General features: G+C 42.3%; 1 protein-coding gene and 1 long non-coding RNA gene across 2 annotated transcripts; one reads left to right on the top strand and one right to left on the bottom strand.

The window, feature by feature from the left end:
* Positions 1–14,690: 14,690 nt before the first annotated feature.
* LOC102409418 (nuclear RNA export factor 3) lies at positions 14,691–22,763 on the top strand. The gene is made up of 19 exons (XM_044936491.1): positions 14,691–14,985; positions 16,240–16,396; positions 16,619–16,772; positions 17,385–17,468; positions 17,570–17,674; positions 17,787–17,867; positions 18,164–18,283; positions 18,398–18,505; positions 18,652–18,761; positions 19,331–19,367; positions 19,705–19,773; positions 19,856–19,911; positions 20,013–20,120; positions 20,241–20,299; positions 20,406–20,521; positions 20,627–20,669; positions 21,179–21,251; positions 21,790–21,924; positions 22,760–22,763. Exons 1-19 carry the CDS (start codon positions 14,982–14,984, stop codon positions 22,761–22,763), a joined length of 1,623 nt encoding a protein of 540 aa, XP_044792426.1. The 5' UTR covers positions 14,691–14,981.
* Positions 22,764–31,070: 8,307 nt separating this feature from the next.
* LOC112582315 lies at positions 31,071–53,849 on the bottom strand. Its single transcript, XR_006548707.1, has 5 exons — positions 53,635–53,849; positions 52,637–52,862; positions 38,284–38,466; positions 34,428–34,518; positions 31,071–31,896 (listed from the first exon to the last, which is right to left on the bottom strand). It is a non-coding gene; the product is annotated as an uncharacterized LOC112582315 (long non-coding RNA).
* Positions 53,850–72,089: the final 18,240 nt, after the last annotated feature.

Genomic DNA, 72,089 nt, shown 5'->3' with positions numbered 1-72,089 from the left:
ATGGAGTGTTGTATTTCAGTAAAATGGTAGTACTTTTTAGTTTTTTGTCCCACATGGAGGCAGCAGATATTGGAAATTCTGGTGTGACATGGCTGGATGTTGCATGATCTGATACCTCCTGCAGTGTTGAATGGGAGACAGGTCCACACCGGGAGCCAGCACGGGAGTTCCCACCCATGACAAAGGTCATGCGGAGAGGCCTGATATGCAAAGGTGAGTCAGGACTCGAGGGGCCCCCTGGATCTGCTTGAGCATCTACCCCAAAACCAGAATCTGTCTGTTTTACCATTTTACGACTTTCACCAACTCCTCTGACATGAACGGGGGGCTATCCATGACCACCTTTCTCTGAAGGAAATCAACTTCAAGCTCCAGTTAATTAGCCTCCTGGGCATAATAGGAGTGTTTCAATCCAAACCCCTCAGATGGCTCTCTAACTTCCCTGACAGGTTTATCTGGACTCCTATAGCTACGCATATGATTGTTTACAGCCTCCCAACTACGAGAGGCATGGGAAGCTTAAGATATTCAAATAGTATAGAGCCTCTTGGGGAGTTAGAAATTATTAGAATAGAACTGGTGGAGGATTTCATTGTTGAGCCAATGCTTGCTGCCAAGTTTCCACATCCCCTGTATTGTGTCCTTGGGAGTATATTAATTAATATAGTTGGTATATAGAAAAAATAAGTAGTGGCCTTGGTGTTAACAACTTTAGACCCTTAAGGTAATAAATTCTTTCCTTGTTGTAAGCCCACTGCACCTTTGCCCTATAGGAATGCAACTTTATATCTAACACTTTCGGAGGATGGCGCCAAACTTTAAAATAATTACTCTTAGAAAAAATAAATTTTCTGGTTAACTAACCTTTCTCAGAACAAAGAGTCATAAAATGTTAATAGGCCTCCTGGCCAGAAGATGATGTAAATCACCTAAAGCATTTGTATACAATACGTTTGCAGAAAAGAAAGCCTGGTCTCGATAAGGATCAAGGACTGCTGACTTTGCATGACTTTACACCTCCTATTATCCTCTATGCACAACTTAAGGTATATAAGCTCCCTTTGAAAATAAAGCTACGGGCCTTGCTCATCAGGCTTGGTCTCCCCGTGTTGTTCTTGCTTCCCTTTCTCTCCTTTTCTTCTCTGTTCTTCCTTCAGGATGACTGAATGGAGCGTGGGGGCTCTCTGAGACCACTTACAGCCTGGGCTTCTAAGACCTACTCGAGAAGGTGCCTAAGGTGGGGCACGTTCAGCTATTTGAGAGGGCGCCTGTAGCCTCCGTGGTCAGAGCAAGTTCGGTGTCACAAACTTTATTGGTTTCCCACGTAAACCAGTCAGATCAAACCTCTGTCTCTCCCCTTTTGCTATTCTTTCGCCAAAGCTGTTCTCCTGAGGATATCCCTGGATCCAACCGGTAGGTCCAGAATTTTCCTATCAGTATATTAATATAAGGAGCAGTCCAGGAGCAGCAGTTAGGCAACACCACAGCTTGCTGCCCTGTTGCCATCTCTCACTGAAATTACCAGGTGAGTCAAAGGCAAGCCTGTCTTCCCAGTGTGGGGACTGGATTAAGGTCTGCTCAGAGGCATGATGTTGGGCAGCTCTTAGGAGCTTCTGAGTCTCCCAAGAGACGAGAAGTTATTCTGTCTAGAAGTTTGAACTCCAGCCATATCAGAAAGTCATTTGCATCCTTTCTAATTATATCTACCATATCATTAAGGAGAAGTGTGAGAAATGACTTTACACAGTGCCTGCCTTAGCCCCAGGCTTTCTCATTCACCCCTCAGGACAGCTCTGTGTTAGAGATGAGTCCCATTTCACAGCTATAAGCTCCTCCTCTTATAGCTTCTGTCCCCTGTCCAGATAAGTGGGAACTTGGGGTGAGGTTCTGTCCCTTGCCCTCTCTGGAGGACAATGGAGCAGCCTCCCTTTTAGACTATGGGCTAGAGAAATGGTCACTTGGCTCTCCTGTGATATAACAGGCTCAAGGGGTACTCCCTCAAAAGCCCCTACTGATGAATATAATACTGCACAGACGTGCACATGCATTCATTACCTAAGAAAAGAATCCATTATGTTCAGTTTCATGAGGAGATGAATTAGAATTAAAGTGTATTGCCAGCATATCTGTGTGCGTGTGTGTGTGTGTGTGTGTGTGTGTGTGCGTGTGTGTGTATGTGTATCATCGGGCTGTGTGTAGGAAATGTATAATATCATTACTTATAAAAGCACAACATGTCAGGTAAATATGTGGATATGACATGCCTCTGAGAGAAAGACATTTCCTTCTTTACCTCAGAGTCTCCTTTCCCTAGTGTGCAGGACAACTTTTGAGGATTGGGGAAAATAGAGTATCATTTTCATGTGGAAGCGCTTTAAGAATCAAGTCTGGAAGGTTCCACAGGGGGACCTTTTCAGATATCCAGAAGCAAAGAGCTGGGAGAAGGCAATGGAAGGGCAGCTATGGTGGCCTTCAGTGGAGCAGGAGCTGATCAGGGCAGAGTGCTTCAGCTAGGCACCTCCACCACGTAGGTAGCCCCCACGTCACCACTGTCTGCATCTGAGAACCAGGAACGCTATTGGGTAAGAATATTCCCTGGGTCATTAGAGGATGGGCATAGGGCCAAACACCCAGGGAGAGCCCAATGCTTGTCTGCATCCCTCAACTCCACAATCTTCACTTCCTATGTACTCCACTCTCAGTTGGGTTCATCCCTAACTTCTTGCTGATTACCACCTCCACCATTCATATTTTGGCTGAGTAGTAAGAAAAATAATAGTACACATAAAACTGAAAAAAAACCCCATAAAAATGATAAAAGATACCAAGCACACATATTAGATAAATTACTAATTTATCAAGGTAAATCATTCAGCACATAATGGTTTACAGCATCAAATCCTGGTCTTCGGACTGAAAAGGCTCTGCCCATCACCTCTGTTTCTATAGTGAGTGTACTTATGCATTAGGACTGAGGCCAACACAGGTAAGGGACTCAGCCCAGGTCCTGTAGTCAGTTGATGACTCTGGAACTGGAGATTTGCTCGATGACTTCTGTCTAGCTGACCTGTGCCTTCTTTGCTCTCCTGTACTAATCCATCCTTGGGGGTTTAATAAGAAGTTACTTCTGGTCAAACGAGAATTTGAAAAAAGACACCAAAAAGTGTGAGCAAATAGGAAGTGATGAGATGGAACCAAAGTTTACTTCTTGATTCCTCATTTCCAGATAGTTTTTCAAATTTTCTATTTAATAGCACATAGGAGACAAGCTTCCCAGGTGGCACTAGTGGTAAAGAACCCACCTCCCAGTGCAGGTAGACATAGGAAACTCGGGTTTGATCCATGGGTGGGGAAAATCCCCTGGAGAAGGAAATGGCAACCCACCCAGTATTCTTGCCTGGAGAATCCCATGGACAAAGGAGCCTGATAGTCTGCAGTCCACGGGGTCACACAGAGTCAGACACAACTGAAGCAACTTAGCATGCATGCACAATGTGCAGGGTGCTGCTGCTGCTGCTGCTAAGTCGCTTCAGTCGTGTTTGACTCTGTGCGACCCCAGAGACGGCAGCCCACCAGGCTCCCCTGTCCCTGGGATTCTCCAGGCAAGAACACTGGAGTGGGTTGCCATTTCCTTCTCCAATGCATGAAAGTGAAAAGTGAAAGGGAAGTCGCTCAGTCGTGTCTGACTCCTAGCGATCCCATGGACTGCAGCCTACCAGGCTCCTCTGTCCATGGGATTTTCCAGGCAAGAGTACCGGAGTGGGGTGCCATTGCCTTCTCCAGTGCAGGGTAGGCCAGGAGTAATACATCTCAAAGTCCCGTTGTATATGAGCTGTTCTTTGAGGTTTTCTCCTTTTCTTCTAACAAGTCTAGAAGTAGGCAGCCATAGTCCTGTTTTACAGATGGTCAACCTCAGACTGATGGAGAATGTAAAATTTCCAGGGTCAGATGTCTTCCCTTTGCCCTCTGCAAAGACCAACTGGCAGCTCCATTTTACATGATGGATTTCCAGGGCTTAAAGACTGATATTGGAAAATTCACCTGATGTAGAATCTAGGTTGTGTCATGCTCCCCACTGGACATGAAGATGATAATGGGGACGAAGTCCTACTCCCTGGGCCAGGAGGAATGGGTGTGGGGGCTACAATGATTACGTGATTCCTGAGGTGCTGAACTGAACCCAGGAGGCAGCACAAGATGTTACTCTTTGGAAAGAAGACCTGGATTGCTGCACGGGTAACAGGAGGGCCTAGAGGAGCTATCCCACATTGAAGGTCAGGAAGGGCGGCGGTGAGGAGATTCCCCTCGTCCAAGGTAAGGAGTAATGGCTGCACTTTGCTGGAGCAGCCGTGAAGAGATACCCCATGCCCAAGGTAAGAGAAACCCAAGAAAGATGGTAGGTGTTGCAAGAGGGCATCAGAGGGCAAACACACTGAAACCATACTCACAGAAAACTAGTCAATCTAATCACACTAGGACCACAGCCTTGTCTATCTAATTGAAACTAAGCCATGCCCGTGGGGCAACCCAAGATGGGCGGGTCATGGTGGAGAGATCTGACAGAATGTGGTCCACTGGAGAAGGGAATGGCAAACCACTTCAGTATTCTTGCCTTGAGAACCCCATGAACAGTATGAAAAGGCAAAATGATAGGATACTGAAAGAGAAACTCCCCAGGTCAGTAGGTGCCCAATATGCTCCTGGAGATCAGTGGAGAAATAACTCCAGAAAGAATGAAGGGATGGAGCCAAAGCAAAAAGAATACCCAGCTGTGGATGTGACTGCTGATAGAAGCAAGGTCCGATGCTGTAAAGAGCAATATTGCATAGGAACTTGGAATGTCAGGTCCATGAATCAAGGCAAATTGGAAGTGGTCAAACAGGAGATGGCAAGACTGAATGTTGACATTCTAGGAATCAGCGAACTCAAATGGACTGGAATGGGTGAATTTAACTCAGATGACCATTATATCTACTACTGTGGGCAGGAATACCTCAGAAGAAATGGAGTAGCCATCATGGTCAACAAAAGAGTTCCAAATGCAGTACTTGGATGCAATCTCAAAAACGACAGAATGATCTGTTCATTTCCAAGGCAAACCATTCAATATCACAGTAATCCAAGTCTATGCCCCAACCAGTAACGCTGAAGAAGCTGAAGTTGAACGGTTCTATGAAGACCTACAAGACCTTTTAGAACTAACACCCAAAAAAGATGTCCTTTTCATTACAGGGGACTGGAATGCAAAAGTAGGAAGTCAAGAAACACCTGCAGTAACAGGCAAATTTGGCCTTGGAATACAGAATGAAGCAGGGCAAAGACTAATAGAGTTTTGCCAAGAAAATGCACTGGTCATCGCAAACACCCTCTTCCAACAACACAAGAGAAGACTCTACACATGGACACCACCAGATGGTCAACACCAAAATCAGATTGATTATATTCTTTGCAGCCAAAGATGGAGAAGCTCTACACAGTCAGCAAAAACAAGACCAGGAGCTGACTGTGGCTCAGACCATGAACTCCTTATTGCCAAATTCAGACTTAAATTCAAGAAAGTAGGGAAAACCACTAGACCATTCAGGTATGACCTAAATCAAATCCCTTATGATTATACAGTGGAAGTGAGAAATAGTTTAAGGGCCTAGATCTGATAGATAGAGTGCCTGATGAACTATGGAATGAGGTTCGTCACATTGTACAGGAGACAGGGATCAAGACTATTCCCATGGAAAAGAAATGCAAAAAAGCAAAATGGCTGATTGGGGAGGCCTTACAAATAGCTGTGAAAAAAAGAGAAGCAAAAAGCAAAGGAGAAAAGGAAAGATATAAGCATCTGAATGCAGAGTTCCAAAGAATAGCAAGAAGAGATAAGAAAGCCTTCTTCAGCAATCAACGCAAAGAAATAGAGGAAAACAGCAGAATGGGAAAGACTAGAGATCTCTTCAAGAAAATCAGAGATACCAAAGGAACATTCCATGCAAAGATCGGCTCAATAAAGGACAGAAATGGTATGGGCCTAACAGAAGCAGAAGATATTAAGAAGAAGTGGCAAGAATACACAGAAGAAGTCTACAAAAAAGAGCTTCACGACCCAGATAATCACGATGGTGTGATCACTGACCCAGACCCAGACATCCTGGACCTTAGAAAGCATCACTATGAACAAAGCTAGTGGAGGTGATAGAATTGCAGTTGAGCTATTCCAAATCCTGAAAGATGATGCTGTGAAAGTGCTGCACTGTATATGCCAGCAAATTTGGAAAACTCAGCAGTGGCCACAGGACTGGAAAAGGTCAGTTTTCATTCCAATCCCAAAGAAACACAATGCCAAAGAATGCTCAAACTACCACACAATTACACTCATGTCACACACTAGTAAAGTAATGCTCAAAATTCTCCAATCCAGGCTTCAGCAATATGTGAACCGTGAACTTTCTGATGTTCAAGCTGGTTTTAGAAAAGGCAGAGGAACCAGAGATCAAATTTCCAACATCCACTGGATCATGGAAAAAGCAAGAGAGTTCCAGAAAAACACCTATTTCTGCTTTATTGACTATGCCAAAGCCTTTGACTGTGTGGATCACAATAAACTGTGGAAAGTTCTTCAAGGGATGGGAATACCAGACCACCTGATCTGCCTCTTGAGAAATGTGTATGCAGGTCAGGAAGCAACAGTTAGAACTGGACATGGAACAACAGACTGGTTCCAAATTGGAAAAGGAGTTCGTCAAGGCTGTATATCGTCACCTTGTTTATTTAACTTATATGCAGAGTACATCATGAGAAATGCGGGACTGGAAGAAACACAAGCTGGAATCAAGATTGCGGGGACAAATATCAATAACCTCAGATATGCATATGACACCACCCTTATGGCAGAAAGTGAAGAGGAACAAAAAAGCCTCTTGATGAAAGTGAAAGAGGAGAGTGAAAAAGTTGGCTTAAAGCTCAACATTCAGAAAATGAAGATCATGGTATCCGGTCCCATGGCTTAATGGGAAATAGATGGGGAAACAGTGTCAGACTTTATTTCTCTGGGCTCCAAAATCGCTGCAGATGGTGACTGCAGCCATGAAATTAAAAGATGCTTACTCCTTGGAAGGAAAGTTAGGACCAACTTAGATAGCATATTCAAAAGCAGAGACATTACTTTGCCAACAAAGGTCCGTCTAGTCAAGGCTACGGTTTTCCCAGTGGTCATGTATGGATGTGAGAGTTGGACTGTGAAGAAGGCTGAGTGCCGAAGAATTGATGCTTTTGAACTGTGGTGTTGGAGACGACTCTTGAGAGTCCCTTGGACTGCAAGGAGATCCAACTAGTCCATTCTGAAGGAGATCAGCCCTGGGATTTCTTTGGAAGGAATGGTGCTAAAGCTGAAACTCCAGTACTTTGGCCACCTAATGTGAAGAGTTGACTCATTGGAAAATACTCTGATACTGGGAGGGATTGGGGGCAAGAAGAGAAGGGGACGACAGAGGATGAGATGGCTGGATGGCATCACTGACTCGATGCATGTGAGTCTGAGTGAACTCCGGGAATTGGTGATGGACAGGGAGGCCTGGCACGCTGCGATTCGTGGGGTCGAAAAGAGTCGGACACAACTGAGCGACTGAACTGAACTGAACTGAACATGTTCACAGCTACTATAATGAAATCTGTTTTACATTTTATCTCATTCAGCCCTAATCTCTTTTCAAGGCCAATATGCACTCACAAACAGTGACAAAGAGAGTTTTTTGTGTGCAAATTTTTAAATTGAGGTACAGCTGATGTAGGGCATGATTTTCAGGTATACAGTAAAGCAATTTGGAATATATATGTATTTCAGATTATTATCCATATATTATTATAAATTAATCAGTATAATGTCTGTACCTTACTGTAATTCCTTATTGGTTACCCTTTTCGTGATAAAAGTTTGTGTCTGTTAACCCCAAATTCCTATTAATTCCTGTCCCTCTCCACTCCCTATCCCCTTTGGTAATCAAAAGCTCAGTTTGTCTGTCTGTGAGTCTGTTTCTGTACTGAATATAGATTCATTTGTATTATTTTTAAGATTCAACATATAAATGATATCATATAATAGTTACTTTCTCTTTCTGACTGACTTAACTAACTATAATATTCACTAGGTCTGTCTATGTTGCTGCAAATGGTAATATTTCATCCTTTTATGGCTGAGTGATGGTCCACTGTTTGTGTGACTGTGTGTGTGTGTGTGTGTATGTGTATCATATCACATCTTCTTAAGCTAGTCATCTGTTGATGGGTACTTGTGTTGTTTGAGTGTCTGGATTACTGTAAATGGTGCTGCTATGAATGACAGTTTTCTTTTCTTCTGGCTATGTTCCCAGAAGTGGAAATGCTGGATCCTATGGTAGCTATATTTGTAGCTTTCCCAAGTACTTCCATACCAATCTCCATAGTGGCTGCACCAATTTAATTCCCACCCACAGTGTTTCAAGGTCCCTTTTCTCCACACCCTCTCCAGAACTTTTTATTTGTAGACTTTTTGATGATAGCCAGTCTGACCCATGTGAGGCATAAGCTCATTGTGGTTCTGATTTGCATTTCCCTAATATTTACTTATGTTGAGCCTCTTTTGCAGTTCCTCTTGGAGATCTGCATCTCTTTGGAAAAATATTTAGATCTTCTCCCCATTTTTTCATTGTGTTGTTTACCTTTTGTTATAGAGTTGTGCATTTTGGATATTAAATCCTCGACAGCCACGACATTTCAAATATTTTTCTCTCATCCCATAAGCTGTCATTTCATTTTGCTGATGGCTTCCTTTGCTGTGCAAACCCTTTTGGGTTTAGTTAGGTTCCATTTGTTTATCTTCGTTTTAATTTATTTTGCCTTGGGAGACTGATCTAAGAAGATATTGCTACGATTGTTTTGTCAGAGTGTTTATTGTTTCTGTTCTCAGAATTCTATGAGTTTATATTTAGGTCTTTAAACTATTTTGAGTTTATTTTTGTGTATGGTGCGAGGGGGTGTTCTAATTTCACTGATTTACATGTAGCTGTCCAGTTTTCCCAGCACCACTTGTTGGAGAGACTGTCTTTTCTCCATTGTACATTCTTGCCCCATTTGTTGAAGATTAATTGACCATAGGTGCATGGGTTTGGGCTTCCCAGGTGGCACTAGAGGTGAAGAATCCTCCTGCAATGCAGGAGACGTGGGTTCCATCCCCGGGTCAGGAACATGCCCTGGAAGAGGGCATGGCAACCCACTCCATTATTCTTGCCTGGAGAATCCATGGGCAGAGGAGCCTGGTGGGCTACAGTCCATGGGGTTGCAAAGAGTCAGACACGACTAAAGTGACTTCACACGCAGGCACACACTCGTGGGATTATGTCTGGACTCTCTACTCTGCCATTGATACATATGTCTGCTTTTATTCCAGTATCAAGTTGCTTTGAGGACTGTAGTTTCCTAGTACAGCCTGAAGTCTGGGAGGGTTATGCCTCAAGCTTTGTTCCTTAACTCAGGATTGCTTTGGTAATTCTGGGTCTTTTTGTAGTTCCATATAAATTTTTGAAATATTTGTTCTAGTTCTGTGAAAATGTAATAGGTTTTTTTTTATAAGGATTGCATTAAATCTGTTGATATCTTTGGGAGGTATAGACATGTTTATAATATTAAGTGTTCTGATCTAAGATCATGGGATATCTTTTAAATTCTTTGAATTTTCTTCCAATTATTTTATCAAGGTTTTAGAGTTTTTATGTCTTGGTTAAGTTTATTCTTAGTTATTTTTGATGGCATTTTAAATGGGATTACTGTTTGTTTGTTTTGCAATCTCTTTCTGATATTTCTTTATTAGTGTAATGGAATGCAATAGATTCCTATAGATTAATCTTCTATCCTGCTACCTTGCTCAGTTCATTTCAGGGAACAGAATGTAAAAGTTAAGTAACATGACCTAGGAAACAGCATTATTAACTACTACTTCAGGATTCATAAACGGGAGTTACAAAAATGATTCAGCATTTCCCATTTTATACTTTAACTGACATTCGACATCCCAGGAAGCATCATTATTCAGTTGTTCTTTTCAAAACAATGTGAAGAACATGCAAAACACTAAAACTCATTACAAAGTATTGGATACCCTCTGCATAACAACATTAAAAAATGTGTAAACACCTGGAGAAGGCAATGGCACCCCACTCCAGTACTCTTGCCTGGAAAATCCCATGGACAGAGGAGCCTGGTGGGCTGCAGTCCATGGGGTCACTAAGAGTCGGACACGACTGAGCGACTTCACTTTCACTTTTCACTTTCACGCATTGGAGAAGGAAATGGCAACCCACTCCAGTGTTCTTGCCTGGAGAATCCCGGGGACGGGGGAGCCTGGTGGGCTTCCGTCTATGGGGTCGCACAGAGTCGGACACGACTGTAGTGACTTAGCAGCAGCAGCAAACACCTAGAGGATATTCAGTTCAGTTCAGTTCAGTTGCTCAGTTGTGTCCGACTCTGCGACCCTGTGAATTGCAGCACGCCAGGCCTCCCTGTCCATCACCAACTCCCGGAGTTCACTCAGACTCACGTCCATCGAGTCAGTGATGCCATCCAGCCATCTCATCCTCTGTCGTCCCCTTCTCCTCCTGCCCCCAATCCCTCCCAGCATCAGAGTCTTTTCCAATGAGTCAACTCTTCGCATGAGGTGGCCAAAGTACTGGAGTTTCAGCTTTAGCATCATTCCTTCCCAAGAAATCCCAGGGCTGATCTCCTTCAGAATGGACTGGTTGGATCTCCTTGCAGTCCAAGGGACTCTCAAGAGTCGTCTCCAACACCACAGTTCAAAAGCATCAATTCTTCGGCACTCAGCCTTCTTCACAGTCCAACTCTCACATCCATACATGACCACTGGGAAAACCGTATCCTTGACTAGACGGACCTTTGTTGGCAAAGTAATGTCTCTGCTTTTGAATATGCTATCTAGGTTGGTCATAACTCTTCTTCCAAGGAAGATATATTCACATATAGATTTCTTAAACTATAGAGTAGGTCAATGATATCAAGAGCACACAAAAACACTTGAAAAGAAAAAAAAAACTATGTAAATAAGTAAGAACTAAATCATATTAAGTGAACAGGATTGTCATGATGTACCAAAACTATGATGCTTTTTTTTTTGCAAAGAATATATATCAGCATGGGTGTCTGAGTGTGATTAAATATGTTAGTGCATTACATGCAGAGAAAAATCTGGAAAGTAGGCACCAAGAAGTTAAGAGAAACCCATGTCTCTATTTTTTTCATATGTGTTAAACAAACAGAACTATTAATTGGTGACTTAACATATTAAGAGAAAGTTTTGTAAAACAGGTTTATCAACAGCTGAGTCACAATAGTGTAGAAATACATTCATTGACTTAGGTATTAAACAGATCTCTTTCATGATTATTTGGTGAATATGCATTGTCAAAGATAGGGGATGTTTTTATTTTATAATGTTGCATTTCTAGGGTGTTTTCAATATGTAATTTACTGAATAAAATGTTGAAAATACAAAAAATTGCACCCTGATAAAGATACAACATTCATATATTCATTGTTTCAGAAGGCATTGAAAACAATGTTTTTGACAGTTTTCTGTGTGTGTGTATTTATATCTGTTTTTTGTCTCGAATTGTTTATATCAATTATCCATACACTAATTCGTGCAGCTTTCTACTCAATTCACGAGGAGGCTGGATTTCCAGTCCCCGGGCTTGAAGATCCCAGCATGGGCATAAACACAGAAGGATTGCTGCCGGTGTGAAGTCTAGAAATCTTGGCCTGTGGGGGGGAATCCGTTCAATTCCACACCAATACCACGGCTCTTTCCATCCCCCATGCTTTGCCAACCCCAGTTCAGACATTCACACCTGCAGTTCTGACTCTGTTCACCAGGTGGCAGCACTCTCCATTGTCTACATATTTTTCTTTCTCTCCCTCCACGAAAAGACATCATTTTTTCAAAGTAAAAAGTTTCCCAAAAGACAAAAGTAGGTACAACGGGACCTTAACTTTCTTTGAAAATTCAGACGTGTGTAAAAAGACTAACAGGATATCCGTGTAGTTTCTATCCTGCTTCTCACTGAGGTATTATGTGTACTGTGTGTGTACTATCTGCCAGGAACTGTCAGTCCAATTCCTTATCTGCATCTCAGCCTCTGTCTTATCTGCAGACCTGCGTACCTGGAAATGCCCACAGGAAACAAGATGGGTGTTAGTGGCCATCCCTGGGGTATGACCTCAGGCTCCATTCTAAGCAAAATGAGTCTGAGCTTGACTTTGACTCCTGGAAACCATCATGGAAACAAGAAATGATGTAGCTGAGGGGGAGAGCTTGTAACACAGGAGACTGTGGCACCTTCTAACTCAAACCCCCATCCTTTTGCATAGGACTAATAAGCTGTCTATTACCTTTCCTGACAGGACATCACTCAGAGAGTCAAGGATGAGATGATCAATGCTGGTTTCAGTTTTGCTTCTTCTCACCAGATCCACCTGGAGGTATCCCTTTCTCTTAGTCTTTTGTTCTGTCAGAATGATACACTTCGGAATTGGTTTCATATGTCTTCTCTCTAAGAAGATAAGAGGGTGGTTCTATCCATTCAGTCATCTGACAGGTCCATTTGAGACGACACAGAATTCCTGCTTCATGAAGATGTTCTCCGCCAGTCGGGGGGAGCCTGGTATGTATCCATAAGAGATGGCAAAGAGTAGAGACCGAGCTATTAAGACAAACACAGCATGAAGACTCTGGTCCAAATGCCCAACTCTCTTGACTTAGTGAAATGGTTTTCCCAGATTTCTCACGCAATGGTCACTTGTTTTCTGGGTTCCTCTTACACCTGACACTCTAATATGATCCCTTTCTCTCTTTCCTGGCTACAAATGTACACCCACAGTAAATTCCTCTATAAGCTAATACTCGGGAAGTTTTCCAAAGATGACTTCAAATCCAGAGGCAGTAAGAGAAAACCCTGGTAACACTTGATTCCAATAAAAATTACATGGTGAAAAATCTCATAAGCAAAGTAAAATGAAAAGTTACACATTGGGGAAAATATACAACTTATGTAACTAACAAAGTTTATCTACTTGTAGTAGAAAGATTATGAAAAAGAAAAGGCCAATTAGAACATTCTGAAAGAGAAAGCACACTAGATACAAAGAAGTGCTTCCCGAAAAAATGTTCCTTCAACATGTTAAAAACTGTTCAACCTAACTCTTAAGAGATGAAAAGAAGAAAAAATCAGGATGCCTCTTCTCATCATTTACATAGTCTGTGAAGAAATAGGGAGACATGTACATTTTTGCTGGTAGTAATGTGACATGGTACAATTCCTAACCAGGGTATTTGTTATGATGTAATGAAATTACCAGAGTACTTACCCTTGGAATCAGCAGTGCCTTTTCTAAGAATCTACCCTAAAGTAATAATGTAAAAAGAAAAAAAAAGACATAAGCACAAAGTCATTCCTGCCAGAACAATTCATAAGATTTTAATATAAGAAACAAGATATATACACCAACAGGGGGCTGGTTGAATAAACTGTGGTCCATCTACATCCAAAAGACCTATGCAGCTATAAAAACCAGTAAGACTCTCTTTCTGTATTGCGATGGAGTCATCACCAGGATATAATGTTCAGTGATATAAAAAAAACAGGTGTAAAAAAGTGTGCAGAGCTGCTGCTGTCCAATAGGGTAGCTACTAGCCTCAAGTAACTACTTACACTAAATTAAATTAAAATTACAAATCAGTCACAGTTGCCACATTTTAGTAGCTAAATATTCAATTCCTGAATAAGCCTCTGTTAGTTAATGGTTGCTGTGTTGAAGAGCAGAATACAGAATGTTCCCATATCCACAGAAATTTCTATTGGATAGCTCTGAAGTAAAATAGAACAATTTTTACATATGAAAGGGAGTGAAAACAAATTTGTGTAATCTTTTCTTATATTTTCTAAACTGTATAGTTATACAAATGATGATAAAAATGTGTACCTATAAGAGGACAGAAGAGCAACCCAAGATGCATGACAATGATGTAGAGTCTCTAAATATGAGACTTATGTTTACTGGCTCTATTCACTGAAAAGGGCAAGAAACACTGACCAATCCAGTAACAATCAGCAAGTGTAGTCTCTGCACTGAATTCCCACTAAAAGGAACCAGGCTTACTGGAGAAATGCCTGATTTCTGGTCTAGGTAAGGATTTTACAAGGTGAGTGTGGACTGAACTCTCATAACAGAAATTATATCAAAAAGAATCATAAGTGGAGGGGCTCGCATTGGCCAAAGATAGAACAATTTGAACATCAAAAACAGTAATGATTGTAATGCACTGCTGCTGCTGCTGCTGCTGCTGCTAAGTCTCTTCAGTCGTGTCCGACTCTGTGTGACCCCAGAGACGGCAGCCCATCAGGCTCCCCCATCCCTGGGATTCTCCAGGCAAGACACTGGAGTGGGTTGCCATTTCCTTCTCCAATGCATGAAAGTGAAAAGTGAAAGGGAAGTCGCTCAGTCGTGTCCGACTTTTAGCGACCCCATGGACTGCAGCCTACCAGGCTCCTCCGTCCATGGGATTTTCCAGGCAAGAGTACTGGAGTGGGGTGCCATCGCCAAGATCCCTAAGCCTCCTGATTCTAACTGGCCTCCTCTGCAGGGGTGGTACTGTTGGAAAGAGTTCCTTGGATGTTATGCTGGTAGCAAACTCAGAGGGCAGTAATTACAGGAAGTTAAGTCCCCTCTGGCCCCCAAGACTCTGCTCCTCTATGACCTTGGGGAAAGGACTTCCTGTTAGGACGCCATCTTGTTTGTGTGGCTGTGACGAAGTTGTGTGGGGCTTGCACTCTTCCTACCTCAGCAGTTTTCCTTGATATTCTACAAGCTTCCAGCTCCAGGCCCACAGATTCTCTTCCAGGGCAGCCTGTGAGGACGGTGGTGACAGATCTCTGCCTTCAGGCCACCCTATGGGTGAGTGGTCTGTGTGAGACCGTCTCTTCAGATCCCCCCAAAGCAGGAAGGGTTCTGGGTGCCCTCCCACACCCCAAAGCACAGGACCCCCAACCAGTTGACTGTTCTTCAGGGAAAGCGGCGAGAGAGCCCAGACTGACTATTTTCCGGTCTCTTGAGGAGATGGGCCAAGTGGGCTCTGACACACCCACCTCGATTCCATGTGGTAAACCTCCCCTCTGACGAAAATGGCCGTTGCTGACTTGAATTTTTCTCTGGCTAAGGAAAAGGCATGAGTCATGTTATCTTCTCAGGTCTAGGGTTTGGAGCGTGGCGAGGGTCACCTAGGTGGAGGGTAGGATTATATAAACTAATATTCTTTGGATTTATACTAGAGGTGGGGGAGGGGCAGAAAACCAACCGTTACTACTGGATATTACATTAACAGTTAGGGTAAATTGTATTAGCCCCTCGAAGCTTCTTGAGGCTTTATTGCCGGGCAGGTTCAGTTTCTGTGGCACAGGGTCTAAGTTGTCCTGAGGCATGTGGAATCTTCGCAGACCAGGGACCCTGGTGTCCCCTGCATTGGCAGGTGGATTCTTAATCACTGAACCACAAAGGAAGTCCTCCTATTAATATTGTAATCCTAAGTTGATATCTTGGTACATTTGGAAACTTCTCAGCCAAGTTCTCTTCAAATACCACTTCTCCACTGTTCACTTTCCTTCTCTATGGGGCTCACATTAACCATGTATTAGGTATACTCATTGTATCACCTTTAATTCTCTTTTTGGGGGGAGGGTATCCTCCATATTATATCTCTCCAGGTTCCATCTTGGATCTTTTCATAAGACTTACCTTTCATTTCTCTTAATTCTTCCTTCAGGGAGGCAGATCACCTTTGACCCTTGAACTATCACATCAGGGTAGATTTCAGGGTAGGGTTTATTGTACTCATAGAGCAGAGCAGAGAAGTGAGACTTGGGGATAAGAAGCCACTTGTCCCAGGTCACCTAACCTGAACCAAGTAGAACACAGCCTAACATCACAGACTACACTCTACATCCAGACCCTTTCCCTGGTTTCTTGTCTGTGACTGCTCCCTACCTCTCATTTCATGAAAAGTGGAGCCATGGTGAGGTCTCTCAGCCATTTTTTAGCTCTATGATGCATGTATGTTTAGATTATAAAGAATGATGTTTATTCATTAGTCATGATATTTACTCAGGACTACTTCTGATACTGGGACCACTTATATGTTGTTGTCAATTTTAGAGCACACTGATAAAGGGAACTCTTTACAAAGAAGAGCACGAAGCTCGGGTATTTACCGAAGGCAGTATGCCTGTTGGTCTGAACCGGTCATTTCCCAGCAGCAGCAAGACAGAGATTTAAAAGAAAGTGATGCTCATATGGACATCCAAGGAAGATAGTAAGTGACCAGTCACCATGGCTGACATGTACCAACCACTGAACAACAAAACCTTGCAGTTAAATATGTCATTCTTCTCTCCAACTTGCCAGAGTAAAAAATGATTGGATCAGGTTAATGTTTGAGCAGTCTTTATTATAACTCTGGTATCATTTGGGAGAATGTATAGAGAAGACTTTCCAGGCCTATATGGACCACTTTTTTCTTTCCACTTCCCCACAGTGCTCCCTATGCCATTCCATCCCATCACTGGAGAAGTAGTTTTCAGAGAAAAGACCAAATGCATGTTACCATGGAGGCAGAGCAAAAGCCTCCGGAGAGAACAATGAAAACAAATAGACAGGATGAGACCTTGGGGAGCTGGTTCAAGATTATTGTGAGTATCCTGGCTAAATGAACCTAATATGTAGAAGATGACAGAGTCGTGTTGGATTTGTGTAGAGATGCTGGGAACTTTTCTGGGGCAGCGGTGTTGGTAATCTGTCTTGATATTACCAGGAGGTATCTTCTTAGATCATCGAAGGGCAGGTTCAGAGAAGCGGTATGAAGGAAACAGACTGACTGCAAGGAGGAGCATGGGAGAGGTTGACTAAAAGCAAAGGAGGAAGCCTACTGCCATGGAGATGGAGCACTTCATACCAGATGACGCAGTTTGGCTTGAGCTGGGTGTGGGAGGAGGTTGAGTCTCTGGGGTCCGTGTCAGAGTGACAGGCCAGGTGTACCTCATGTGGATCTCCTGGAACTTTATAAAAGGAAGTACATGTGAAACATATTAAGTCAATTTTTTTTTTCAGAAAGAGTATCTGAATGCAAAGAAAGTGTATATAGAAAATCCTTGTCTCATACCAAAGTTAGTGATAACAGATATTGTCTTAAGTAATTATTTAAAACCTGAAAAATAGCCCTAAAGCAAGACACAGTTGGGTCTTACCTTAATCTTGGATTCCATTGTATCCATTCTCTTTCCCATTTGTTCTCTGATTCCTAGATTCCCTTTGGTATACAATATGATGAGAAGTGGCTGATGAATTTGATTCAGAAGAAGTGCAGTGTCCCCTTTACTGCAGTCGAAGTAAGACAGGACATGGAGATGATGCGACAAACGGGTAGATTGCGGGCCCAGAGACATGGCCCTGGTCTCATGTTCTGCTTCTCCTGTCACTCTCCCTACAGTTTCACTATGAGAAAATGCAGGCCCAGTTCTTTGTAGAGAATGCCAACGTTGCCTGTGCATTGAAGAATGTCAGCGGCAAGATTTTCAGTGAGGATAATGAAATGGTGTGTGTCAAGGCCTGACTAAGGGCAAGAGGGCAGGAGGGCGGCATGGCCTTGCTTGATCCCATGCACAGATTTCCTGGAGCTTACCCAGCCCCTCTTGTGTTCTCTCCAGATATCTATCTTTGTTGAGCCCTGTGATGCACCCCAGTCTGTGCAGAAGACACTGACATCTGAAAAGTTGGAGCAGATAAAGGTAATGCAGACTCAACACAAGCTATGCCCTCATAGCCAGACCCACCTCTTCCCCCCACTCACCCTCAGACTCATGCTCGCTGGACCCCATCCCTAACTCTGCAGCTCACCATGAACAAACCATATGATGCCTGCCAGCAAGCTCTTGACATCCAGAGACTCCGCTTTGGCCCTGGTATGGCTACAGTAATAACTGCAGGGCAGCTGAGGGTAGAGGGTCTGTCTGAGTAGAGCACTCAGAGATGGTATCATGGGGAGGGCTTGGTGCTGGAGGTGTTCCAGCTGGGACCCTCTCAGCCCGTGTTTCCCTCCTTCTGGTTTCCTGGAGACTTTATACCGTGTGATATTGGAATGACATGGAACTGTAGAAATAGCACGGCTACCTCCCTGAACGTCTATCCAGGGATCAGGCCCATGGTGAGGACCTAGGCCCAATGTTGGGTCCAATGGTGAGGGAGGGAGACATTGCGTAGAAGAGGCAAATGTCTCAGGTATTCTGTTTGGGGTCCTCACTCTCTTTCCTCATTCTAGCTTTCATCTTTGTACTTGAGCAACAAGAAACCCTACTTGGGGCACGGCCTGTCCACCATTAAGGAGATTGCTTCCACCACGGAGAACTTGAATCTCTCCAACACTGAGGTGAGGTGGGGCACCCAGATCCTCCTTTGAAAGGAATGTGGGAGGCCTTATGGGTGGTGACAGACAAAGGAAAGTGGATTTGTAGGGAAAGGAAGGGTATGGGTGCAGAGCCATTTGGTCCATGTGGGTGTTCCCTATAATTCTAGGTGAAGATTGCAGGGGAGATGGACAAGGCTCATCAGCTGGAACCAGAAGGGATGTGTGCAGACAGAAGCGCTGTGTGCACCACCTTCCGTGATAAGTCAACCAACATGAGGTCTTCCTCTGCCTTGTCTCTACACCCCTATGTCTCTCTCATCTCTCCCCTCCTCCCTCCACCCCCTTTCTGTCTTTATTCCCCTCCCTACCTCCTGAGTCCCACCTCAACCACCTCCCTGCCATAGCACCTGGTCATCCCTGAGGTGTGTCCTGACTTGACAGCATGCTGGACTCCCAAGTGAGGTAGCAAAGCCCCGGGCTCCCATCCTCCCATATCTTCTTTTCTCTACAGCCTTCACGGGGCCCTGGAGGAAGGAAGGAAGGGATGGAGGGGAGTAAGGCCTGCAGACTGGATTTGAAGTGCTAGTCCCTGTGGCACTGCAGAAGGGAGTCAGAACAGTCTGGCTGGGAGCTACGCAGAGGAAAGGAAATGGAGGAGGAGGTTCAAGGAAGGGGTGGAGGGGACAGTCTCCCTCTTGGTCCATCCATAGAGTGGTGACCAGGGCCCTTGAATGCTAGGATACTGGGGTGTGAGGGTGCTGTGATTACTGTTAAGTGACTTGCTCCCATGAGGAGGGTCCCGTCCATAGTTTCACTGACATTTTTCTTTTGTCTTGATTTTGGCAGCACCCTCCTGCAGTTGTTCCCCAGGTTACTAAGCTTGGTAAGTGCATTCCTTGATCAGACTCCTCTAACTAGCACCGACAGTGCCCTCAAACTACACGGAAACCCGTTAGGACCCGTCCAAGTTCCGTTTTTTAGCCTGACCCTTAAATGTCCTGGGGTAGGGGGGTGTACCATTCTCTGTGGGCACCTGAAAAGGCTCTGGATCTTCAGCCATGTTGTCCACAGGCTTCGGGGACCCACGGTGATGACAGAACATGTAGTCCTGCCTCCGGCATTTCCAGGGACACTTTCTTCCCTACCCCCAGCCCATCCTGGGCCCATCCTTTTCCCTGACATCCTGGACTGCACTGCTGACTTCCTCTTCCCTCCCCTAGGATGGCCAGGAGACACTCTCAGGTTCTAAATGTGCTGTGGAAGCCCCCAAGCGCTTACCAATGTGCAAGGTGAGCACAGAGGATCCAGCAGGATTCTAGGTGGTACGTGAAGAGGTGTCAGACCTGGTCCTGAGGACTGTTTTGATTCTAGGGAAGCTTCTTTGGATCTGAAGAGTTGAAGAGTCAAATCCTGCAATTCCTGCAGCAGTAAGTACTCCTGAGAATCTGAGCAAGGGGAGGGCTAGGACAGGGGAGGCCACCAAAGCTCCAGACCACACAGATATATTGTCTTCACTGCTCCCTCTCAGGTATTACTTGATCCATGACTCTGGGGACCGCCAGGGACTCCTGGGTGCTTATCATGAGGAGGCCTGCTTCTCCCTGGCCATTCCATTCCAACTCAAGGACCCAGCCCTGTGAGTATCACAGCCTAGACTCCTCCCCCAGGCCATGTGGTTCCCCAGCAGATGCAGGCCAGCTCCTGCTGACACCTGTGCTGGCCAGACCACCACCTACTGTTCCTCTGTGTCTCCTAGAAGCAGCATGTATGCGTACTTCTTGGACAACAGGAATATGAAGACACTCAAGGACCCCAGTGAGTGTGTGGTGGGAAGACTGGGCCAGAAAGGGTGGTAAGGGGGCCAATCATAGGGTCCATGGCATGACAGACATGACCTTTGCTTTCTTCCCCTTCCCCACAGACCTTCGTGTCCAGATGATGAAACACACAAAACATGACATTGTGCATACCCTCTGTGCATTGCCCAAAACTCAGCATGACTTCAGCTCCTTCGTGGTGGACATGTGTTTTCAGACGGTGAGCAGGTGCTCCTCCCTTGGTGGTGGGGGGGGGGCGGGGCAGGAAGCACATCGTAGGGAAGATGTTTAGGGGTAGCTGAGTAACTAGGTTCATCCCTCTCAGGAAAAGATGCTCTGCTTCTCTGTCAACGGGGTGTTCAAGGAAGGTATGTGTAGATCCTTCCCCCCATCATGGACCCCCTCCACCAAAACCCTTCCAGTTTCCCTCCAGTCCACTCCCCTTTCCTCTCCTCCCCTCCCCTACAGCCCTCAAGTCTTCCCACAGTTCATGTTTGAAGTGCGTCTGTGCCTGCCCTTTCTAGCCTGGGCATTGGTGACATAGGATGTCGAGTTTAGTGGCTCCCATCCCACATCCTTACATTGAGAATTTGGGCCATTATAGTTTCCTCATTTGCAAAATGGAGTCATAATGTGCACCTCTTGGGCAGGTGTGAAAAATGCATCACATGAACTTGTGAAGCTGTTGTCATGGGACGTGTTATTGGGAGCAGACGGCTCCTACAGTTGCCCTCCCCATTCCCAACACCCTGGTTCCCCAAGGGAACAACTGTCCCCTCAGCCTAAGTGTCAAGTCAGACCCTGACTGGGGAATGACATGGGAGCCTGTAAATTATGTGGGGGCTGTAAAGGGTACTCTTACTGTTTGTTGTTGAAGTGGAAGGAACATCTCCTGGCTGTGTGCGTGCCTTCACCCAGACCTTCATTGCTACCCCTGCCAGCTTTTCCAGGTGAGAGCCATGTTGTGGGCAGAAATCCCCATCCAGCCTGGGCTCAGGGTCCTGGGTATGTGGATGCAGACCTTAGGTTTACTCAGTATTATGGAAAGTCAGCAGGGAGAGCCAAGGACCAGTCTAGCCTAGTGGTTAGGAAGAGTATGGGCTCTGGAATCAGCATATAGGCTCTTTCCTTGACTCAACACTCACTGTGTGACCTTGGTCAAGACATATGATCTATCTGTGACTCAGTGTCTTCTTCTGAAAATGGGGATCAGACTGTACACTCTTCTGTAGTGTACTGGGCTACTGTTCAGGGTAATTGTAAAGTTGTTCCTGGGTTGGGGATCAGCCTATCCGCTGAGTGAAGCTGGTAGACAATCTCTCTGAAGGTGGGCTCTATGCAAGGGGCAGAGGAACAGTCAAGGAGCCTGTGGACAGACACAGGAGGGGGATGGAAGGAATCTGGTTGCCGACTGGCAGTGGGAGCAGTCAAGATTGGGGGTGTGGGTGGTTTATCCATCAGTTGTCCAAATACGCATTTTCTCCCCAGTCTTTGTATAGTGAATGACGAGCTGTTTGTGAGCAAAGCCAGTCCCAGTGAGGCTCAGCATCTGCATTCTCCATCCCAGTACCTACACTCACCTCCAGTTCCATGCACACCCTCTCCCAGGAGCAGCAGGAAATGGTGCAGGCTTTCTTCATCACGTCTGGGATGAAACTTGAGTAGCCTCAGAAGTAAGTGCTAGGTGTGCATGGGGACAGAAAGGAGCTGGCAGGAGTAGAGGAGCTAATAAGTGGATTTTGCAGATAACTGTTTTTGCTTCTTTACTTTACTCATTAATACCCTGCACATGTCATTCTCAATACATATTAATTTACCTAGTTGTTTTGAATAGGTGTGCATTACTTTTCTGAACTCCATGAACCTTTTTCTTTTATTGACAGACATTTAGTTTTCAGGAAATTTACCCATTACACACTGAGCTCACTCTGCTGCATATGTCACAGTAAACATGGAAGCTGCTTCTGACCCACAGTTTAGGAAATGACAGTGTATGGTCAGTGTATCCACTTTGTTCCTAATAGATATTACCTGTTCTTCCTCCATCTCAGGTGCCATTCTGGCAACCACTGAGATTAATACAGGTGCCATTCAGGTTCTCCCTCTTCCCATGGTGAGGTCTGGGAATTCAGGCCAAGAGGCCAGGTGGTCAGCAAATGAGACTCAGGCCTCCTAGTTCTATTCATTTTCCAACTCTCTCCCTTCATTTCCTCCAGGCCTAGCACAAGATCCTAGAGCAAGCCTTCACACACACTTGATCTAGGATCCCAAAAACAGCCTTGACAAGAAACCCTTGGGTTTCATCATCTTCATCCTCATCATCTTTGCTGTATTTTACATCCGATCTGAGAATATCCCTGTGACTAAGCCATAGGTCTGCTTGGAGCTGGGAAGCCAACACTTAACTGACAATCATCCACCTAAAAGGCTAGTTTTTCTGTGTATTTGTCCCAATCAGGTGATCTTCCTGACCCAGGGATCGAACCAACATATTTTGTATCTCCTGTACTGGCAGGCATTGTTTACCACTGAGCCATCAGGGAAGCCTTCTAAATGAATTAAAATCTGCTTATCTGGAATATTTTGGGTTGGCCAAAATGCTCTTTGGGGTTTTACCATAAGATGTTAGGGAAAAGTCCAAACAAACTGTTTGGGCAAGCCAATATTTAAAGCAACTGAATGTGTGAAAATTGAGTTTGGTGCTGGCTGGCTTTTTGGCTAATGGATTCCAGCTTGTTGTGAAGACATAAAGAGAGACCATCTTTGGCCCCGTCAAATAACGATGTCTGTGTTGGAAAATAAATTGGTGTGTTTTTTCCAAGTATGAGTGTGTTCATAGGAATATGTTTGTGTCATTAAGTAAATGTTTGTGCAAGTTCATGTATATAAGTGAACAGGTGATAACGCACAGGGATATTAGTATGTTTGTGTATGTAAGTGAAAATGTAAGCATGCTTATTTGTCTCACTTTTTTTTTCTGCCCATGCCATGTGCCTCATGGCACTTAGTTTCTGGACCAGGGATTGAACCCAGGGCCACAGCAGTGAACGTGTAGAGTACTAACTACTGGACTTCCAGGGAATTTCCATATGATATTTTAAAAGCACATCTGACCCTAAAACAACAAAGGTTTGAACAGTGCAGATCCACATAAATGCAGATTTGTTCAATAGCAAGTACTACACAATATGTATTAGTTGTGAGGTAAAATCCTGGATTCACAGGAACCTGATATTCAAAGAGTAAACCATATGTTATATATATTTAAGTGCACATGGAGGGTCCATACCCCTAAGCCCTGCATCACACAAGGGTCAATGACATTAGTATATTTGAGTGAATGAATTTGTGAGAGTGTATATGAGTAAATGTGTGAGCTTCTTTGTGCATGTGAACACATTCCTATTTCTGAGCATGTTAATGTATATGTGAGTATGAATGTAGAATGTAAGCATGACAATGATTGATTTTCCCAGCACATTGACGTGAATGTATTAGTAGTTACTGTGAGCAAATAAGTGTATGACCATGTCTGTGCAAGTGAATGTTACCTTGTACATGTATATAAGCACATGTGAGAGTGACCATGGTGCCTATTCAAATATGAGTTTACATGTGTAAAGTGAATGGGACTTTTCCTATGGATGAGTGAATTTGTGAACATGGACATGAATGTTAGCATATTCGTGTGTATGTGAATGAATATGTGTATGAGCATCTGAAAACAGAGTATGTTTCTGTGAGCTAATGTGCAAGTGTGTGCATGTGAGTATATTAGAGCATCTGTGTGTGTGTGTGTAAATGTGTGAACTTCATGTTAAGTGTGAGCATATTCATCTGTAAGCATATGAATACGATGTTCTTTGTGAGTATGTTGTACCTGGGGAAATGTATGAATATGTGGTCAGGAACATATAGAAGTGTGTGTGTGTGTGTGTGTGTGTGAGTGAATGTGAGCAGGTTTGAGGGAATGCATGTATAAGCATGCATTTTATTGAGTGAATGTGTTCAGTTGTGTCCGACTATTTGTGACCCCATGGACTGCAGCATACCAGGCCTCCCGATCCATCACCAACTTCTGGAGTTTACTCAAACTCATGTCCATTGAGTTAGTGATGCCATCCAACCATCTCCTCCTCTGCTGTCCCCTTCTCCTCCTGCCTTCAATCTTTTGCAGCATCAGGGTCATTTCAAATGAATCAGTTCTTGAGCTTGTCAATAGGCATATGGGGTCAGAGGGAGGGAGCATGGACCAAGGTCAAAGTCTGGGGATTGTCAGATGTAGATAATACACATTATCTCTGAGGCACTTCACCAGTATCTTTCACATTCTGATCTGTTTTACACTTGATACCTTGGTTGGGAGAGGATGGGATACATTATCCTTTTTTTGTCATGCAGATCTGAGACATATGAGAAAAAGATAGTCCGTGGATTGATTTGACCCTGCTTATGTTGTCAGCCTGCTTATTTAACTTACATGCAAAGTATAAGCCCTCGAGCAGCTGCTGTTCACAACACTCTGGCTTCCAGGTCTCTGGCCCAGTGGGAAGAAGCTGTGCAAGCTTCACCCTGGCACCTCCTCCTCCTCTTCTCACTGCCCCTTCTCAAAGAACATTAAATGTGCTAACTGAACCTGAATAGGACAAAGTTGTTAAGGCGTCTGCTGGTGAACTTGTTGGGGAAGAGGAAGAATGGGTTAGTCTTAGACACTACTTCACCTCTGACACAAAGACTCGATTCAGTCTGGTGTGAGCATGCACAGGGAGATCTAGGAGTCCCCAAACTCTGAGGCCATTGAACCAAATTCCCCAAAGTCCTGCCTGAAGAGAGGGAGAGGTGGGAGGAGAGGTGACTCCACGGGGTAAGTGCCACTGCCTGGATCCTTCTTGCCACTGATTACCTCACAGACCAGGGGATGGGCTTGGGCTCAACTTGCCTGTGGAGTATGCACTGGTTTGAATGGGTTTCAAGGACTGTTGACATGAAACTACCACTTTTCTTGGCAGCACTTTCTTTCCCATTCTCACTGTTCTTTATCCTCATCCCTCATCCTTTCTCCTGACTACTCTACTCATCTGTGTCCAGTGTCAGCTCTCATTCTCCTGCTGCCTCTCACTTTATTCCATTAAATGCAATTCACAATGTAACCCAGTAATGCTCACTCCTTGAATCCTAGAGTCTCACTCTCTTTCACATTCAAGTTGCGAATATCTTCTCAGGTCCTCTTTTATCCCAGAGTGACACCCCGGTAACTTTAACCTTGCCCTTGCAGTACTTACAGGCCCCTGGCAGATGCTGGCCATCCTCTTCTCCTGCTCTTTGGGGCTGAGCATCCTTCCTCTCCAGATGATGCTGCAGTTGTAGGCCAGGCAGAGAACCTACGTCCTAGGATACCTGTACCGGAGTGTTGTGTTTGTTCTCTGCTTTCCCCAAACCTGCCATACACTCCATTCATATGCAACTGTCCCACCTACTGGCCTCCCCAACACACACACACACACACAATGACAGCTTGAGACTTAGTGCCTGCTATGCTCTGTTCTGTCTAAACAAAGTCTAAAGTTGTTCTTGCATTCCCCTCTTCATCCAGTTCAGTTCAGTTACTCAGTCATGTCCGACTCTTTTTTGACCCCATGGACTGCAGCACGCCAGGCCTCCCTTTCCATCACCAACTCCCGGAGTTTACTCAGACTCATGTCCATTGAGTCGGTGATGCCATCCAACCATCTCATCCTCTGTTGTCCCCTTTTCCCCTTCTCCTCCTGCCTTCAATCTTTCCCAGCATCAGGGTCTTTTCAAATGAGTCAGTTCTTCACATCAGGTAGCCAAAGTATCGGAGTTTCAGCTTCAGCATCAGTCCTTCCAATGAATTTTCAGGACTGATTTCCTTTAGGATTGACTGGTTCGATCTCCTTGCAGTCCAAGGGACTCTCAAGAGTCTTCTCCAGCACTATAATTCAAAAGCATCGATTCTTCTGTGCTCAGCTTTCTTTATAGTCCAACTCTCACATCCATACATGACCACTGGAAAAACCATAGCTTTGACTAGACAGACCTTTGTTGGCAAAGTAATGCCTCTGCTTTTTAATAAGCTGTGTAGGTTTGTCATAGCTTTTCTTCCAAGGAGCAAGTGTCTTTTAATTTCATGGCTGCAGTCACCATTTGCAGTGATTTTGGAGCCCACAAAAATAAAGTCTCTCACTGTTTCCCCATCTATTTGCCATGAAATGATGGGCCAGATGCCATGATCTTAGTTTTCTGAATGTTGAGCTTTAACTTTTTCACTCTCCTCTTTCACTTTCATCAAGAGGCTCTTTAGTTCTTCGCTTTCTGCCATAAGGGTAGTGTCATCTGCATATCTGAGGTTATTAATATTTCTCCCAGCAATCTTGATTCCATCTTGTGCTTCATCCAGCCCAGTGTTTCTCATGATGTACTCTGCAAATAAGTTAAATAATCAGGGTGACAATATAAGCAGGGTGGCCAAGCCTTCACCCAAGGCTTGGCCAAATCAATCCAGGGACCACCTTTTTCTCATATGCCCCTGATTTGAATGACAAAAAAGGATAATGTATCCTACCCTCTCCCAACTAAGGTAACAGGTGTAAACAGATCAGAATCTGAAAGACACTGGTGAAGTGCCTCAGAGATAATGTGTATTATCTACATCTGACAATCCTCAGGCTTTGACCTTGGTCCATGCTCCCTCCCTCTGACCCTAGATGCCTACTGACATGCTATCTTGCTTAAAACAATGGGAAAATGTGCTTACTGTTTTTAAATTGCTGCTGTTAGCCTTTTCTGAAATACAGGAGAACATGAGCTAGCAAGTCATGAGGTAGCAACTCCCATGACATCTAAGACTCCCATGAGGGAGCAAATCTCCTGACACCCACCAGTGCTTGGCCCAACTTACCCAAAAGTTATCAAGCAAGGGGAATTGTCTGTGCTACAACACCTGAATTCTCCTACACCCGGTCCTCTGGCCCTCAGTTTCCTCCCTAGGGGCCCCACCTAGAAGTATTGTCTTTATAAGGTAAGGTATAGGATCTTGCTCTCTGCCTTCTCCATGTCAGCATCCCAACCCCTAGGTACACACTCACACTGGAACATGTGCCCCACACTTTATCCCCTCACATTCTGGAGGGAACAATGGAACAAAAGGAAAGCAACAGTCACCTGATTCACCTCCAAAATTCAGGGCCCATGGCAGTGACCTTGGTTTTCAAGGAAGCTCCCAGGGCAAACATGTTACCCTCACTGGTTTAAACATAGGTGCCAAATCCTCACAGTTGTGTGCTCTTTAGGGTAGAGTCCCTGGAAATTCGGTATTAGCATTCATTAACCTTATAGATTCCATATGTAGTTCAACCTCGTGTGTGTGTGTGTGTGTGTGTGTGTGTGTATGTGTATGTATGCTAAGTTGCTTCAGTCATGTCTGAGTCTGCAACTCCATGGACTGTAGCCTGCCAGGTTGGTCTGTTCATGCAATTCTCCAAGCAAAAATACTGGAGTGGGTTGCCATGCCCTCCTCCGGGGAATCCTCCCAATCCAGGATTGAACTTGCCTCTCTTATATTTCCTGCATTGGCAGGAGGGTTCTTTATCACTAGCGCCATCTGGGAATCCTTTGTTCAACCTTCTGCTAGGTCGCTTCAGTCGTGTCTGACTCTGTGCGACTCCCCCGTCCCTGGGATTCTCCAGGCAAGAACACTGGAGTGGGTTGCCATTTCCTTCTCCAGTGCATGAAAGTGAAAAGTGAAAGTGAAGTCGCTCAGTCGTGTCCAACTCTGAGCGATCCCATGGACTGCAGCCTACCAGGCTCTTCCATCCATGGGATTTTCCAGGCAAGAGTACTGGAGTGGGGTGCCATTGCCTTCTCCGGTTCAACCTTCTATACAACCTCTATTCAATGTACCCTTCTTTTGTCATTGATTTATGGTTCCAGGTGGGCCCTGGGCAAGAGAATACTACTCCTATTCTGTGGAATCAGGGTGGGTTTCATGTCACATCGAGCTGTGTGGTCCAGGCTACCTGCCCTTTCCAAGGGGAAGGCTCAGAGTGAATACGGAAATAAACTGACTCATTAGCGTCATGGTGGCTTGTGTTTATGTTTCTTCACCATTTCTCATGTCTGATCTAGAAATCTCAATGCTAGGCTAGTTTGGATTTTATTTGACAGCTAATGTGATTACCAGTTCTTGACATAATCAGGCTTGATTTATAAAGATCATGCTGACTGCAGTGTGTTGAACAGACTAGAGGGACCAACACTAATATCAGAGAGTAAAGAAATTGGGATGTTGTTGCAGTAATTCGGGAGGAATATGTCGAAGGGCTGCCCTGGGGGTGGCTTATGATCAATGCAGAGATGAGTACAGAGGTGGCATGTTTGCTGGAGGTTGAACCAACAGGCAAGCAACTGGGTCTGGGTAGGTGAGATAGACAAGACAGAGATCATGTGCTCAGTTTTTAACAAACTCAACAGAGTAAGAAGCCAGGGTACAGGAGCCTTCCCTATAGAGCCTGACTGATGGAGCAGAAAATTTTACCTTAAGCAGCATAGAGCCCTTGGCCTGCATTCCCATTTCTGTGGGTAGTTCTCCTGCAGTCACACGAGAGTGTGTGCTTCAGGTGTAGCTCCTTCTCAAGGGAGTGTACAGAGAGCAGAAGGCCTCTGGCATGTGAAACCAGAGAAGTGGGAGAAATTCCAGGATCAGAACAAAAAGTCTGGTGGTTAGAAGCCTGGGAGTACCCCACTGCTCATCTCTGCAAGTCAGGAAGTTGGGATCTCAAGAGGAAGAAGTGTGGAGCCTGAGGGAGTACCACTGGTAAGTTTACATGGTGGGGCAGGTTTGCTCTGTTTCAGTTCTATTCAAGTTAACACAAAAGTGTCAAGTGTCATGACTTCTGGTGGTCCACTGGTTAAGAGTATGTACTCCCTATATAGGGTGCCTAGGTTTGATCCCTGGTCAGGCACCTAAAATCCAAATCGAGATGATTTAGAATCACAACTAAGAGTTCGCATGCCTCAATTAAAGGTCCCACATGCCCCAAATAAAGATCCCACGTGCCACAACCAAATATTCCGCATGCTGCAACTAAACAACTAAAGACCTGCATGGTATAACTCAAAGATCCCACCTACCACAACGGAAAAACCCCTTGTGCTCTAACTAAAGTTCCTGCGTGTTGCAATGAAGATCCCACGTGCCACAACTAAGCCCAACATAGCCAAATAAATTAAACAAATATTTAAATATTAAATATACAAAGATTCATTTAAAAACCTTCACCTGGCTACAAATGAACATATCTATGAAACAGAAACAGATTACAGGCACAGAGAACAAACTTCTGGTTACTGAGGCTGGGTTGGGGGGAGGTTGTAGGAGAGGAATGGATTGGGTGTTTGGGACTAGCAGATACAAACTATTGTACACAGAATGGATAAACAAGTTCTTACTGTATAGCACAGGGAACTATATTCACTAACCTGTGGTAAACCATAATGGAAAAGAAAAGAGAGAATGTCTAAATATGTAAAACTGAGTCACTATGCTGTGCATCTAAAACTAGCACAACACTCGAGCATCTATACTTCAATTAAAAAAAAACCCTCAAGTGTGTAGAAGCATCAGATGTACACGATGTGATGTCAGCACCCTGTCTGAAACCTTCAGAACCATTCTCATAGTTTTTGCTGAAACAGACAAGTCACTGGTCATCAGTAAATGTCACGTTATTTCCCAGACGACAAACAACAGAGAAGAACCTGGCTGTCACCTTTCCGAGGCTGTGCCTTCTCCGGCACACATGTAGACACACAGTAGTAAGTGTACACATTCTTTCCCCTGCTCCCTTCTCTTCCTATGGTGAGTGAGCCAGAAGAACATGGTGAGGAAACCTCCTCTTCTTCCCCAGCTTTTATCCAGGTGATGGGGTACAAACACTGGGTCCATGCCATCAAGCAGGATGAAGGGCTGGAGTAGAAGGGGCAGGCATTCTGGCAAGTGGAGAGGAGGGGAGGCAGGCAGCAGGTAGCCCACAGAAAAAAGATTAGTTCAATCCCCTAAAAAGCCCCATCTTGGAGTCAGCATGGACACAGCTCTACATGTTGGTGGGGATCCAAACAGGGGCAGCTGATTGCCCTGGAAAAAGCAATCTTCCACCTTCAGTGCCCTCCTGAGCTGAGCTAACCAGTCTACATTCTCCAGCACAAAGTCACATTTTCCCACCTAAGCTGGGACTGTCACTACATCAACGATCTGGTATACAACTCTTTTTAGGGCTAGCAAATGGCTTGACACTGAGAGAGCCATCTGGCCATCGAGCAACAAAATCATTTCAGATTCTGAGGCCTCAACAGTGTCATCTCAAAGACATTCATTCTGGAAGCAAGCATTTCTCTTGTTAATCACATGCTTTCAGACTGGAGGTGTCTTGGATGAGGACAGGCAAGTACCCAGTCTGAACCCTGCAGAGAGTTGGCCTTTCCAAAGCTTTCTGACATGCTCACCCAAGATACGTGAGACCTTCAGCAGGGATAATTCCTCCCAAAGGGCATGCGAATGGGAACAGTCCCTGAGCATCACTGTGATCCTATAGTACTTTCAGACAATGGCAAAGTCCTCCAATGTACTTGCGTCTGTTCACACTATATTCTATAAAGTCAATACAAGTAATGAATTAGTGACTTACTAAAACATTGCTCCCAAAGGAAATAAAGGGTTAGGTTCCTGTGAGCCTCTGGTCACAACATTTTCATCAATCAATCAATTTATTAACTTGTTTTATAGCTATTTCTATTTAAAGATACAATTTAATCAGAAACCCAGAATTTGTAAAACCATTTATATTAACAAAATGATAAAACCTTCTGACAAAAGACTCTAGAATCTGTCCAAGTCTAAATCAATGGACACTTACATTACTATCTCCAGAGGTCCCTTCATTGTTGAGGAATTAGTAACCTCTGTTATGCCCCAGTGGCATCTCTGACCACCCATGACATTTAAAAGTTGCTCACAGGCCACTGATGCAAGAAACTACCCTTCTTGGCCCTGTACTACATATGATTATAGAGTGGCAACTGTCAGCCACATACTGGGCCATCCTCAAAATAGAGGTACTCAGAGACCCTGAGCCAGTGAATCCTATTCTCTCAAAATGGGTATGTTGTAACCCTAACCCCCGATGTGACTATATTTGGAGATACTGCCTTTAAGGTGTAACTAAGATTAAATGAGGTCATAAGTATGCAGCTGTAATCCAACTGGAGGGCATCCTTATAAGAAGAGTAAGAGATTCCACAGAGCTCTCTCTCTCCCCACACTAAACAAAGTAAATACCATGTGAGGACACAGTAATAAGACAGCTGTCAGTCAAGGAAAAAGGTCTTACCAGAGTATAAATTCTTGTACCAAATTCTAGATTTCCAACTGGATTAAACTGTGGGCCTTTGTAACAACTTAAATTCTTTCCTCCCTCTGTATTCAAATTTTCTGATTTCTTTCTCTTGGATCCTTTTTGCTTCTTTGTCACTGGATATACCTTGTGTGTCTGTAATGGGGGAGGTGTCACCGCTGGAAACCTGGTGGAATACAGAGCAGAGAGCAGGAGGTGAGCAGGCTAACCATGAGGTGGGACGGGGAGCTTGTTCTTCCACAAAGACTCACCTCTCAGGTGAGAACATCTTGGAAAGGGAAGGTGGGAATTGATCAGGGGCACCAAGCCTGAGAGTGGCGAGAAGAGAAGCAGCCCAGCAGCTCGACTCCATGAAGCATGCTGTGAACCAATCCCTTGGCTTCTAAGAGCAATGGGTCTAACGCACATCCGGCTGCCAAATAGGGAGGAGGAAGCCTGGTGCACAACTGGCTACGACCACCGTGATGCCGTAGTGAGGTTAGCAAATCCTGCAGATGGCAAGATTCATTCAAAAAGATGCCAGATCCTGCTTCCTATCATGGTTTGGGCACTACCCAGCCCTCTGCTCATTCTGGTCCTTGCAGTCGTTGCTGGCTCAGCTTCAGCTCAAGCTCCCTGGAAGCTGGAGAGGGGTCAGGGGGTTGGGGGACCAAGGCATCTCGCCCTGCACCTACCGTCTGTAAGAATGCAAAACCTGCTTTATGCTTAAAACAGCTTATGGCCAAGAATTTTCTTTGTGTGGTGAAAGGAGTCATTTGACTGCCCAGGTTGAATTATGAAAGATCTGGACACCTTTGAGAGATCAGGAGATAGTTGGCTGGGGGTCACTTCCAGACCCTTGGGCTTCCAGTAAACCAGAGTGTCTCGCCTCTGGAAGGGTCAGTCAATGCATTTTCTGATAGGGCTCTGGCGCCTCATCAGGACAGAAACTGAGCTCTCAGACTGCCCCCTCCCTTAGCTAAGGGAGGCAAAGGTGAAGTGAGGGTTCTTGGCTGCCATCATAGAAGGGGAAAAGAAGGCAAAGGTCAGTGTATCAGATCTTCAGGGCAACTGGCCCCTGGAGATGAGGCCACTCTAAGGCTCCAGCGTTTTGGCCCCAACATGTAGAAAAAAAAGCCTGACATTTTTGTTTTTGTTTAGTCACTAAGTCATGTCAACTGGGTTGGGGAATGTGAGGTAGACAAGACTCAGTTTTTAGCAAACTCAATAGAGTAAGAAGCCAGGGTGTGGTGAATGTGTGCTCAGGAGCCCTCACCACGGAGTGTGCAAGATGGAGCAGAAAAGTCAATCTTGAGCAGCATAGCACCCTCTGGCCTGTACACCCATTTCTGTGGATAGTGCTCCTTCAGTCACACCAGGAAGTATACTTCAGGTGTTGGTCCTTCTCAAGGGAGTATAGAAAGAACAGAGGCCTCTGGCCTAGGAGGCCAGAGAAGTATGAGAAATTGCAGGATCAGAGCAAAAAGTCTCGAGTTTGGGAACCTGGGAGTACCCAATTGCAGGTCTCTGCAAGTCAGGAAATTGCAATCTTGGGAGGCAAAATGTAGAGCTTGGGTAATCCCACTGGTAAGTACACATGGTAGGGTTTGTTTGCTGTGTTTCAGCTCTATTCAACTTAATACAAAAGTCTCAACAAAAAAGATCTCATATGCTGCAACTAAAATATCCTGCATGCCTCAACTAAAAAGAACTCACATTGACCCCCATGCCACAATTTAAAGATCCCCCATGCCACAATTAAGATCCTATGTACTTCAACAAAGATCCCACATGCCACAACAAAGATCCTGCATACCATAACGAAAAGATGCCCCATTCCATTATGTAAACAACTGAAGATCCCACACAGTGAAACAAAGATTCCTCATACTGCAGCAAATACCCTGCATACCACAAATAATGGATCCTGTATGTCAAAACAAAATGATCCTACAAGCTACAACAATGATCCCACATGCCCCAACTGAAGGATCCCGCATGCTGTGAGGAAACAACTAAGGAACCCACATGCTACAACAAAATATCCCACACACCACTACAAAGATCCCACGTACCACAACTAGAGGATCTTGCATGCTGAAACTAAGGATCATACATACTGCAAAACGGATCACCATGCCACAACTATAGATCCCACATGGTGCATCAAAGATCCCCCGTGCTGCAACTGAAGACCCATATGCTGAACAAAGGTCCTGCATACCACAACTAGAATATCCCTTGTGCTTTAACTAAAGTTCCTGCAAGTGCCAATGAAGATCCCACGTGCCACAACTAAGACCAACATAACCAAATATATTAAACAAATATTTAACAATTCAATATAAAAAAGATTCATTTATAAACCTTCACCTGGCTACAAATGAACATATCTATGAAACAAAAACAGATTACAGATCACAGAGAACAGACTTCTTGATACCAAGGTGGAGGTAGGGGGAGGTTATAGGAAAGGAATGGATTGGGATTTGGGGACTAGCAGATGCAAACTATGATACACAGAATGGATAAACAACAAGGTCCTACTGCAGCACAGGGAACTATATTCAATATCCTGTGGTAAACCATAGTGGAAAAGAATACAAAAAGATGTCTAAATATGTATAACCGAGTCACTATGTTGTGTACCTGAAACTAATATAACACTGCTATACTTCAATAAAAAGAAAAACCCTCATGTGTGTAGAAGCGGCTTACCTCCAACATACGGATTCAGATGGACACAATGTGCTGTCAGCACCCTGTCCGACCAAAACCTTCACAATCATTTTCATTTGCTTAGTTGTTGCTGAAACAAAGGAGTCCCTGGTCATCAGTAAATGTCACATTATTTCCCAGAGAACAAACAACAGAGAACACCCCAGCTGTCACCTTTCCAGGGTCATGCCTTCTATGGCACAGATGTTGACGTATCTAGTCATACCTGTACACATTCTTTACCCCATCCCCTTCTATCCCCACAGTGAGCCCGCCAGCAGCATATGGTGAGGAAGCCTCCTCCTCCTCCCCAGCTTTTATCCAAGGACTGGGTCCATGTCAACAGCCAGAATGAGGGGCTGGGCTACAGGGAGCAGGCATTCAGGCAAGTGGAGAATAGAGGAAGCATACAGGGGGCAGTCCACAGAAAAAAAGCATTAAGTCCGTCCCCTAAAGAGCCTGATCTTGGAATCAGCAGGGACACAGCTTTCCATGTTGGTGGGGATTCATCCAGGGGCAGCTGATTACCATGGGAAAAGTAATCTTCCACCCTCAGTGTCCTCCTGAGCTGAGGTAACCAGTCTACATTCTCCAGCACAAAGTTACATTATCTGAGCTGGGACTAACATTTTGTTGTAACATCCATATCAACCTTGCTCTTGTATACCTGTTTTTAGGGCCAGGAAATGGCTGGACACTGAGAAAGAACTTTCTGGCCCTTACCAGCAAAATCATTTCAGATTCTTAGGCTCAATGGTGTCTTCTCAAAGACATTCATTCTGGGAGCAAGCAAGCAAGCATTTCTCTTGTTAATCATGTGCTTTGAGACTGGAGATGTCTTCAATGAGTAAACACAAGTACCCAGCCTAAGCCCTGCAGAGAGTTGGCCTTTCCAAAGCTTTCTGACCTGCTCACCCAAGATATCTGACCTTAAGCAGGGATGTTTTTTCCAAAAGGGCATAGAAACAGGAAGAGTTGCTGAGCAGCACTGTGATCCCATGGTACTTACAAACGATGACCAAGGAATATCAGTCCCTGCAATGCGTTTGTGTCTTTTCACTCTATATTCTATATATTCTTAAAGTCAATACAAGTAATGAATTAGTGACTACTAAAACATTAATCCCAGGGGAAATGATGGGTTAGGTTCCTATGAGCCTCTGGTCACAATATTTTCATCAATCAATCAATATATAAACTTGTTTTCTATTACTGTCTATAAAGTTACAATTTAATCCAATTAGAAAACCAGAATTTACTATGCCAATTTATATTAACAAATCTTACAACAAAAAACTCTAGAATCTGTCCAGATCTAAATCAATGGACACTTCCATTAGTGTCTCCAGAGATTCCTTCATTGTTGAGGCTCTAGTAATCTCTGTTATGCACCTCCCAGCGTCTCTGGACCACCCATGACACCTGTAAGTTGCCCATAGGGCACTAGTGCAAAAACTACACTTCTTGGCCCTGTACTACAAATGATTATAGAGTGGCAACCATCGCCCATATATTGGGCTGTCCTCAAAATAAAGGTACTCAGAGACCCTGAGCCAGTGAATCCTAATCTTTCAAAATGGGTATGCTGAAACTCTAATCCTCAATGTGACTATATTTTGAGATATGGACTTTAATGGCCAATTAAGATTAAATGACATCATAAGCATGGAGGTGTAATCCAACAGGAGGGTATCCTTATAAGAAGAAGAAGAGATATCACAGAGCTCTTGCTCACTACCAACACTAAAAAAAGAAAAGGCCACGTGAGGACACAGTAATTGACACCTGTCTGCCAAGGACAAAGATGTTACCTGGGTAGAAATTCTTTTAGCAAATTCTAGATTTCCAACTGGACTAAACTGTGGTCCTTTGTATCAGTTTAAATTCTTTTCTCCTTCTGTATTCAAGTTTTCTAATTTCTTTCTCTCTCATCCGTTTTGCTTGTCACTGGATATACTTTGTGCGTGTGTGATGGAGAAGGGATCCTCTCTACACTACTCATATTTATGCATTTCTTCCTTCAGAGAGCCTCAACTCAGGTTCATTAGGGATAGCGGCCTCCCTTATGACAATGGTTGTGTAACAAGTTTTAAGCACTCTGGCTTAAATTGGGTTTGAATTTATTTAATCACTGTGTCACAAAAGTGCAGTGATCCTTTTTCACTATACCTAGAATGATCAGGACTTTTACTTCAAAAGAGACATAGGTAACAGAGTGGCACAGCAGAAGATTGCTGGGTCCCCAAACCAGAGAGGGGTCTACTGAAACCATATTCTGGTATGGTGCTGCCACTTAGGTTGCATTGAAATCTTTTTTTTTTTTTTTTTTTTGGTCTTTTCTGTCTGTACAAAATCTCTCACAATATTTTAGATGTCAAGCAGTACAAATTTACACCTTTGAATTTTATCTTCATTTAATCACGAATGGTCCAGACCTTCTGGGTGGTTATGGGGAAAGATTCAGAGATCCAGTGACTCCTCTATTGGGTAGCCCAGGAAGGGCGGGCATTACAGGACAATGTAGGACATGTAGGGGTTGCATTCTGGAACAGGATGAATCAGAAGGGTCTGTGGGAAGAGGGTTTTGCAGTATTAAGTGGGTGAGGTAGCCCCTGATTCCTGAGCCAGATGTGATTGGGTTCTCTGAATAACTCTGCTGGCTAACAAGGAAACACTATTCAGGAGGACTATGCAGGAATGCATCTGGTGCATTCAATAAGGAGAGTCTGAAGAGGACACTATCTGGTGGAGCAGAGCGAGGAAAGAAACTTGAGATTAGGCCATTTAAGGTCCTCTCAATTATACCAGATATCAACTCAGCAACTTAGGCCTCACCCCAACACTGGCCACTCCTTGTAACAAGTGCCCATCGGCATGTGCATAAGTACACACACAGGAAACATTACACAAGACTGAGGATGAGGAGAACTTAGTCCCTGGACGTGGATACATGGACCTGTTGGCAACAGTTCTCCAACCCCTGTGATTTGGTCACTGTTAGCTAACACAGTAACGTAGGCAATGAAACAAGGGGGCTCCATCTCAAGTGCACATCCCCATCCCTACCACCAATTCCTCTAGGACTGGCAACCAGGCAGGGAGCATGGGCAAGGGTTTAAAAGCCCAGGCTGACATCTTCCCCAGCCGTCTCCTTCTAAAAGGTTGTCTACTCACCCACGGCCCCCCAAGCCCCTGGTAGCCTGGCAACTCCTGATAGCTTACAGTGAATGATGTCGGATTCGTGATCTCCAAAGAAGAAGATTCAGCTTCGGGACAGGGGACCAGGCTTGATTACTCAAGAGCTTTTGTGTAGCAGAGTTTTATTAAAGTAAGAAAAGGGACAAAGAAAGCTTCTGACAGAGACTTCAGAAGAGGGGATGGAGAATACCTCCCTTGCTAGTCTTTAGCAAGGGAATTATATACTTTTTAATAAATTATTATAATAATTCAAAAGAATGTCTCAAGTTTGTGAAAATTTTACCAGGCCCACTCCCACAATTACATTTTAAGATAACAGGATTAGAACTTAACAACAGAAAGATCCTACCAGACCCACTCCCATTATATATATTTTAAGATATCAGGATTAGTCAGAAGGTTTTCAGGAAGGACAAACTGTCGTCAAGCAGGATACATTATTGTTATATAATCCTTAGTACAGAGTTTAAACTTAGTTGTTTCTTCTGTAATCATCAGTTCTGGGCTTAAAGAAAAAAACGTACAGACTAAGGAATGTAGAGGAAAAAAAGATGTTTGTCCTTTCTTCCTCCTTGAGAATTCCAGACCCCTCTCTCCTTGGGGACCCCTGGACTTCTTATCAATCTGCCTAGGAATTGACTCTCTCACTCCTGCTTACCAATTAAAGAAGTGCAGAGTGAAGTCAGGAACATCAGAGGAGAGGTTAGATGTCAAAGTAGAATTTTCAGGTGGAATTGTGGTCGTCACCCTTCAAGAGCTGGATCCTGGTGAGCAGTAGATGCACAGGGACTTGCTGCTCATCCGGACACCATTGCTCCGAACACTGGAGACTGCTACAGACCTGGCAGAAGACAGAGGAGGGGGTGAGCGGGCTAACCACGAGGTGTGGCGGGAAGCTTGTTTTTCTGCAGATATGGTACTAAGCTAAGACCATCTTGGCAAGGGAGGTAGGGAAGGTGGGAATCAATCAGGGTCCCTGAGCCTGGGTGCGGAGAGTAGCGTACTCCACAAAGCATGCTGCGAAGGAATCCCTGGATTCTAAGAGCGCTAAGTAGGATGCACTTCCAGCTGCCAGCTAGGAATCAAAAACCCTGTGCACAACTGGCCCCGCCTACCCTGATGGAATCATGAGGTAAGCAAATCCCACAAATGCCAGGAACCAATCAAAAAGATAGGTCCTGCCTATTATGGTTTGGGTACTGCCAAACTCTTTGCTCATTCTGGCCTCTGCTGTCATTCCTGGCTCAGCCCCAGCTCCAGGTCTGTGGCAGCTGGAGAACTGGGAGAGGGGTTGGCAGTGTGGGGCACCTCATCCTGCACCCACCGTCTGTAAAAAATGCAAAATCTACTTTTTCCTTTAAAGAACTTATGCCCAAGAGCTTGCTTTGTGGGTTGAAACAAGCAAATTTACTGCCAAGGTAATTGTGAAAGATTTGGACGCCTTTGAGATAAACCAGAGTGCCTCTCCTCTGAAAGTGGTGGAAGAGGGTCAGCCAATGCATTTTATGATAGGGCTCTGGAGCCTCATCAGGATGGAAAACTGGGCTCCCAGACTACCTCCCTCCCTTAGCTAAGGGAGGCAAAGGTAAAGTGAGGGCTCTTAGCTGGCATCATAGAAGGGGAAAAGAAGGCACAGTTCAGTGCATCAGATCTTAAGGGCAATTAGCCCCTGGAGAGCAGCACACTCCTAATGCTCCAGTGTTCTGGCCCCAACACGTAGAGAAAAAAGCCTCACATTTTCATTGTTGTTTTCCTTTAGTTGCTAAGTTGTGTCAATCTCTTTTGCAACCCCATGGACTGTAGTCTGCCCAGCTTCTCTGTCCATGGGATTTCCCAGGCAGACTACTAAAGTGGCTTCTCATTTCCCTCTCTGGCGATCTTTCCAACTCAGTGATCAAACCTGAGTCTCTTGCATCTCCTGCACTAGCAGGCGGATTCTTTACCACTGAACCACCATAGAAGTACTCTAAATGGATTAAAATCTGCTTTTTTGGAATACATTGGACTGGCCAAAAAGTTTGTTCAGATTTTTCTGCAAGATGTTATGGAAAATGCGAACAAATTCTTTGACCCAACCCAATGTTTAAACCAACTGGTATGTAAAAACTGAGTTTGGTGCTCACTGGCTTTTCAGCTAATGGGTTATAGCCTGCTGTAAAGAAGTAAAATGAGGTCATCTTTGGTTCCTTTATATAGCAGTGTCTGTGTGGAAAAATGAATGGGTGAGCCTCTTCAAGTATAAGTGTGTTAATAGGAATATATCTGTGTGATAAAGGAAATGTTTGTGCATGCATGAGTGAACAACTAACATATCCATGGATATTACCATGTTTGTGTGTGAGTGTAAAAATTTAAGCCTGTTCACTTGTCTGATATTTGGGGGGGGGGGGGAGGGCATGTTGGGCTTCCCTGGTGGCTTACTGTTAAAGAGTCTGCCTGCAATGCGCAAGACTTGGGTTTGATCCCTGGGTCAGGAAGATCCCCTGGAGAAGGAAATGGCAACCCACTCCAGTACTCCTGCCTGGAAAATCCAGTGGACAGAGGAGCCTGAAGGGCTACAGTTCATGGGGTCGCAAAGAATTAGACTCAACTGAGCGACTTTCACCAGAGAAGGCAATGGCACCCCACTCCAGTACTCTTGCCTGGAGAATCCCAGGGACAGGGGAACCTACTGGGCTGCCGTCTATGGGGTTGCACAGAGTTGGACACGACTGAAGCGACTTAGCAGCAGCAGCAGCAGCAGCAGAGCAACTTTCACACATATGTTGTGCAGGTTGCAGGATCTTAGTTCCCCAACCAGGTAATGAACATGGGGCCATAGCAGTGATACTGCTGAGTACTAACCACTGGACTACCAAAGAATTCCCCTGTATGATATTTTAAAAGTACATCTGACTCTTAAACAATAGGGTTTGAACAGTGCAGGTCCACTTATATGCAGATTTCTTCAATAGCAAATACTACAGTACTACACAATATATGATTAGTTGACTCCATGCATGCAAAACCCTGGATTCACAGAAACATTATATTGTGATGGTAGATTATATGTTAAATATATTCAGATTCACATGGATGGTCAGAACCCCAGAATACTTGAATGAATTTTGTGTGATTGTGAGTGAATGTGAGAGTGTCTTGATGAGTGTGAGCACATTCCTACTTCTGGGCATGTTAATGTGTATGTGAGTGACTATGAGTATATGGATGTAAGTATAACTGATTTAATTTGTTATCATATTCAAGTGAATGTGTGAGCAGTTATTATGAGTGAACAAGTGTGAGAGCATGTTTGTGCCAGTCAATGTGACCTTGTGCATGTCTATAACCACATGTGTGAGAATGAGCATGGGAGCCTATTTAAATATGAGTTTGTGTGTTGAAGTAAATGGAACTTTTCATATGGATGAGTGAATGTGTGACCATGGGCATGAATATTAGCATATTCATGTATGTGAGATGAATGAATGTTTTTGATCATGTGAAAGTGGAGTATATTCTGTGAGTTAATGTCCAAGTGTGTGCATATGAGTACACTTGAATACCTCTACGTGTGTAAATGTGGGAACTTCATAGTAAGTATAAGCATATTCACCTGTGAGAATATAAGTATGATGCTGTTTGTATCTTCTACATGGGGAATTGTATATGACTGGGATCATATTTGAATGTGTGTAAGTGAATGTGTGAGCTAGTTTGAGGGAATGTATGTGTAAGGACATTTTCATGAGTGAGTATGTAACTGTTCATTTGTGTAAGCTTGTTAATGTGTGAGTATTTTTGTGAAAACGATATGAGTTTGTGTTTTTATGTGAGTCATCTGTGTGTGTAGGTATAAGCTTTGTGATGCCTGTGAGAAAATTTGTATTCACATAAATACATGAAAATGCTCCTCTTTCTAAATATATTAATACGCACATATAAGGGCACCTGAGTGTACTGTTGTGAGCATATATGTCTGTCTGTGAATGAATTTGTAAGCATGTTGATGTCTTAGTGGACATGTGAGCATTTTGTATAAGGGAATGTGTATGGCTACATGAGTGTGTCTATGAAAGTAAATGAGGGAGCACATTATGAAAGTGAATGTGTTAGTTGCTCAGAGGCATCTGACTCTTTCTGACCCCATGGACTGTGGCCCACAAGGCTCCACTGTCCATGGAATTCTCCAGGTTAAAATACTGGAGTGGGTAGTTATTCCCTTGTCCAGGGGATATTCCCAAGCCAGGGATCGAACCCAGGTCTCCTGCATTGAAGGCACATTCTTTACCAAATATTTGAACCATGAGGGAAGACCAAATGTGTCTATACATATGAATAAATTGGTGAATATGTTTTCAGTCTGTGAATATGTCCCAATATTAGAGAATTTAGGTCTGTTGTGCATGTATATGTGCGTTTCTTGTATCTTAGTGAATCTTTGAATGTGTAAATATGAAGAACATGCTGTTGATTTGAGTGACTAGTGACCACAAAGTATCTGTGAGCATGTCTATGTGTATGAAGGAATTTGTAACCATACTTGTATGTGTGACAATGTCTGTACATGTGACTGTGTGAACAACTTTAGGATGAGTATACTCATGCATGTAAGTAAATGTATGAGTGACACAGTGTATGTGAGGTATATTCGAGTATGTGAGTGAATGTATAACCACGTTAACTTGAGTCTATCTGTATTTGAATATGTCCATGTATCAGTGTGTCTATGTGTGTGTGCTCAGTCCTCAGTCCTGTCTGACTATTTGTGACTCCATGTAGCCTACCAGGCTCCTCTGATCCATGGAATTTTCCAGGTAAGGGTACTGGAGTGGGTTCCCATTTCCTTCTCCAGGGAATCTTCCTGACCCAGGGATCAAACCAGTGTCTCTTGCATCTTCTTCACTGGCAGGTAGGTCCTTTTACCACTGCAACACCAGGGAACCACAGAGTGTCTATGAATAGAAATAAATCTGTGAGCATGTTCATATGAGTGAATGTGTAACCTGTGGAAGTATGTGAGCATCTCTTTGTGTAAGAGTGAATTGAGCCTGTTCATATGTCAGTGTGTTAATGTGTTTTTCTGTGTTCATACATATGAGTGAATTTGTAAGCATGTTCATGCTGGTAGCATGTTCACCTGTGAGTGAATGTATAACCATGTTCATTTGTGTCAGATTCTTAATGTGTACATCTGCTTTTGAGTCATTGCATGAGTGTATGTGTATGTGTGAATGTTGATCATATGCATGTACATGACTGTTAATGAATGTACTTGTGAGTTTGTGACCAGGTTCACTGTATGTATATGTGCCCTTGTTCATCTCTGTGTGCAAATTACTGTGTGAGTATATACATCTGATCATGTTTCTGTGTTTGAATGAAAATGTAAGCATGTCATGTATGTTCATGACTATGAGTGAATGTATGCTTTATATTTCTGTTTTTCTACATTTTTTCTTGAGCTAATGTGTAAACAAGTTTGTCAGTAAATGCATGAGTATACACACACACATACACACATCTATGTGTACATATGGAAATGCAATGTTAAGTGAATATATAGCATCATGTGTGTGTTAATGAGTATATAAGCATGCTTGTATGTAATATATGTGTTCCTTTCTGTGAGTGAATGTGATGATGCTTGTGTATGACTAAATGTGTGTTCCTTGTGTGGAAGTGATAATGTGAAGACATTTGTGTTTTGAGCATGTGAATGTGCAAATGTTAAAGCTTGTATTTGTGAAAACATGAATTTGTGTGTTCATTTATATGTGAGTGTGTATTTGTATATATGTGAGCATGTTCATGTGTGTAAATTAAGGCATGAGTAAGTTGGTGTGCATGAAGGTATTAATGTATTTTTCATTAGTGCAACTGAACGTATAAACAAGTTTATATACATGAGGATGATGTACAATTTTAAGTGAAGTTTTAAGTGTATGTGGGTGTGCCTGTGCACATGAATTCATTTGTGAGCAAGTTCATGTGAGTGAATATATCAATATGTTTATTTCTGTTTGTTTATGTATTTAAGTCTTCATCTGTTCGTGAGTATCTAAGTGAGCTTATGTGTGTGACTGAATATGATTATGTACACTTATGTCAAATTTTCCTTTGTGTATATAAACTTGAGAGGTTTTGTGTGTTTGAACATATTAAAATATGAATATGTTCATTAGGCACATGTTTGAATATGGTTTATGTCTGAATGAACATATAAGTATTGATGTGACTATACTGAAATGTGTGGTAATGTGTAGGTATGGTCATGTATGTGATGGCAGTCATGTATGGGTTAACATGTGGACACTTTCGTGTGAAGGAATATAGAAGCAGTTTCATGTGAGCATGTTCATGCCATTTAATGTCAACGTCTTAGCTTACATGACTATGCGAGCATCCTGTGATTGGATGTGAGTGTATCTAGGTGTGACTGAATGTGTGTGCATGTTTTCACATCTAAGCATGTTAATATGAGCATGTTCATTTGTGTGAATGAATGTAAGAATGTGCTCTTATGTGTGACTGAATGCATGTGTGTTCATGTGGGAGTGACTGTCTGTAGGTGTACATTCATGTGCAAGTGGGAATGAATATATGACTGCTATTTCAGAGTGTTCATGTATCTGAGTAGATGTGTTGATATGAATGTATGTGAGCATATCTGTGTGCAAGTGACTGAGTGTGGGTCACTGTGTTTGACAGCATGTGAGCATGTTTTTGTATGTGACTGAGTTAATATACATGTACATGTGTCTATGATCATTCATGTTAATGTGTGAACTTGACATCTAGGTAAATGGTAACTATATGTGTGAGCACATTTGTTTCAATGAATATGAAAGTATGTCTGTGTGTGAGCTCATTCATGTGTGAGTGAATGTAAGTATATCAGTCTCTCTGTGTGGAAGTACCAGCATGTTCATGTGTGGAAATATGTGAGTGTGTCCACATGTGTGAGTGTGTTGAAAGAAAATGTAAAATCATGGGTTTGTGTGTTCACAAGTGAATTTGTAAGGATGTATGTGTTCATGTGAGACACTGAGTGTGTCTTACATGTGAATAAATTTGTGAACATATTCATGTGAATGAGAGAATGTGTGCATTTGTGGTAGCATCCATGTGTCTACTTGTGTGTAAGAATTTATGATGTATCTGTTAGTGAATGTGTTATGTCTGCATATATGCATGAATTGTTTTAGGAAATTTGTAAGCATATGCATTAGTGACAGCAGGTATGTGTGTGTGAGAGAACACACAGATGTTTGTGCACAAGTATGTAAATATAGAATTAAGACTGGACATGTGATTTGTATAAACCATTATATGTAAGAGTATATATGTGAATGAATTTGTAAATACATGTGTGTGATTCAATGTGTTAGCACTAGAGTGTATAATCATGTTGAGATGGGGATTCACATATGTGTGACTGAATATATGTCTTTGTATGTGTGTTTATATACATTAATGACAGAAAGTATCAGTGAGTGAACATGAGCATGTATGAGTGTGTTCTATGTGTGTGAATGAATCTGTGGGTATATTTATATAAGCAAATTAATGTGTGAGTAAGTCTGTGGGATTGAACATGTGAACATGTGGATGTAAGTGTGTCCATGAGTGTTAGTAAATTTGTAAGCATTCAGTGAGTGAATGGGGTTCATCTTATAAGCATGTTCATGTGTGAGTGTATTTATATAGTGATTGTATAAGCATTTGTAAGTATGAGCAGGTTCATGTACAAGTGAACACATAAGCATACTCCACTTATGATCACGTTATTTTTTGGAAGTTGAAGTGTGAGTCTGTACATGTAAGTACATGTAAGTCTAGTGTGTCAGTGATTTTGTGAGTGTGTTCATGTGAGTGAACGAATGCATTATCATGCTCATGTGAGTGAATTTTCAAGCATGTCTGTGTAAAAGAGAGAATATGTGAGACTATGTATGTGCCTATGAGTTAATCTGTCATATGCCCTTTTGAGTGAGTGAATTGTGAGAATGTTATCATTAGTGACACTGCATGTGCATGTATATTGTCAATTTTGTGTTTGAGTAAATTCATAAGTTTACTTGTATGTTTGAATACACATATATGTATGAGTGAATGGTAATCAAGTTATATACGCAGTATGTTGATATGCATCTGGGACAGGGTATGTGTAAATGAGTGTGTTCAAGTGAATTTTAAACCATGTTTGTTTCTAAGTGAATATGTGAATGTGTGTGAGCATAAATTAAAGAACACACATAAGTATATATATGAATGTTGATATATATGAGTGAATGAGTATGTGGTTATATGACCATATTTGGGTGCGTAAATGTATGAGCATTTCATGAGTGTAAATGGTGGTTGGAGTATATTTGTTTGAATGAGAGAATGAACATGCATATGTGAGTATATAAGTGTATCCATTAGTGAGTAACCTAAGAGAATGATCGTGTCAGTGAATAAATGTGTGTGCATGTCTGAAATTGATGAGTGAGCTACAGTCATGGTTAAGTGTGTTGTTGTTAGTATATTCGAGCACTGGATGTTTGTTTGTGTGGATGAGCTAATGTGTAAGCATACTAGTTTGCATGGGGTTGCTGATGACAGAGTCAATTCCTAGGTAGGTTGATAAGAAGTCTGGGGTCCCCAAGGAGAGAGGGGTCTGGAATTCTCAAGGAGGAGAAAAGGACAAACATTTTTTTCCTCTACATTCCTTAGTCTTAGTCACATAAAACGTTTTTATCTTTAAGCCTGGAACTGATGATTACATAACAAACAACTCGGTTTGGACTCTGTACTGAGGATTATATAGCAGCAATGTATCCTGCTTGAGGACAGTTTCTCCTTCCTGAGGGCCTTCTGGCTAATCCTGTTATCTTGAAATGTGGATTGTGGGAGTGCGTCTAGTAAGATCTTTGCAACCTCCAGACATTCTTTTGATTCATTGTAATAACTAATTGGAGAGTATATAACTCCCTTGCTAACACTGGCAGGGGGGCACTCTTTCTGCCCCCTTCTGATGTTTCTGTCAGAAGCTTTCTCTATCTCTTTTATACTTTAATAAAACTTTATTACACAAAAGCTCTGAGCGATCAAGGCTCGTCTCTGGCTCCGGATTGAATTCTTCTCCTCCGGAGGCCAAGAACCCCAGCATCTTTTGTGGTTCAGCAACAACCTTTCACTAATGTTTGAGTAAACATTTGAGCAAATACTTCTGTGTGTGTGTGTGTGTGTGTGTGTGTGTGTGTGTGTGAGCTTCATGAGTGTGAAAATGTTTATTTGTAATGAAAATGAGTATGTTTCTGTTTGTGTTCATTTGCATGTGTGAAGGATTTGAGAGTATATATATGTGCAGGATCTTTGAAAGTGAGCATATGTCTTTATCTTGGGAAAATTTGTGATCATGTTTTTTTGAGTTAATAGATGTTCCATCATTTTTATGTCTGTGAGTGAATGTTGCAAGTGTGATTATTAATTTGAGCTTCTTAATGGAAGAATGTATTTCTGTGAGTGAATATATGTGTGTTTGGAAGTATGTTCATTCACAAGTGAATGTGTAAGCATGTTTCTATTTGTGTGTGCATGCATATATGAAAGCATGTGTGTGTACCTGTAACATATGAATGTATTATGTATGAGTGCTATTATAACCATGCCCTTGTAAATTAATGTGTGAGCCAGTTTGAGTGAATACATGTGTAAACAAATTTTATTAATGTCACAGAGTATACAGATATCTTTGTTCCTGCCTATGAGTCAATATGTGAATATTATTTATCTGTCAGATAACTGTTGTATGGGTGTATTTGACTATGTGAGTGAATTTGTACACAAGTGAATGTGTGAGTATGTAATATGTGAGCACAATAATTTCTATAGAGAACATGTATGTTCATATGTGGAACCAGGCAGTCTAGGGAATTAACATATGAATAAATTTACATATTGACTATGACTATATATGTGATCAAGATTATATGTATGACTGTTGAGCATTAGCATGTGTTTGTGGGTATATGTGTCTATGTGTGAGGGGAAATTTGTTTAAGATGCCTTTGTAAAAATGCCTCCTCTTTAAGAAGATTTATAAAAAGGACTTTACAGGTTTCTGAATTTCAAAACATAATAGTAAACTGAGTAAAAAATAAAATAATTCTATTGAGAAACTTGATGACTTCATAAATCTGTTAACAAAAAGGATTAGTTACATAGAACTGAGTAAACTGGTAAATATGGTTGCCATTTTTATGGTTTCTATCCAAAAGGATTATTGGTTGAAATCTGTTTTCCAGGTGTAATAAAAACCTTCTCCTTCAATTAAATATGACTTGTAATAATTTGGTAGATTATGCTGTTTGGAATATTTTTCTTTTTCTCTCTACCTGATTGATCCTGCCAGTAACATATGTTTGTCTCAAAGATTAAGCCATGCATGAGTGTGCATGGCCAGTAAAATGAAACTACAGATAGCTCATTAAATCACTCATGGCTCCTTTAGTCACTTGATTACTGCAACTGAATTAGAACTAGTTATACTAATTAGTGTATAAATTTGTTCTTTGTTTTCCAATTGTGCCTTGGGTCTCCCTGCTGTACTATGTCATTGTCTGTATTACTTATATCCTGTTTAATTTATAAGATTATTGTATCATGCAGTAACCAATGTGTAATTAGGCCTACAAAAAAACTTATATGGTTAAATGTTATGAGGAAATCACATTTGTAACATAAAATAATTGCAGTAGTGTGATTCTAGGGAAAAGGCAACAAGGGAAAAGGTCTCCTAGGTTGTAGTTAGAATCCAGAGAATTTTTAATTATTGATGGGGCCTGGTCCAAAACTTAACACCTGGAGTGGCATATCAAGAATGTTTGCCTGAACTAGGATGAGCCTCCCAGCACCGCGGGACAAAGGTTGATCACATAATGTTTCCCAGATAATGGTCATTCATGACCAAGAGGGGAAGACCTGAGGCATGGAATCTGTGTCCTTCAATGTGAGCCAGTCCTTCAATGTGAGCCAGTGAGCCCCAGTGAATGGGAATGCCTGCCACCTGGCAGTCATCACGCTGCAACCACTCCCTATGGTGAACCCTGAGGAAACTGAGAATGCAGGATTTCAGGCCCCAGATGACTGAGGTACATACCAAGGAAATAATTTTAGTGAGTCCTGACTTTTGCATCTTCCCATACATAGAAAAGTGCTAAATTTCTTAACTTGAGATGCCGTCTCATGGATCTGAAGTTCAGTATTTCTAAGTCTACAGGTGTGAAATAAGACACTCCAAAAGAGGAACAAAAAGAAGACAAATCTCAATGTTTGAAACACTGGCAAAGACGGCAGACACTCCCAGAAAGATCCATCTGACTAAGCAGAATGATCAGCACCCCTTTTTTCCACAAGATTGTGGGAGAGACTGTGACAGTGTTGCAGGGAGGAAGTCAATTCTCAATCCATATTGGAAACTGTTTCTTTGACTTGCTTTTTGTTGCTTTTGTTATTATAATCATACTTAATAGCTTGTCTCAGAGGACCCTGTCCCTCTTCTTGACTGTAAACTAAACTGATTTTGTTCAGCTCATAGAAAGGTAATTTGTCCCTTCCCATCTGTAAACAGAGATTCACATACCCCTTCCAAAGACTGGCCATTCCCTTGAAGATGTTTTGCATGGCTGAAGACCCTTTCACTTTACTTCCTCACTGCCTCTCACTCTCTATTCTGCCTTTTGTCTTTAGTTCCTCATTGCTTCTTTCTCTCTGATCTACAAAAGAACCTGGCATCCAGACACCCACAAGATGGTTATTTTGAGGTGCTAGCCTGCCATCTTATCCATCAGCTGCTTTCCGAATAAAGTCGCTTTCCTTGCCTCAAAAAAAGAGTGAAAAAAAAAAAAGTACAAGCATGTCCTCACTTGAGGGTGCAAATATGTGAATGTGTGATCATATTTGTTTGTATGAGGGACAGAGTGTGTTTGTGTGTATATATGTGTAGAGATATTCATGGTTGACTGCACTGAGTAGCATGATAAGGTGAGAATATATTTGTAAGTAACAGTATATGTATTTTTTGTATGTTAATGCACATGTATAATTGAATATGTAGGCATATACATGAAAGAAAATAAACATCTGCCAGTGTGTAAGTGATTTTCTGAGCAAACTCATGCAACTGAATGTTGTGTGAACATGTGAATATATGTGAGTTTGTGTTTGTATGAATTCTTGAGTATCTTAGTGAATGAATGGTGGGTATTCATATATGTGAGCATGTTAATGGGAGAGTGAGAATGGACATGTGTAAAAACAATTTTATGTGAGAGCAGCTATGTATGTGAATAAATCTGTAGCATGTTTGTGTGTTTAAGATTATTGAGTGTGTGAGCACATTAATATCAAGTATACTAGTGTGTGTGTGTGAGTGAATGTCTCAATGTGTGTGACCATGTAAAACTATATTTGTGATGGAGGATGATAGTGTGTCAATGTCTGACATAATGTGTGAATAACTTTGTGTATGTGATTATATTTGGCAGATGAATGAATGATCACTGTCATACATGTAAACATGAAGCTTTGAGTACATATGTTTAAGTGTGTCCATGAATTTATGAACATGTGTGTGATAAATATGTGTGTTCATGAATGTGAGCATGTTGCTGTGAGACAGGAAATATTTGAGCATCCCCTTGTATGAATAAATATGCATGCAAATTTATGTGTGATTTTGTTAATATGAGTGCATAGGGTTGCAAAGAGTCAGATACAATAGGCCGACTAACACTTCACTTCAGCCGTCATTTTGAATGGAAAAAGTCCCACATAACTGTGGTTAGATTTCTCCATGGAATCAAATATGTTTTCATGAGAACTGTCTTTGCTGTCACACCCAAAAGCTATGATTGTTTCCTGTGGGCAGTTAAGTGCTGCAGCTGTTGAAAAGCCACCTCCCACTGAATGTGATGTAAATCTGGAAGTTTGTATTGGAAGAGTTAGGTTAGGAAAGAACTCCCAAACTGGATGAAGCGCCTGACTCTTTAGACATGCCTTTCCTGAGTATTATGTTGCATACATTCCTTTATATATATGCAACATATTGGAGAAGGTAAAGGCACCCCACTCCAGTACTCTTGCCTGGAAAATCCCATGGACGGAGTAGCCTGGTAGGCTGCAGTCCCTGGGGTCGCTAGGAGTCAGACACGACTGAGCGATTTCACTTTGACTTTTCACTTTCATGCATTGGAGGAGGAAATGGCAACCCACTCCAGTGTTCTTGCCTGGAGAATCCCATGGACAGAGGAGCCTGGTGGGCTGCCATCTATGGGGTCACACAGAGTTGGACACGACTGAAGCGACTTAGCAGCAGCAGCAGCATGCAACACATATGCAATATATCACGTGTGGGTATATATATTTAAAATATAAGTTCCCAAACAGGAAGGAAATTCATGGTAAGCTGTGCTCGGTCACTTAGTGCAATTTTTTCCAGTGCAAGCGTCAATAAATGGGACTTGCACTAGATAAAGAAAAAATCATTATAACATATAGAAAAAGAAACCAATTAGTTGTAAAGGTATATGTTTTGGCAAGGTTTATATTCATCATTATGAAAGGTTGTTGCTGAACCACACAAAGATGCCGGGATTCTTGGCCTCTGGAGGAGTAGAATTTAATCCAGAGCCAGAGACAAGGCTTGATCGCTCAGAGCTTTTGAGTAATAAAGTTTTATTAAAGTATAAAGGAGATAGAGAAAGCTTCTGACATAGACATCAGAAGGGGGTAGAAAGAGTACCCTGCTTGCTAGTGTTAGCAATGGAGTTATATACTCTCCAATGAATCCAAAGAATGTCTGGAGGTTGTAAAGACCTCACCAGACCTACTCCCATAATTTACATTTTAAGATAACAGAATTAGCCAGAAGTTTTAATCCAAAGACTGTCCTCAGGCAGGATACATTGAAAGTGAAAGTGAAGTTGCTCAGTCCTATCCGACTCTTTGCAACCCCATGGACTGTAGCCTACCAGGCTCCTCTGTCCATGGGATTTTCCACAGTAGTACTGGAGTGGATTGCCATCTCCTTCTCCAGGGGATCTTCCCGACCCAGGGATCGAACCTGGGTCTCCCGCATTGTAGACAGGCGCTTTACCACCAGGGAAGTCCTTGTAAAGACCAAACCTACTCCCATAATTTACATTTTAAGATAACAGGATTAGCCAGAAGGTTTAATCCAGAGATTGTCCTCAGGCAGGATACATAATCCTAAGGAATGTAGAGGGGAAAAAGTTTGTCCTTTCTTCCTCCTTGAGAATTCCAGACCCCTCTCTCCTTGGGGACCCTTAGACTTCTTATCAACCTGCCTAGGAAATGACTCAATTACACCAGGGATTACTAAGAGCTATAATTTTATCTAATTGTAATCCCATAGACTTTGTTAGTATGGCTCTGCATTACTGCACTTTTAATATGACTGCACTGACCACAAGCATCCTGGCTGTAATACTGGGTGCATGCTATCTCTGGGCATTCCTCAAATAAGACTCAAGAGACAGTGGCTCGATGTGATTAAAGGCACTACTTAATAACAGTGTGTCTCATTTGATCCTAAGTCAAAACTGGCTCTGAGGGTTTACAAAGCATCTATGAGTCATAAGCTGTATCCAAAGAGTCTGGTTTAGCCAGGATGGGTGTTGCTCTAGTAGAAGAGACAGAAGGTCTAGCCTCAGTAAGTCATGATAGTAGGTCTGACCAACCTGAACAGACAACAGCATGGTTCCCATTGTCTCCAATCTGACTTGTGTTATAAGACTCCCTGTTATATGTATGTGGTACAGTGTCCAGACAGACCTTGTCAACAGTAGTGTACATTACTAGGCCTGGGTGAACCACCAATAGACATGGAGTCAACACTGGCAAGTGTAGGAAATTCTCAGGTGAGACGGGGCATAATAATAAGGTATGGCTTAAACTTGGAGGTCACCTTGTACTCAGCTGTGGGGGACCTGACTTGTCCCCGGCTATTCATATGGTGTTACCTGTTGAGGGAGTGGTTTAGGTCCACCTTTTGGCTTCCACAGTGTCTTCAGTGGACCAAAGTACATGGATGGCATATAAGGTCACCTCTTTCTCCAGAAAGTGGTGGGTACTTTGCTTGGCTTATACTAGATGATGATGAACATGGGCTAAGGATGGTTTCAGAATCATTGGTCCACATCAGGTTCTTATCAGGATCAAGAAGGAGGTGCCTAAGCTCTGGGTTTTCTATAAGGAAGAAAGGAAAGATAAAAGTACCAGGTGAATGTTTCTTTTCTATGCATAGCAGTGCCTGGGTTTCCATGTTAGTGAAAACAATAATTGGGTTGTGTCTGGTGTGGATATATACACAAACAGAGATAGAAATGTCTCTGTGGTTGAGCTCCTCATTTGTTGTAAATTTAAATATTGCTGAGTTATACCATAAGGACATGAATTTAATATAATCTAAACCATGGGCAGTATTTTTGACCGCTTGAAGGACCACTGCCCTCCACGTTCTCTCACTAACCCTTAAAAGTCCATCATGTTTTTCATGATACCTGCCACTAGAGGATGACAGGAAAGCTAAAAATCCAAGCAATGTTTTCTTGTAATGCCCGTACTTACAACACTTTACACTGATGTGGCAACTTTGGGTTGACTGTATCACTTGTACAGCAGTCCCAAAGGCTGTAAAAGCTATTTTGTTCAGGCTTCAGTAATACTAGGAGAAGTTAGTGCCTTGCATGCATAAATTATTGGAAGAACTTGTGCAGGAGGCCAGTAGCACTAAGCTGAGCTCCCCATGCTATATAGCAGCTTCCCACTAGCTATCTACTTTACACATGCTAATATATATACGTCAATCCTACTCTTCCAATCATCTCACCCTCCCCTTCCCCCTCTGTGTCCATAAGTCCATTCTCTGTATCTGTCTCTATTCCTGCCCTGCAAATAGGTTCCTCAGTAGATTCCATATATATGTGTTAATATATTTGTTTTTCTCTTTCTTACTTACTTTACTCTGTATAACAGGTTCTAGGTTCTTCCACATCAGCCTGTTGCTCTTTGACAACCTGGAGTGGTGGGATGTGATGAAGGTAGGAGGGATGCTCAAGAGAGAAGGAATATATGTATACTTATGGCTGATTCTCCTTGTTTTATGGCAGAAATCAATACAACATTATAAAGTAATTATGCTCCATTAAAAATATATTTAATAAAAGAAACAAAGGTGGAATTTAAAACAATGAGTTCTAAAATTTTAAATAAAAAGTAGTTTGGGATTAAAGTATACACTATACTATATATAAATAGACAATCAACAAAGACCTACCATATAGTACAGGGAACTATACTCAACATTTTAATAATAATCTATAAGGAACAAGAATCTGAAAGAGAATATATATATATATACACACACACACACACACACTTATATGTAGCTGAATATATACATATACACATATATACAGCTGAATCACTTTGCTGTATATCTGAAGCTAATGCAACATTTTAAATCAATGGTACTTCAATAAAAATATAAATAAGGGGGCCAGTCCCGAGATGGCGGAGGAATAGGACGGGGAGACCACTTTCTTCCCCACAAATTCATCAAAAGATCATTTGAATGCTGAGCAACTTTCACAAAACAACTTTTGAATGCTGGTGAAGGACACCAGGCACCCAGAAAGGCAGCCCATTCTCTTCAAAAGGAGGTAGGACAAAATATAAAAGACAAAAAGAGAGACAAAAGAGTTAGGGACGGAGACCCATCCTGGGTAGGGAGTTGTGAAGGAGGTAAAGTTTCCACATAGCAGTAAACCCTCTCACGGGTGGGTCTGTGGGAAGTTTTGGAATCTCAGAGAGCAACATAGCCAGGAGGGAAAAAAAAAAAAAACAAAAAAACAGAAAACGCACCTAACTGCAACTCCCAACAGAGAAGTAGCCCAGATGCTCACATCCACCACCAGTGAGCAGGGGCTGGACAGGGAGGTGCAGGCTGTATGCTTAGGATAAGGACCGGGCCTGAATGCCCTGAGGACCATCTGAGGGAGCTAACATGAGAGAGCAACTAAAATGTGGGATAGCCAGAGAGAGAGAGAAAAAAAAGAGAATTTTCCCACGAAAGGCTCTAACCTCATGTGCAGCCTGGCCTGCTCACAAAACAAAGGATTGAGTAAATACCAAAGAAGAGCTAGCCAGTTGCATACAGGCCCATCCCCATCAATGGAGGCAGAGAGGCAGGCGTGCAACAGTCATAGCTGGAAGGCAAGGGGCAATCTTGGCTCCAGAGACCAGCATCCTCCACCAAACTGTGAGCAGGCACCCAGTTCTAACCACGTCTTCCTGGGATCCTGGACGGTTAACATCTGCCAGGAGGGACACAGCCAGAGATCAGCTCCCCAGAAGAGTTACATGGCACACCTGAGATGGTGCTCTTGTGCCACACCCAGGAAAGCAGTGGCTCGGACTGGTGAGGTGATTAAGATCCACGGCCCACCTGGAACAGTGTGCTACCTGGTCGCCTGAGCTGCTCAGACCTGGGAAGGACACAAAACACACACCCAATCAAGTCTGTGCCCTTGCGGAGTACCTGAGAAACTGAATCTAAGCAGCTTAGACTTGGGAAGTGCACAAAACGCAGCATCTGCTTTGGACAGTAACCCTGCAGAGCAACCTGGACCCTAAGCAGTGTAGTCCTGGAAAGAACATGTCGCCTTGAGCTATGTCAAATCCAGTGTGGTCCATACACTGTAAGCACTCCCCACACAAGCTAGTGATACTTGTTTGCAGTGTTCCTCCCTCCCCAGAACACACCTGAACAAGTGAGCTTAAATAAGTGACTACCTTCACCCCTTGTGTTAGGGCGGAAATTAGATACCGAACAGACTTGAAAACACAGGAAGACAAAATAAACAAGAGGGAACCACTCTGGAAGTGACAGGTGGAACAGATTTAAAACCCTGTGGTTAGCACTGACTAAGCATTGGAAGGGGCCTATAGACCTTGAGAAGAAGTACAAGCTGAAACAAGAACTATCTGAAACTGAACTGACACCACACTGCCCACAAAAGCTCCAGAGAAATTCCTAGATATATTTTTACTATTATCATTTTTTAATTTTTAAGTTCTTTATTACTCCTTTAATTTTCACTTTTATAACATACTATTACCTTGCAAAAAAAGACCCTATTTTTAAAGAAAAATTCATATATATATTTTTTACACTTTTTGTGGTTGCTTTTGTTTTGTACTTTTAATATTGTATTTTTGTGAGACTAACCTCTACTCTAGATTTTTAATCTTTGCTTTTTGGTATTTGTTATCAATTTTGTACCTTTAAGAATCTAATCTTCAGTATCCATTTTCACTTAGGGGTATGATTACTAGCTTGATGGCTCTCTCCCCTTTTGACTCTCCCTTTTCTTCCCCAGGTCACCTCTATCTCCTCCCTCCCCCTTTTCTTCTCTACTTAACTCTGTGAATATCTCTGGGTGTTCCAGGCTGTGGAGAACACTTAGGGAACTGTTTACTGGCTAGATTGCTCTTTCCCCCTTTGACTCCCCCTCTTCTCCTCCTGGTCACCTCTATCTCCCTCCTCCCTCTTTTCTTCTCCATGTAACTTTGTGAACCTCTCAGGGTGTTGCTCACTGTGGAGAATTTTTTCACCATTAACCAAGATGATTTATCATCCGTGCTGTATGGATGGAGAACTCTTAAGGCTACTGTAAGAATAAGGCTGAAAGCCAAGGCAAGAGGCATAAATCCAAAACTTGAGAACACCAGAGAACTCCAGATTCCACGGAACATTAATAGACAAGAACTCATCCAAAAGCCTCCATAACTACACTGAAACCAAGCTCCACCCAAGAGCCAACAAGTTCCAGAGCAAGACATACCATGCTAATTCTCCAGCAATGCAGGAACACAGCACTGAGCATTAAAAGACAGGCTGCCCAAACCCATGCCAAACCCACAGACACTCTAGAACTCACTATTGGAGACTTCACTGCACTCCAGACAAAAGACATACAGCTCCGCCTACCAGAACACAGATGCAGGCTCCCCTAACCAGGAAACCTTGACAAGCCACTCGTCCAACCCCACCCACAGAGAGCAAGCTGCAATATAAAGAGGAACCACAAACTTCCAGGCTACAGAAAGGCCACCTCAAACACAGCAATCTAAACAAAATGAAAAGGCAGAGAAAGATTCAGCAGGTAAAGGAACATGATAAATGCCTACCAAACCAAACAAAAGAGGAGGAGATAGGGAGTTCTTTTACCTGAAAAAGAAATCAGAACAATGATAATAAAGATGATCCAAAATCTTGAAAACAAAATGGAGTTACAGATAAATAGACTAGAGACAAGGATTGAGAAGATGCAAGAAATGTTTAACAAGGACCTAGAAGAAATAAAAGAGAGTCAATCAATAATGAATAATGCAATAACTGAGATCAAAAGCACTCTAGAGGGAAGCAGCATAGAATAACTGAGGCAGAAAACAGGATAAGTCAGGTGGAAGATAGAATGGTAGAAATAAATGAAGTAGAGAGGAAAAAAGAAAAAATTAAAAGAAATGAGGAAAATCTCAGAACCTCTGGGACAATGTTAAACACACCAACATTCGAATCATAGGAACCCCAGAGGAAGAAAACAAAAAGAAAGGCCATGAGAAAATACTTGAGATAACAGTTGAAAACTTCCCTAAAATGGATAAGGAAATATTCACCCAGGTCCAAGAAATCCAGAGAGCCCCAAATAGGATAAACCAAAGGGGAAACACCCCCAAGACACATATTAATCAAATTAACAAAGATCAAACGCAAAGGGCAAATATTAAAAGCAACAAGGGAAAAGCAAAAAATAACACACAAGGAGATCCCCATAAGGATAACAGCTGATCTTTCAATAGAAACTCTTTAGACCAGGAGGGAATGGCAGGGCATACTTAAAGTGATAAAAGAGAAAAACCTACAAACCAGACTAGTATACCCAGGAAGAATCTCATTCAGATATTAAGGAGAAATCAAAAACTTTACAGACAAGCAAAAGCTGAGAGAATTCAGCACCACCAACCAGCTCTTCAACAAATATAAAGGATCTTCTCTAGACAGGAAACACAGAAAAGGTTTATAAACTTGAACCCAAAACAACAAAGTAAATGGCAACGGGATCATACTTATCAATAATTACCTTAAATGTAAATGGGTTGAATGCCCAAACAAAAGACCAAGTTTGGCTGAATGGGTAAAAAAACAAGACCCCTATATATGAGGTCTACAAGAGACCCACCTCAAAACAAGGGACGCAGAGAGACTGAAAGTAAAGGGCTGGAAAAAGATATTTCACATAAATAGAGACCAAAAGAAAGCAAGAATAGCAATACTCATAATCAGATAAAATAGACTTTGAAATAAAGGCCATGAAAAGAGACAAAGAAGGACACTACATAATGATCAAAGGATCAATCCAAGAAGAAGATATGACAATTATAAACATATATGCACCCAACATAGGAGCGCCACAATATGTAAGGCAAATGCTAACAAGTATGAAAGTGGCTCAGATCATGAACTCCTTATGGCCAAATTCAGACTTAAATTCAAGAAAGTAGGGAAAACCACTAGACCATTCAGGTATGACCTAAATCAAATCCCTTATGATTGTACAGTGGAAGTGAGAAATAGATTTAAGGGACTAGATCTGATAGATAGAGTGCCTGATGAACTATGGACGGAGGTTCATGACATTGTACAGGAGACAGGGATCAAGACCATCCCCATGGAAAAGAAATGCAAAAAAGCAAAATGGCTGTCTGAGGAGGCCTTACAAATAGCTATGAAAAGAAGAGAAGTGAAAAGCAAAGGAGAAAAGGAAAAATATAAACATCTGAACACAAAGTTCCAAAGAACAGCAAGAAGAGATAAGAAAGCCTTCCTCAGCGATCAATGCAAAGAAATAGAGGAAAACAACAGAATGGGAAAGACTAGAGATCTCCTCAAGAAAATTAGAGATACCAAGGGAATATTTCATGCAAAGATGGGCACAATAAAGGACAGAAATGGTATGGACCTAACAGAAGCAGAAGATATTAAGAAGAGGTGGCAGGAATACACAGAAGAACTGTATAAAAAAGATCTTCATAACCAAGATAATCATGATGGTGTGATCACTCACCTAGAGCCAGACATCCTGGAATGTGAAGTCAAGTGGGCCTTAGAAAACATCACTATGAACAAAGCTAGTGGAGGTGATGGCATTCCAGTTGAGCTATTTTAAATCCTGAAAGATGATGCTGTGAAAGTGCTGCACTCAATATGCCAGCAAATTTGGAAAACTCAGCAGTGGCCACAGGAGTGGAAAAGGTCCGTTTTCATTCCAATCCCAAAGAAAGGCAATGCCAAAGAATGCTCAAACTACCACACAATTGCACTCATCTCACAAGCTAGTAAAGTAATGCTCAAAATTCTCCAAGCCAGGCTTCAGCAATACGTGAACCATGAACTTCCTGATGTTCAAGCTGGTTTTAGAAAAGGCAGAGGAACCAGAGATCAAATTGCCAACATCTGCTGGATCATCAAAAAAGCAAGAGAGTTCCAGAAAAACATGTATATTACCATATGTGAATTAGATCACCAGTCCAAGTTCAATGCATGAAACAGGGTACTCAAAGCCAGTGCACTGGTACAACCCTGAGGGATGGGATTGGGAGGGAGGTGGGAAGGGGCTTGGGATCGGGGACATATGTACACCCATGGCTGAATTCATGTCAATATATGGCAAAATCCACTACAATATTGTAAAGTAATTAGCCTCCAATTAAATAAATTAATAAAAATATATATTTAAATAATATAAAATGAAACTAAAACTATATTCAGTATTATATGCATGTGATTAATTAAACATTAATAAAAAGAAGATGGGATGGTTTTGGCAAATTAACTTCTATGGCAGGCAATGTGGCTGTTTCTCATCTAGTTACAACACTTTAATAGGTTCAGGTTTAGCTCCATCCAGTAGATACATTACCATTTGAATAGAGACTTCTGTTGCCATATGGGGAGCTTCTGCTATTCCCCAGGGCATAACAGGAATCTCAATCCATAAGGTAAATAGCTCTATTCCAGTAGAGACTTGAGTTTCAATAAGGGCTCAGTGTAACTCCAGACGTTGCCCCTCCATTGGTGAATAACTCTGGACTGATTCTTTGAGTTGCTTATGTCAAAAGTCCAGGGACATTTGGTCCAGTGGCTCACGGAGTGAATATTAGGGTGACTGAACTTCTACCTCTAAGTCCTGCCCTCAGAGCACTAGTGGGAAAGTGGAAATGATAGCCTTCTTTAGTTTATCTAGTATGTGTTGTTGCTGGGGTACCCATGGATAAGTGGAAGCCCTAATAGTGACTCCATAGATGGAGACCAGCAAATATTGGAGGTTGGCACCAGAAGCCAAACATTCCTACCAAATGCTGGATCTCCTTTACTAACATGGGAGGTTGGGGAACCAGAAGCTTTTCTTTTACCAAATTTAGACTAGTTTAGCCTTTAGAGTTTCAATTACAGCCCAGAAATTTAACAAACTACGAAGTGCCTTGTACCTTATGGAGAGCAACTGCCCATCCCCTCAATGAGGTATTTACTCACAGTTGTGGCGGTGTATGACACAAAGTCTTGGCCAGGTCCACTGATGAGCATGACATCAATACAATGCCAGAGCTTCGTTTCTGCAGGTGGCGCTGGTACAGAGCAGGCATCTAGGTCCAGATGGCAAATCCAACCTACAATCACAGAAGTATTCATGTAGCCCACAGGTATCTGGGAAAAAAGTATACTGTTGATCCTCAAAGGCAGAAGGCAAATTGTGATCAACTATCCTATGACATATTTAACAAAGAAAACATTATCCCAGTCTAGGACCCCAAACCATTTACCAATATTATTTGAATGTCATTCATTAAGGTATGAAATCCATAATGTCAATACCCAGGAGAGGGGCTCTACTACAGGGAGAAGCCTTCTTTAACTTTCTCTAGTCCACAGACAGCCTCTACCCACTAGTAGTGGCTTTGAGGACTGGCCATAGCAGGAAACTTAAAGGTGGGGATCTGTATCCTTTTACTAACTCACCTATAACAGTCCATAACCCTTCGGTCCTTTACTTTTACTCAGTACCTCTCACACAGGTAGAGGAAGGTTAACTCATGCCCACTAGCCAGGGCCTACCAGTAGCATAAGTGCCTTAGGCTTGTTTCATGAGGTTATCTACTCCAATAATGGGAAAGAGACAGTCTCTTTAGAGCTTTTTGGTGCATGTGAACACATTTCTACTTCTGAGCATGTTAGTGTGTATGTGAGTGAATATGAGTGTATGTATGTAAGCATGATTATGACTTAATTTCCAGTGCATTCAAGTAAATGTGTGAGTAGTTTTTTGAGCAAATGAATGTGTGAATATTTTGAGCAAGTGAATCTGACCATGTGCATGTATATAAGCACATGTGAGAGTGATTGTGAGTGCCTATTCAAATATGAGTTTGCAGGTGGAAAGTGAATGGGACTTTTCTTATGTGTCAGTGCATTTGTGACCATGGGCATGAATGTTAAAATATTCATGTGTGTCTGAGTGAATGCATGTGAGAGCACATGAAAGTGGAGTATACTTCTGTGAGTTAATGTGCAAGTGTGTGCATGTAAATATACTAGAGCATCTGTGTGTGTATGTAAATGTGTGAACTTCATGGTAAGTATGAGCATATTCATCTGTAAGCATATAAGTATGATGCTCTTTGTGATTATGTTGTATCTGTGGAAATGTACGACTATGTGACTGGGAGCATATAGGAGATTTTTTTGTGAGTGAATGTGTGAGCAAGTTTGAGGGAATGCATGTGTAAGCACATTTTCATGAGTGAGTGTGTAACTGTTCGTTTGTGTAAGCTTGTTCATATGTGAGTATATGTTTGTGAAGACCATAGGAGAATGTGCTTTTGAGTTTATATGAGTGCAGTTGTGTGTGAAAGGATGAGCTTTGTAATGCATCTGAGAAAATCTGTTCAAGTGAATGCGTGAAAATGTTGCTTGTAAACATATTAATATGCACTTATAAGGGAATCTGAGTGTAGTGTTGTCAGCATGTATGGGTGTCTGTGAATGAATCTGTAAGTACGTTCATGCATTAGTAGACACGTGAGCCTTTTGTGTGAGTGAAAGAGTATGATTGTATATGTGTGTCTAAGCATATGAGTAGATGTGTGGATATGTTTTTAAGTCAGGGAATATGCTCCAATATTACAGAATTTGGGTCTGTGCACTTGTATATAAGCATATCTTGTATCTCAAAGAATTTATGAATGTGTTCATGTAAAGACTATGCTGTGAATTTGACTAGTGACCACACTTGTGTATGTGAGCATGTTAATGTGTCTGTGAAATTTATAATATGTAAGGGTTTCTGTGTGTGAAAGAATTTGTAAGGATGTGCATGATGGTAGCACATTCACCTGTGAGTGAATATGTAAACATGTTCATTTCTGCAAGCTCGTTAATGTTTACATCTATTTCTAAGTCAATGCATGAATGTATGCATGAATGTTGTTCATATGCATGTACATGACTGTGTTAATGAGTGTACTGGTGAGTTTGTGAGCAGGTACACTGTGTGTATATAGGAACATGTTCATGTTTATGTGTAAATGATTTTGTGAGTATATATATGTAATCATGTTCCTGTTTTTTAATGAATGTGTAAGCATATCATGTATGTTCATAACTATGAGTGAATATATGCTTTGTATTTGTGTTTTTGTACATTTGTATTTGAGTAAATAAGAAAAATAGTTTGTCAGTAAATGCATGGGCATATATACATATACACACATATATATATGGGTACATATAATTAAAATGAAAGTTTAAGTGAATATAGGTACATGTGTGTGTTAATGAATATGTAAACATGCTTGTGTGTAAGGGCATGTTAATGTGTGTGTTCTTTTCTGTGAGTGAATATAATTATGTTTGTATGTGACTAAATGTGTGTTCACTTGTGTGGAAGTGATAACATGCACATGTGTATATGCATCTGTTAGTGTGGGAGTATATTGAGGTTGTATGTGAATGTGTGATCATATCCATGTCTGTGCACGAGTATTTTGGGGGTGTCTGTGACTGTGTTAATAGACATGCATGTATGTTTATGAGCATATAGGCTTTGTGAATATGTGAACTTGTTCATATGTATGAAGTTGTTCATGCGTGAGCAATTTGTGTATTAGCATATTGTTTTTAAGTCAGTTTGAGAACATGTCTGTGTGTCAATGTGAGTGGACATGGGGAGTGAGTGTGTGTGAGTTTACAACTGTGTTCATATGTAAGTCTGTGAGAATGTGTGTGTTTATATGGGATTGTGAGTGATAGAGTGTACACTTGTGAGTGAATGTGTAAGCATTTTAGTGCATCTGGGAATGTTAAAGTATGTTCACATTTGAGTGGACATCTAAGTAAGTGTGTGTGTGAACATGAATACATGCATTAATAAATTAAAGTGTGAACACATGTATATTTTGAGCATGCTAATGTGCAAGTGTGAAAATTTGTGTATAACTGAATTTGTGTTCATTCATATGAGTGTACAGGAATGTGCGTGTATGGGAGCATGGCCATGTATGTAAATTAAGGCATGAGCAAGTTTGTGTGTGTTAAGGTAGTAATGTATGACTATTTTTCATGTGTACAATTGAATGTGTAAGCAAGTTCATGTATGTGAGCATGATGTAAAACTGTAAATGAAGTTGTGAGTATTTGTGGGTGTGTCTGTGTACATGAATTAATCTGGGAGCAAGTTCATTTGAGTGAATATATCAATGTTTATTTGAGCATGTTTATGTCTTCATGTGTCCATGGGTGTCTGAGTGGATTTATGTGTGTGACTAAATAGAGTATGTGCATTTGTGTGAAATTTTTCTTTTCTTTAATGAATTTGTGAGGTTTCTGAGTGTTTGGGTATGTTAAAACGTGAGGATGTTCATTAAGTGAATGCATGAATATTGGTATATGTGTGAATAAACATTTAACTATATGTGTGACTATATTGATATGTATTTTATTATGTGTACATTCATGTACATGACTCTGTGATTACATTCATGTGTGGATTGATATATGAACATGTTCATGTGTGAGTGAATGTTATCAGCAGTTTTGTGTGTGTGAGCATGTTCATGTCAGTGAAAATGTTGACATCTAAGTTTGACTAAGTTTGAGTGTCCTGTGATTTGATCTGAGTGTTATCTATGTGTGAATGAATGTGTGTGCATGTTTGTGCACGTAAGCAGGTTAACGTGAATGTGCTCATTTGTATGAATGTGAGAATGTGTTCCTATATGTGTCTGAATGCATGAGTGTGTTTTTGTAAATAATTGTGAGCCCATAAGGGTACGTTCACACACAAGTGTAAAGGAACGTATGATTTTTATGTTTATTTGTGAGAGGATATCAGTATGTTCATGTGTGTGAGTGGGTGTAAATGTATGTGAGCATGTCTGTGTGCAAGTGATTGAGTTTGTGAGTGTATGTCATTGTGTCTGGCAATGTGTTAGTATGCTGTTGTGTGTTATTGAGTTTATATGCATGTAAATTTGAGTACCATCATTTGTGCGAATGTGTAAACTTGACATGCGAGTGATTTGTGAGTGTATGAGTGTGAGCACATATGTTTCAATGAATATTCAAGTATGTCCATGTGTGAAAATGCTCATGTGTCAGTGAATGTGAGTATATGAGTCTCTGTGTGTGTGAAGGTACCAGCATGTTCACGCATATAAAATGTATGAGCATGTCCACATATGTGAGCATGTTGATGTGAAAATGTAAGCGTATAAGTAAGTATGTTCATGAGTGAATGTGTCAGTATGTGAATGTATATGTGTAAGTTAATGTGTAAGAATGTTTATGTATATTATAGATTAAATGTGTAACTGTGACTGAATGTGTGAGCATGTGATTGAGTGTGTTTTTTCCTCCTGGGTGTTTTTTTTCAGGACTTCATGTCTACATGGTGAATTGTAAGGCACTGTGCACAAATAAGTCTTTATTCTCTATTGGCTCAAAGCTGTCTATAACCATCTGTACAGCTATGCCACATTATCTTCTGTGTATTACATCACACTGCTTCTATAAAAACATGTATGATTCTCGTGACTCAACCTGCTGGTTTCACTGCAGGAAAACTGCCCAGAAGCTGAGATGCAGAGAAATAAGTTACTCCAAGCCTATTGCTTCAGAAACAAAACAGCTATTGGGAATAACTGTCTGAATGACAACTTAGAAGTACATAGGTCTCTGTGTTAGTTCATATCCAAGATTCCAGCATTTAGGTTTATTATGAACAAGCCCCAGCAAAGTGCTGTGTAATGACAGGGATTGCTATAAAAAAAAGTCCTTTATTACAAGCTTTCAGGTCCCCACCTGCCTTTAGAGAATTGAAGCTGTGCAAGGCAGTTAACAAACCCTAGCAAGGCCAGGGAGTCAGGGACCACAGCGATCTCAGGGTCATACTTTACATTCTAGATCATTCAGTACCATTCAGGCAAGACCATCCCTTTTGATGGAATTGTGAGGACCCTAAAGGGACAGCACAGGGCCCTGTCCAAAGACTCCCAGCTAAATAAGCAAATGGGAGTTGAAATGCAGTCCACATTTCCCTCATCAAGCTGTGTGCTCTGGTTCCAAGACCCAGCCCAGAAGAAGGGACACTTCCATTAATCTGCCCAGAGGGGACGCCCTATGTGCCTTCAGTGATCAGTATAAGACCTAAGCACCCACAATATCCATACATCTCTAAAGGAAAATTAAAACTATTATGGACTGCATGTTTGTGTACCCCTGACAATGCATGCTGAAAGGCTAACATGTAATGGTATTTTGGAAGTAATGAGGCTTAGATGAGGTCATGACAGTGGGCTCCCCATGATGGGATGAGTGCCCTTACAAGAAGATGAAGAGATACCAGAACTCTATCTTCCATATGAGCACACAGGAAGAAGGCAGTCATCAACAAGCCAGGAAGACAGCTCTCACCAGGAGCAAAAATGGTGAACACCTTGGTTTTAGACTTTCCAGCCTCCAGTATAGGAAAAAACATCGGTGTTGCCACTCAGTCTATGAGATATTTGTTATAGTAGCCAAAACTTAGGGCATCCCCTGGTGGCACAATTTTAAACAACGCGACTGCCAATGAAGGATATGTTGGTTTGATCCCTGGGTTGGAAGGATCCCCTGGAAAAGGAAATGGCAACCCACTCCAGTATTCTTGCCTGGGAAATCCCATGGACAGAGGAGCCTGGAGGGCTACAGTACATGGGGTCACAAAGAGATGGACATGATTTAGCCACTAAACAACAAAAACATCCAGAACTAAGACAAGAAACCTCCAGATAAAGTACCAAATCTTTCAAGTGATGACTTCAGCTCTATATCCCATCACTGTCTTCTCTGATGAGCTCAGGAAACAAGAAAACTGGTGGAGGTAACCGCTGCTCTACCTCTTTGAACTTTACTGCTTCAACTTCTCTCTCTCCCTAGTGTTCATCATGGCTTCAGTGTTCAAAGGAAAGATGGATGAAGGAATAATTAAAAAATGTCTCATTTATTCCTTTACTCCACAATATGGAAGTGCCTGTGTCATACCAAGTGCTAGATAGGGTGAAGCCCTCAGGCAGCTGCTTTTCACAACACTGTGGCTTCCAGGTCTAAAGAAGCAGCTTTGCTAACTTTACTCTGACTCCTCCTCCTCCACTTCTCATTGCCCCTTCTTTTTCAACAAACGTTAAGAACTAGAACAGGACTAAGTTGTTAAGGCCTCTGCTTGTGAACTTGTGGATAATAGGAAGAATAAGTTAAACCCTGAGACACTACTCCACCTCAGACACAAAGAGAAATTTGACTCAGTCTAGTCTAAAGCATTAGAGGGAGATCTAGGAGTTCCCAAACTCTGAGACCATAAGCACAAATTCCCCAAAGTCCTGCCTGAAGAGAGGAAGACGGGGGAGGACAGGAAACTCTCATGGGTACATGCCACTCCCTGGATCCTGTTTGCCACTGATAACCTCAAAGACCAGGGGATGGGCTTGGGCTCAACTTACCTGTGGAGCAGACAATGATTTAAATGGGGTTTTAAGGGGTCTTAAACTACTACTTATCTGGGCAGTGGTTTCCTTCCCATTCTCACTGTTCTACTTTACCCTCATCTCTCATCCTCTCTGTACTGACTTCTCTACTCATCTGTGTCCAGTGTCAGCTCTCATTCTCCTGCTGCTCTTCCTTCTTTTGAATAAATGCAATTCACAATGTAACCCAGTAATGTTTGCTCCTTGATTCACTGAGTCTCACTCTCTTTCAGAATCAACTTGCAAATCTCTTCCCAAGTCCTCTTTTATCCCAGTGTGACACCCCAGCAACTTTACCCTTGCCCAGCAGTACTCACTGGCCTCTGCAGCTTCTCATCATCCTCTTCTCCTGCTCCCCTGGACTAAGCATCCTTCCTCTCCAGAGCATGCTGCAGTTGCAGGCCAGGCAGAGAAGCTACATCCTAGGACACACACTTCTATCAGAGTGTTCAGCTTTGTTCTCTGCTTCCCCAATGCTGCCACACACTTCATTCAGAGTGCAACTGCCCCACCTACTGGCCTCCCCACTACACACACACACACACACACACACAGGACAGCCCCAGACTTAGCATTTGCTGTGCCCTCTTCTGTCTAAACGAGTCTGAAGTTATCTTACATTCCTCTCTTCATAGAATAGCTGACCATATCAATCCAGGTACCTCCTTTTTCTCACATGTACCAGGTCTACACGACAAAAAATGTAATCCGTCCCACCTATTCCACCTTAGACATCAGATGTAAAAAAAACAATGTCTGAAAGATAGTGGTGAGGGGCCTTAGAAATAGTGCAGATTATCTACCTCTAATTTAACTCAGATGACCATTGTATCTACTACTGTGGGCAAGAATCCCTTAGAAGAAATGGAGTAGCCATCATGGTCAACAAAAGAGTCCGAAATGCAGTACTTGGATGCAATCTCAAAAACAACAGAATGATCTCTGTTCATTTCCAAGGCAAACCATTTAATATCATGGTAATCCAAGTCTATGCCCTGAGCAGTAATGCTGAAGAAGCTGACGTTGAACGGTTCTATGAAGACCTACATGACCTTCTAGAACTAATACCCAAAAAAAGATGTACTTTTCATTGTAGGGGACTGGAATGCAAAAGCAGGAAGTCAAGAAACACCTGGAGTAACAGGCAAATTTGGCTTTGAAGTACAGAATGAAGCAGGGCAAAGGCTAACAGAGTTCTGCCAGGAGAACACACTGGTCATAGCAAACACCCTCTATCAACAACACAAGAGAAGACTCTACACATGGACATCACCAGATGGTCAATACCAAAATCAGATTGATAATATTCTTTACAGCCAAAGATGGAAAAGCTCTATACAGTCAGCAAAAACAAGACCGGGAGCTGACTGTGGCTCAGATCATGAACTCCTTATTGCCAAATTCAGACTTAAATTCAAGAAAGTAGGGAAAACCACTAGACCATTCATGTGTGGCCTAAATCAAATCCCTTACAGTTATACAGTGGAAGTGAGAAATAGATTTAAAGGACTAGATATGATAGACAGAGTGCCTGATGAACGATGGGTGGAGGTTCGTGCCATTGTACATGAGCAAGACCATCTGCAAGAAAAAGAAATGCAAAAAAGCAAAGTGGCTGTCTGAGGAAGCCTTACAAATAGCTGTGAAAAGAAGAGAAGCAAAAAGCAAAGAAGAAAAGGAAAGATATACCCATATGAATGCAGAGTTCCAAAGAATAGCAAGGAGAGGTAAGAAAGCCTTCCTCAGCGATCAATGCAAAGAAATAGAGGAAAACAACAGAATGGGAAAGACTAGAGATCTCTTCAAGAAAATTAGAGATACCAAGGGAACATTTCATGCAAAGATGGGCACAATAAAGGACAGAAATGGTATGGACCTAACAGAAGCAGAAGATATTAAGAAGAGGTGGCAGGAATACACAGAAGAACTGTACAAAAAAGATCTTCATGACCCAGATAATCACAGTGGTGTGATCACTCACCAAGATCCAGACATCCTGGAATGTGATGTCAAGTGGGCTTTAGGAAGCATCACTACGAACAAAGCTAGTGGAGGTGATGGAATTCCAGTTGAGCTATTTCAAATCCTAAAAGATGATGCTATGAAAGTGCTGCACTCCAAATTTGGAAAACTCAGCAGTGGCCACAGGACTAGAAAAGGTCAGTTTTCTTTCCAATCCCAAAGAAAGGCAATGCCAAAGAATGCTGAAACTACCGCACAATTGCACTCATCTCACATGCTAGTAAAGTAATGCTTAAAATTCTCCAAACTAGGCTTCAACAATATGTGAACCGTGAACTTCCAGATGTTCAAGCTGGTTTTAGAAAAGGCTGAGGAACCAGAGATCAAATTGCCAACATTCACTGGATCATCGAAAAAGCAAGAGAGTTGCAGAAAAACATCTATTTCTGCTTTATTGACTATGCCAAAGCCTTTGACTGTGTGGATCACAATAAATTGTGGAAAATTCTGAAGGAGATGGGAATACCAGACCACCTGACCTGCCTCTTGAGAAGTCTGTATTTAAGTCAGGTAGCAATAGTTAGAACTGGACATGGAACAACAGACTGGTTTCAAGCAGGAAAAGGAGCACATCAAGGCTGTATATTGCCACTCTGCTTATTTAACTTATATGTAGAGTACATGATGAGAAATGCTGTGCTGGATGAAGCACAAGCTGGAATCAAGATTGCCGGGAGAAATATCAATAACCTCAGATATGCAGATGACACCACCTTTATGACAGAAAGTGAAGAACTAAAGAGCCTCTTGATGAAAGTGAAAGAGAGTGAAAAAGTTGGCTTAAAGCTCAACATTCAGAAAACAAGGATCATGGCATCCAGTCCCACCACTTCATGGTAAATAGATGGGGAAACAGTGGAAACAGTGGCTGACTTTATTTTGGGGGGCTCCAAAATCACTGCAGATGGTGATTGCAGCCATGAAATTAAAAGATGTTTACTCTTTGGAAGAAAAGTTATGACCAACCTAGATAGCATATTAAAAAGCAGAGACATTACTTTGCCAACAAAGGTCCATCTAGCCAAGACTATGGTTTTTCCAGTAGTCATGCAGGGATGTGAGAGTTGGACTATAAAGAAAGCTGAGTGCCGAAGAATTGATGCTTTTGAACTATGGTGTTGCAGAAGACTCTTGAGAGTCCCTTAGACTGCAAAAAGATCCAACCAGTCAAACCTAAAGGAAATCAGTCCTGATATTCACTGGAAGGACTGATGTTGAAGCTGAAACTTCAATACTTTGTCCACCTGATGTGAAGAGCTGACACATTTGAAAAGACCCTGATGCTGGGAAAGATTGAAGGCAGGAGGAGAAGGGGCCAACAGAGGTTGAGATGGTTGGATGTCATCACTGACTCAATGGACATAAGTTTGAGCAAGCTGTGGGAGCTGATGATGGGCACGGAAGCCTGGTGTGCTGCAGGCCATGGGGTCATAAAGAGTCAGACACAATTGAGCAACTGAACTGAACTGATCCACATCTGATAATCCCCAGACTTTGACCCTGGCCCCTGCTCTGTCCCTCTGGCTCTGGATGCCTGCTGAGATGCATTCTTGCTTAAAACATTGGGAGAATGTGCTTGGGTTTTTTTCATTGTTGCTGTTAGCATTTGTTGAGATACAGGACAACATGAGGTGGCAATTCATGAGGGACTGCATGGTGTCCTGTGACACCCACCAGTATCACCAGTTTCACTCATGAGGCAGCAACTCCCTTGACACTCACTGGTGTTTGGCCCAATTGAGTCAAACATTATCATCCAAGGGGGGTTGGTTGTGCTTCAACACCTGAATTATTCCACATTCAGCCCTCTCACCCTCAATCTCCTCCCTAAGGACCCAACCTAGAAGCACTGTCCTTGTAAGGCTACAGGAGGAGCTTGCTCTGCATTCTCCATCCTAGCTTCCCAGCTCCTAGGTACAAATTCACCTTGGAAAATGTGCCCCACACCTTATCCCCTCACATTCTGGAGGGAACAATGGAACAAAAGGAAAGCAACAGTCAACTGACTCACCTCCAAAGCTCAGGGACCAGAGCAGTGGCCTTGTTTTTCAAGGTAGCTCCCAGGGCAAACATGGTGTCTTCCTCAGTCTACCCATAGGTGCCAAATCCTCAGAGCTATGTGCTCTTTAGGGTAGAGATTCTGGACATTCAGAAGACCTATATTCACTACCACAGATGTAAGCTATTTGCATCATTAACCCTTTAGTGTTCATATCTAGTTCAACCTCCTATAGAACCTCTATTCAATGTATGCCTTCTTTTGTCCGTCATTGGTTTAGGGTTCCTGGGTGACCCTTGGCCAGAGACTACTACTCCTATTCTGCGGGCTCAGGGTGGATTTCCTATCACTTTAAACTCTGGGGCACAGACTAGCTGCCCTTTCCAAAGGAAGGCTCAGAGGGAATATAGAAAGAAACTGCCTCCTTGGCTTCCTGGTGGTTTGTCTTTCTATTTAATTGCCATTTCTCATTCTGCTCTATCAATCTGAATGCTAGAATTAGATCTAAAGAATTTGGATTTTATTTGACAGTTAATGTCATCAAAAGTTCTTGACATAATCAGGCTTGATTTATAAAGATTATATCATGCTGACTGCAGTGTGCTAAATGGACTAGGCAGACCAACACTAATATCAGGGAGTAGAGAAGTTGGGACACTGTTGCACTAATTCAGGAGGAAAATGCCCATAGAGTGATCTGGCAGTGGCTCATGATCAATTGAGAGATAAGCAGAGTTGTGATGTACCTGGAAGTAAAACCAATAAAACGCAGTAGTAGTTAAAGGCTTGTTGGGCAGAGTACCAAGCACCTGGGGCCTGGGTAGGTGAGGTAGACAAGACAGGGATTATGTGCTCAGTTTTTAACAAACTCAATAGGGTGAGTACCCAGCGTGCAGAGAATGTGTCTTCAAGTGCCCTCCCCATAGAGCCTAACAGATGGAGCAAAAAATTTCTATCTTGAGCAGCACAGTGCCCTCTGGCCTGCACATCCATTTCTGTGGGTAGTGCTCCTCCAGTCCCACCAGGGAGTGTGCTTCAGGTTCAGGTTCTTCTCAAGGGAGTGAAAAGAGAGCAGAAGGGCTCCCACATATGAAGCCAGAGAAGTGTGAGAAATTCTAGGGTCTGAGCAAAAATCCTGAGGTTTGGAGCCTGCGAGTACCCCAAAGCACAACTCTGCAAGTAAGGAAAGTAGGATCTCAAGAAGCAAAGGTGTAGAGCCTGGGGGAGTGCCACTGGTAAGTTACAAGGTAGGGATGGCTTGCTGTGGTTCCGCT

The sequence above is a fragment of the Bubalus bubalis genome, chromosome X (assembly GCF_019923935.1).
Source record: "Bubalus bubalis isolate 160015118507 breed Murrah chromosome X, NDDB_SH_1, whole genome shotgun sequence".
Lineage (NCBI taxonomy): Eukaryota > Metazoa > Chordata > Mammalia > Artiodactyla > Bovidae > Bubalus > Bubalus bubalis.
The sequence above is the reverse complement of the archived record's forward strand: the minus strand, read 5'-3'. Positions and strand labels throughout refer to the sequence as shown.

What these genes read in the sequence shown, in the direction of transcription:
- LOC102409418 (XM_044936491.1), top strand. An exon ending in TCCCCTTTACTGCAGTCGAA is followed by an intron (nt 17,469 to 17,569) that starts GTAAGACAGGAC and finishes CTCTCCCTACAG; the next exon opens with TTTCACTATGAGAAAATGCA. An exon ending in GATAAGTCAACCAACATGAG is followed by an intron (nt 18,762 to 19,330) that starts GTCTTCCTCTGC and finishes TGATTTTGGCAG; the next exon opens with CACCCTCCTGCAGTTGTTCC.